At 39.0% G+C, this 72089-nt stretch overlaps 1 protein-coding gene across 1 annotated transcript; it reads right to left on the reverse strand.

Moving 5' to 3' along the window:
- Positions 1–14726: 14726 nt before the first annotated feature.
- On the reverse strand, positions 14727–33809 carry SHISAL1 (shisa like 1; the record flags this gene model as incomplete). Its single annotated transcript, XM_081997857.1, has 3 exons — positions 14727–15054; positions 22148–22361; positions 33743–33809. 3 exons carry the CDS (start codon positions 33807–33809, stop codon positions 14727–14729), a joined length of 609 nt encoding a protein of 202 aa, XP_081853983.1.
- Positions 33810–72089: the final 38280 nt, after the last annotated feature.

A 72089-nucleotide genomic window follows, 5' to 3' on the forward strand; every position in this document is an offset into this window, starting at 1 on the left:
GATGATCAATTCTAAATGTTGTAATAGGTTTTTGCAACTTAAAGCTGAGGTTAAAAGCAGCTTTATTACACAGGATGATGTATGTGGTTTGCACCCTGAAGTTAAGTGAGCTGTACAGAAAAGTTAGTAAGTGAAGGAGAAATGTGACCATATGTAAGGAAGTATGTGGGTATAGTGATATGAGTGCACATATATATATGTATATGTATATATGTGTGTATGTGTGTAATGTGTATATGTGTATATATGTATCTATTATTTATTTATCTGGCCCATAGTTTCTGTATATAATCTCCCACATTTTATATATAACTGTAGCTTAGTCTCTTTGTAAAATTCGAGAATGAACTACTGAGCTAAACAAAAGTAGGCGTTGTGGTTTAATCCCAACCAGCAACTAAGCCCCACACAGCCGCTCGCTCACTCCCCAATAGCGGGATGGGGGAGAGAATCGGAAGAGTAAAAGTGAGAAAACTCGTGGGTTGAAGTAAAGACAGTTTAATAAGGAAAGCAAAAGCCGCACACGCAAGCAAAGCAAGGAATTCATTCACCACTTCCCATCAGCAGGCAGGTGTTCAGCCACCTCCACGGAAGCAAGGCTCCATCATGCGTAACGGTTACTTCGGAAGACAAACACTGTAACTCCGAACATCCCCCCCCTTCCTTCTTCTTGCCCCAGCTTTATATGCTGACCATGACGCCGTAGGGTATGGAACATCCCTTTGGCCAGCCTGGGTCAGCTGTCCTGGCTGTGCCCCCTCCCAGCTCCCCGTGCACCCCCAGCCTTCTCGCTGGCAGCCCAGCACGAGAAGCTGGACAGTCCCCGACCGCTCAACAACAACTGAAAACACCAGTATGTTATCAACATTTGCTCATCCCAAATCCAAAACATAGCCTCACACTAGCTTCTAGGAAGAAAATTAACTCTATCCTGGCTGAAACCAGGACAGTAGGCCAACCTACATCAGGTGAATATCCTGCTCCTTTTATTATCTCTTTTTGCCCTCGCACTCTTTGCCACCTTGGCATCAGCAAAATCCAGTCTATTAGAATTGCTACCTAGCATGTCCTGAAGTCCAATGAAGGATAAAAACAAACACATTCATGGAAATGGAACTGTTGAAACATGCAGAAAGAGGGGAAAGGGCTTAGCCAACATTAGATTTGAGTGTTTTGGTACCACTTGCAGAGCTTCAAGGTGCTGACTTCTTTCAAACAAAAGCCACTGAGATGTCAGGGGATTTATGTTAGAAGCAGAAGAATTTTTTCTACATTCCATTTGAAAGAAGGCGGCAAAGTTGGTTTCCAAAGCAGATCAGATTAATATATCACTTTAACCACATCCCAGCTGGATCACCCACAATTCCTGATAACACTGTGAAAAACTCCAGGCTCTTCATTCCCCTGGTAGCGAGGTGGGTGCTTCAGGGGCAGAGGGGGCAGAACAGTGGACTTCAGAGGAAGGTGGCTGGTTCCCATGCCCATATCTAACAACCACCCAGCAGCGAGGTAGGCGGTGAGCCTCTCTGGATGCTGGAACTGCTCCTCAGTCCCCACACAGCCTCTGCATTTCTTTTGCCTTACTATGTTACTCCCCTTTGTTTCTCCCATTTTTCTCTCCTGGGCATTAAAAACCTTCTATAATAACTGCTGCTTCCTCCAGGAGAGCTGAAACAGGATGCGTGTGCTGCTTCCCTTAGCTTTGCCAGAGGCTGACCTTGCTGCAACTGCAGAACGGTCTACTTAGGAGAGAGGAATCCATTTCAGCACTTGAATTTTGATCCTCAAACCTGTGGTTTAGCCCAGAGTTGTATATTACTCCCACTTAAATCAGCTGCTTTATTTACCTCCACACAATACAGGAATTTCTTTCATTTCTGGAAATAAAATGCATATTAATGGAATATGGTAAAAACTTTATTTCTCGAAATCGTTACTTTTACCAGAGAGCCTTATTTTCTACTTTCACTTTTCAGTATTAAGAGAGTTAGTCTTCTGAGTCAGAGCTAAAGGAAAAATATGTAGTAATTACTGTGTTGAGAGCTAGATTTCAAAGTAGGATGGAACAGTCATTGTGTTTCCTGTAAATGTTCTTTGTGTGATTTTTTTCCTCAGCTGAATTTGTGTGGCTTTTCTAGCAGTGTGAAATCTAAAACTATTTCTTTTAAAATAAATGTCTGAAGATACTTCAAAAAAGAGCATAGAACAGCTTTTTAACATTACAAAATTATCATGGCATCAATTAAAAAAATAGAAGTAAAACTGTTGCAATTTAATCTGCTTACTGTTTGGCTTCCTCTTGTAGATCCAGTATATGTTTCTTTGCACATAACCATCCAAGCAATAAATAATTTTTAACTATGTTTATTTGTAGTTAGAAGCAGAAGAGTAACACCATGTCATGGTTTAGCCCCAGCTGGCAACTAAGCACCACACAGTCACTGGCTCACTTCCCCCTCTAGGTGGGATGGGGGAAGAGAATCAGAAAGAAAGACTCGTGGGTTGAGATAAAGACAGTTTAATAAGTAAAGAAAAAGCTGCGCACACAAGCAAAGCAAAACAAGGAATTAATTCATGATTTCCCATCGGCAGAGCAGGTGTTCAGCCATCTCTAGGAGAGCAGGGCTCCATCATGCATAATGGTTACTTGGGAAGACAAATGCCACCATTCTGAACGTTCCTCCCTTCCTTCTTCCCCCAGCTTTATATGCTGAGCATGATGTCGTATGGTCTGGAATATCCCTTTGGGCACTGGGGGTCAGCTGTCCCAGCTGTGTCCCCTCCCAACTTGTGCACCCCCAGCCTACTTGCTTGGTGGGGTGGTGTGAGAAGCAGAAATGGCCCTGACTCCATGCAAGCACCACTCAACAATAACTAAAACATCCCTGAATTATTAACACTGTTTTCAGCAAAAGTCTAAAATACAGCCCCCACTAGCCGCCATGAAGAAAATTAACTCTATCCCAGCCAAAGCCAGCACATACCCGGGACACCATCATGGAAACAGCATGTGCTGGAAGAGATGCTAGAAAGACAATTTTATGCAGAAATGCCTCTTCCCTCTTTCCTCCCAGCCTTCCCCACGTAAAAAGCCATAGCAGAAGTTGAGGTGTATTGAGGTGTGGAAAGAGAAGAGGCCAAGGACCCAGGACAATTTTAGCAGAGTGAAAGAGGCAAGAAAACAATTTCTCTTTTGTGGTTATCTGAGCTGTATTGCCAGCTTTACAAAGAAAAATGTTTTGACGCCAGTGCTGGAACTGTGACTGGTTTATTATTTTTAAATTGTCTCACAGCTGCATCTAGATATTGGTCTGCTGGGGTGTAAAATGTCCTTTGGCTGCAATAGGATCTTTGTGCATGGATCAATGACAGTGTATGACCCCTGCTGAGTAGCATTTCTTGAGTCACAGAGAAAGGAAAAACAGTGCTTGCCTGGCGTCATCAGGCTGAGATACTCTGCTTGGTATGGCTTGGTTTGAATGATAATTTATGAAGCATGGAAATTTTTATTTTGAACAATTATGACTGCCAGCTGGTGGATATTTTCTGTTTGTTCTACGTTATTCTTCATTATTTACTCATTTGTTTGCGTGTGTGGTGCATGTTTTCTATTGTGGATCCATTGTATGCTCATATTTTCATGACAGGCGTAGGCTTCACGCAGTTTCCCAGTGATGACTGCGGTTTTCAGGTGTGCACCTTACTATTAATAGAGAGGCAGAAAGAATGTAATAATTTGGAATGAATAATTCAACAACAGCTATCACATGCACACACTGGAACAGAGTATGCTGCTATGCCAATGTTCTTGTGTCAACTATGATCTTACAGAACTTCCAAATAAAAAATTAGAAGATGATTACTTCCACAGAAAAATAATCTTCACCTCTTTAGCTCTCCTACCACCCACCCACCAGGGTTTTCAGTGCCCACAGAACATTAGAGATGAGGATTTGGCAGGTGGTGCCAAGAGGAGACTTTGCCCAGAGATTTCCATTCTTTGGTGTGATTATGCAATCACCGCACAGTCCCACTGGCATCAGCAGCTATTATGCAGCAGCTGCATAATCAGGCGTTTATTGGAAGAGGTGGGGAGGAAGAAGGCCACATGTTTGTCCTCTGTGTTCCCTGATGGTAGAGGATGAAACAATTGGAAAAAGCATTGTGATTTTTGATGTGCAGCTGTTGGCCCGTGTTAGATTGCTCTGTAAGTATGATGAGAATGCAGTGCTAGGAAAACGTGATGTTTGGGTCATAACAACCCCATGCAACGCTACAGGCTTGGGGAGGAGTGGCTGGAGAGCTGCCTGGCAGAAGAGGACCTGGGGGTGCTGGTTGACAGCCGGCTGAATATGAGCCAGCAGTGTGCCCAAGTGGCCAAGAAGGCCAACAGCATCCTGGCCTGTATCAGACATAGTGTGGCCAGCAGGACTGAGGTCACACCTTGAATACCATGTTCAGTTTTGGGCCCCTCATTGCAAGAAAGATATCAAGGTGCTGGAGTGTGTCCAAAGAAGGGCAACAAAGCTACTTGGGAAGGGCAACAAAGGGTCTAGAGCATACGTTTTATGACGAGCAGCTGAAGGAACTGGGGTTGTTTAGTTGTTTTTACTAGGAGAAAAGGAGGCTGAGGGGAGACCTTTTCACTCTCTACAACTACCTGAAAGGAGGTTGTAGTGAGGTGGGTGTCGGTCTCTTCTCCCCAATAACAAGGGATAGGTCAAGAGGAAATGGCCTCAAGGTGCACCAGGAGAGGTTTAGATTGGATATTAGGAAAAATTTCTTCACCAAAAGAGTTGTCAAGCATTCGAATAGGCTGTGCAGGGAAGTGGTTGAGTCACCATCCCTGGAGGTATTTAAAAGACATGAAGATGTGGCGCTGAGGGACATGGTTTAGTAGTAGATTTGGCAGCATTAGGTTTGTGGTTGGACTCAATGATCTTAAGGCCCTTTTCCAACCAAAATGATGATTCTAAATAGCTAAATTCTATGATTCCCAGCTAAATCAGCTTTTAAAGAGCTGTTCTCCTTAGGGTCCTCAGTTTGGCCTCTGATGCTGCTCTGTGGAGGCTACATAGTGTTGTGCAGGTTAAACTGTTTTCTCTGATGATTAAAGTAATGCGTTTCACTTCTGTTTTGGGATCATGTTATCACCTGACATGGGACTAACATTAGCATTTCTAATTGTGTTCCAGTGACATTTGTCATTTTCATGCTGTTTAATGTCTTAAACTGGTTTTATCTTTTTAGTATTTCTGATTTCTTATAGTGGATTTCAAAGTCTTTTCAGAGGCACGTTTTTTTCTGCAGTGGATAGGTTTTCTTCACAATTAACGTTGCAGATATCTGCGTATATGTATTTATGACAGTGTTGATCATGCAACTTCCCCAACATCTTTTAAGTTCTTGAAAATTGTTTGCTGATTGACATCAGCGTTCTCTCATAACTTAATGAACAATAAAATGACCCTAATGTTTCTCAAATTTCAATGCTTTTTGATCTATTGTGCTTTTGAGACTTAAACAGCCATATATCTGATATCTTCCTAATCATGAACAAACTGACTGTGTCTAATTGCTGGCCTTTTCTTGAACTGTGCAGTGAAACATTACTGTAAAACCAAGGTCATACAAACATATTTTATCACTTTTCTGACAAAATGTCTAATTGCTTGCTGCAGTTGACTTCGTCATGATCTAATCAGGGAACAGTGACAATAAAAGTAATGATGTGGTAGATCCTTGACCTCAGCTCTCACTGCAAATAATTGTCAGACATTGCTACCATTTATGGTCATGCATTCAGAATTATCACATAAGCTTTTGATGACTTCATTACTGTCTGGCATTCCATAATATGACATTATTTCATGTAGAAATTTTAGCATACTCTAACAGATCTTCTGCAACCCCATAAAAGGATTATTTATTACATATGGCTTTTTGCTTAATAATAACCCTGAGAAGAAGGAATTGGTATGTATCTGATCTTCAGCTCCACTACCTGCTTGTTCCTTCTTGAGTTAGGGAGTTACCTGTTATCTTGACATCCAAAATATACACTGGGAGTTGATTTTCCAAGACACTGAAAGCAACGGGATTTTACTTCAGAGACTTTTTTTTCCTCCTTCTTCATTTTCACTTCTGTTGTAAAACCTGAGTGTACATAGATAGTTGTTTTGCAGGTGTTTTTAGAAGTTCTCTGGGGCATAGTGTACTTAAGATGGACAGTATTCTGTCCATCGTTTTCTTTCCTTTTTTTTTTCCCCCCTTTTTTTGAAAAGTGCTTTCTTTCAGTTCGGATCTTTGAGTTACGCTAAATCTCCTACTTGGAAATCCTGTTGCAACTTTGCATGAACACAGGAAGGCTTGCCTGTTTAGATCATTAACTCCAGCTCCTTAACACCTCCCCTTTTATTTCTTCTACCACCTGCAATACCTTTGGCCAATGCTGTTTACGCTCGCTGTAGTTTGCTTGTCCATCTGCCTTATTTAGTCTCTACAGCACTAAAAGCAATTATTTGAATTTTATCAATGCAATAAAAATTTTGGTCCCTGCCAGTTAGAGCTTAATACAGCTGAGACTGCACAGTTCAATACAAGGCATGGGAGCTACTCGCTGCTTCATACCTTTGCCTTTGCTATTCTAGATCCAGCTACTCTTACAAGCATCTTGGAGACAACTAGGCTGACTTTCAGTCACATCTGTATTTACAGATCTAAATCAGGAGTGATTGTGAGCACCTGACTTAGCCTCTTAAATGCAAATGTGAAAGTGAAATCAGCCAGCCTGGACGCCTTTGATGTGCTATTGAGAGAAATGGCCAGACTCTATGAATGTATGTGGGTATGAAGCACAGCCGTTGCGCTCAGCTATACTTAGAAACTGGCTGGGGCTGTTCTGAAGTTTCTCTGTGATACTTTGGAATCTAAGTGAGGAGCTTTAGAATAACCTTGCTATTTTATTTTTCAGTGTATATATAAAATGTGTAAAACGTGCATGTGCTATTACAATTACTGTTGAGCATCCAGCACTTAAGAGGGCATAAGGGATAGGAGTTTTGTAACTACTAAAATAACTACAGAGTCTTTTAAAATTAGGTGGTTTCTATTGTGTCAGAGAAGATGGAATTGGTTGATAAAACTTGGGATGTCACACTCATTCCTGCATGTGATGCTATAGTGTTGTGACATTATGCAGTGCAATTGTGGGCTTAACTGGAGTCTTCTGATTTCACACGAATTTTACACTGCTATCTGCTACTTCAGTAGTGTTATTCCAGATTTGTTATAATGTAGATGATGTAAGGATCTCAATGCAAAAAATTCTACTCAAAATATATGAGAAAATTTAAATACGGAAGATGTTCAGGACTGGTTTCCAGTATTTTTATTAGCTTTCATTTCTCAGTGTGCAGAGTTCATTTAGCATTAGTCTTCAGACAACCTTTTAACTACTCACTTTTCTTCTAATTGCTATTTTCTGACAATTCATTACCACATTTAAGTTAAGTTAAATCACTTCAACTGTACAGTCCATTTAAAAGAAAGACTTTCATTAAGCTGATGAATGTGACAGTCCCAATTTGATGGAAAGGGTGAGAAACAGCTAAAACAGGGAATATCAATCAGCCCATATGCAATGAATCTGCAGTTAACAAGAATGTAGAGAAATAAATGTTGCAATATGGGGTCTATAATTTACAGAGCAAACAGAAAAGGAGAATAAGGCATGAAATGAACAATATGTATTATATATGTATCAACAAAAGAAGCAGTGTCTAACAATATACACAAAGCTTCTGAGGTGGACAGAAACCTTGCATATTGGCTTAACTTCACATGCTAATAGTGAATTTCTAAATACAGGAAAGAAAGAAAGCACTCAGTAACTCATGTATCTTGAATTATTTAAAGGCAAATGATGAAATTAAAAACGAAATCTTCCCATTTATTTGCATGACTATAGTACTAAGGCAAGTAAACAAGACTTGGAGCATTGCAGATTTTGAGGTCTTTGGTTCCAAGCTAACCGTCTGTTTGTGCTGTTGGTCTCCTGCCCTGACATCAAGGAGGAGGCCAGGCAGGAGAAGGGATAAGCAATGCAAAACCAGTTTCATCATCTGGCTCTTCTAGGAGCAGAAAGTGATTTCCTTAGCTTTGTTTTTGTTTTTAAGCAATTTCTATTTTTACAGTTACGTCATTCCTAGCAAACAGACAAAAATAGTTAGAAGAAAATACATTCAACAATATCTGTTATTCTAACCCAATATATTTTGAAAGGAATGGAGGCACACATATAATGGTAAATGTTGCCTGACACACCTAATGTCTGTCACCAGACACGTTCTCCAGATGATGTTAATTCCCAGACAGGTCTTTCATAAAAGCACTATATGAGTATTCAATTTTATTTCTTTCCATCTTTAAAAAAAAACTATTGGTGCTCTGGTTTGCCATATTTAGTCTGAGTACAGTATAAAAATCTAGGTACAGGTTGTAAAAAAAAACTATGCTTTGCCCTGTGATGCAACATCTTGAATCTTTAATACAGTATCATCATATTCCTGTTTAATGTAGCGATTTTGCAAATGTAAAATTGAGATCTTTCTTATTTTCAAAACATTTTACTTAAAATGGAAGGAGACAGATTTTGCTCACTTTGTCACTGTAAATATCTTGTAGCAAGAGCAGCCTCTGCACAAAACCCTCCCGCCACCCCAGCACCTAATGTTTTTGGTGAACTGAGGCCAAGTTCACACTGCACAGCTGACCCACTTCAGTGCCAAGATCCCAAGCTAGGTGACACAGGCAAGACTGCATGTGCAGCTCTTAGAAATTATTGAAGCAGAGGACCTACTGAATGTAGATATTTTGCTCCAGTCTGTATCCTGTTTCAAAATTTGATATCAAAGGGAATTCTTTCACACAATCTTTTTAGCCACCAGCAAAGTATTTATTGCCTGTGTTTTTTGCACAGTTGCTGTGGACAAGGTCAGTCACCTGCTGGCTTCTAAACTCTGACAATATTTTTATAGTTTTTTTTCTCTCTTTGTTTCTAAGTGCTTTGGTAGTCATTTGAAGAGGTGTCAAATAGCAAGTGAATAGCAGCAGGCTAAAAACTACTCTGTTGTCTGAAAGACAATATGACTCGGAGGAATTCACAGCAAAAGCAGACTGCAACATCTAATGAGGGGAAGTAAAATAGACTTGCCTTTGTCTAAGCCATTCGAACTGCATAAAGGAAATAAAAACGGGCTTACCATGCTGGGCTGATGCTTTTCCTGATCCTGGACAACCAGCAGGTTTGTGAAACTGTGAGTCATGTAGTATAACATACATGATCACATACAGTGCAGACATCACCTCTGCATGCTGTCGTGCAGAGAGGCAGGGAACAGAGAGGCACAAGTTAGCCTTCAAGACAGTATTCCCTGTGATTCGCATCCTTGATGGAGGTGAGGAGGAGTTTAACATCACCAGAGCAAGGCAGAGATATCACTGTTCATCTGTTCCCCTCTCATACCTGGAACACAGCACAGCCACGGAGAACCTGGAGAAACTCTGCCAGGCTGCCCTGGCCCACACTTCCTCTTACGTGATCTTCCTTGCCAGTCTGACCTTTTTTAGTCATTATTAATTATCAATATTCCTGCGGTTGTAAGAAAGCCTTTTTCAGTAGTCAGGATTTTGATTCCCCAGCTTACAATATTTCATTTTATCGTCTCCCTGGTTTGTACTTCAGTTGAGCAGTAGTAACAATTTGCCTGCTGCTTATTGCTGTTTGACCTCCAGCTGTTAAAACCTTGCTCAGACTAACTATACTGCAGATTCTTACATGGACCAGTAAGTGTGGAAGGGTCCAGCTCATGCACCTCAGTGATGACCTGGAAGAACCGCTGTGAGACAAGCCACAACTGTTTAAGCTCAGTCATAGAATCACAGAATCATTAAGGTTGGAAAAGACCTTTGAGATCAAGTCCAACCCTCAACCCAACACCATCATGCCCACTAAACCATGTCCTGAAATGCCACGTCTACACGTTTTTTGAATATGTTCAGTGATGGTGACTCCACCACATCCCTGGGCAGCCTGTTCCAATGCTTGACCACCCTCTCCGTAGAGAAATTTTTCCTAATATCTAGTCTAAACCTCCCTTGGCACAACTTGAGGCCATTTCCTCTCGTCCTATCACTAGTTACTTGGGAGAAGAGACCAACACCCACCTCCCCACAACCCCCTTTCAGGTAGTTGCAGAGAGTGATAAGGTCTCCCCTCAGCCTCCTCTTCTCCACACTAAACAACCCCAGTTCCCTCAGCCACTCCTTGTAAGACTTGTTCTCCAGACCCCTCACCAGCTTCGTTGACCTTCTCTGGACACGCTCAAGCACCTCAACGTCCTTCTTGTAGTGAGGGGCCCAAAACTGAACATAGGATTCGAGGTGCGGCCTCACCAGTGCTGAGTACAGGGGCACGATCACTTCCCTACTCCTGCTGGCCACACTATTTCTGATACAGGCCAGGACGCTGTTGGCCTTCTTGGCCACCTGGGCACACTGCTGGCTCATGTTCAGCCAGCTGTCAACCAGGACCCCCAGGTTCTTTTCCACCAGGCAGCTCTCCAGTCACTCTTCCCCAAGCCTGTAGCGTTGCATGGGGTTGTTGTGACCCAAGTGCAGCACCCAGCACTTGGCCTTATTAAACCTCATGCAGCTGACCTTGGCACATTGATCCTTTCTAATTTTCTCTTTGCATGACCTAAAGAGATCCCTGTACTCTTCTTGAGTTGCCTTCCCCTTCTTCCAAAGGTGATAAACTCTCATCTTTTCCCTGAGTCCCAGCAAAAGCTCCCTGTTCAGCCAGGCCGTTTGTCTTCCCCGCCAGCTAATCTTACAGCACAAGGGGACCGCCTGCTCCTGCGCCTTTAAGATTTCCTTCTTAAAGACTGTCCAGCCTTCCTGGATCCCTTTGCCCTGTAGGATTGTCTCCCAAGGGACTCTCTCAACCAATGACCTGACCAGGCCGAAGTCTGCCCTCCGGAATTCCATGGTAGCAGTTTTGCTGACCCCACTCCTTACTTCACTCAGAATCGAGAATTCTGTCATGTCATGGTTGCGAAGCCCAAGACGGCCTCTGACCACCACATCTCCCACCAGTCTGTGGGAGGTTCAGTTGCAGTCTCTGATGGTGTTTGTGTTGCGGAAGGTTACATCCCCCCAGGACCTTCAAAACACACAGGACTTTGGACAGCCCTCGGGTGATTTCCATACTAAAGGAGAAATCAACATTAGCTGGGCCGCAAAATCCATACGCTACATGATGAAGCAACTTTATTCTAAATTGGGCTCGATGTTTCTGAGATTAATGATCTTCCTTCCTGTCTTGCACAACACTGCAAGCCCTCTGCAGAGCAGCCAGCAGCATGTATAATGGATTCCAGACTTCTTTAGTTATAATAATATTATGACTATACATGGTCCTCTTTGTCTCAAGTAAATAATAAAGTGATCTGCTACAACAAAATGTTTAAACATCTTGGGGATGGTTCTACCCACTATACACTATGACTCGCTTGATTTTTCCCTCTGACATATCTGTTTCAGTCATTAGTTTCATTGCCAATTGATAGCATTTAAACTAGAACAAGAAAAGAAATTATAAAATAAAAAGCATTTGCATATTTTTTTTAATTCAAGAAGATCCCAAACTACTTTACAAACTATAGGTTAATCCTGCCGTCTTTCTTGGGATAGCTTCTTACATTGTCAGTTCTCTGCAATAAGCATACCTTAAGTCTTTGGTGTTGCTGAGATTCTTGATGTGCAAGAATCTCTCTCCTATTATCGTCATGCACTGTCTTCTAGAACGGGCATGTTTTTTAGCTGTATTAGGATAAATGTAGTACAAGAAGCTAAAAACTTCAACAACATCTGTCATCACGAAAACTTGCAAACTGTTTTGGAAAATGTTTTTAACAGTATTTAAGTTTTTACACCCTGGGATATATGCCTATCTCACAGGATTAAAAAATGTATTTTATATTTTGATAAAGCTCATCTGTAAACAGGAACTGTTCTTATGTCATAATACCACCAAAATATATATGTATATATACATATATGTGTGTGTGTGTGTGTTTGTGAGGTGCTAAAGAAAAATGCTTATTTTCTCTACAGAAGGAAAAGCTGGGGTAAGTTTAGGATGCATTAAAAATGCCAACACAAACAGAAAAGCTGATTTTATAAACTGGAAACTTGCTCTTACCAATGCATCTAAGAGGTTGGTGTCATCATCTGGAATAACAGAAATTCAGGTATAAAATACAAAAAGATATTAATAGACTAGGCAGTTTTAAAACCAGTGATGGAAATTATAAATCCAGTAACTCCATTGCACTTCTTCACTGTCAGTATGATTACATCTTGAGAAGACAGTACTGAGGTCATTCATCAAATATAGGCTGAAGCAGAACTGGACTCTGAAACTAAGCTTAATTTCTATATGGCAAAATTACCATATTTTCATGTATATAACCTGCAGATTAACTGATGAAGAAAGAAATAGCCGGTCAACCTCCTCTTACTTCCCACTGTCTTAGCAACTGCTGTAGTACACAGGTCTGTCATTTTCTGAGGAAGCTGCTTACTCAGAAACCTCTTTCACATGCTCAACACCTTACCTGTGATCAACAGTGCCTAATACCTTTTCCTTGGGATTTTTTATGTATTCAACTCAAACCGAGTCATCTACGCACTTAGTTAAGGGGTTATGAGTTTCACAAGCTACAGGTTGTAAGTTTGAAAACATGGAATGTCTTGCAGTGTTTTACACGCTGAAATACAAGGGATAAATACGGTTTGGTAAGGAAACATCTACTTACTTTTTCCATTGAGCAATGAAAGTAATAGAAAAAAAAGAAACAATTTTAGGGGAACAGGGGAGCACAGACAGACGGTTCACTGGGGAAGGGGTGAGATTTACTGAAGTGACTTAGCAATGCTCATTTCCTGCAAACACAGGAAAAGGAGCATATGGAATATGCTCACCTGATCCTAACATACTTTCCATGCTTAACGCTTAAAAAAAAAGCAAAGAAACACAACAACGTAAGTCAGTAATGGAAAGTGACCAAGAATCCTTCAAGAATTATTGAATAGTTTCCTTTAATTTGTAATGATATGGCGTAACTACTGAGTGGTATAACCAGGCTAATATTTTTGATACGTGTGTATATATATACTCATGCAGTCATTACATTTTTATATACACACACATGCATGCATACACACACACATGTATTAAGCTAGAATACAATTATTGTACTACAGATGTTGGTCTTAACCTGTATGACAATTCTGACTGAAGACTGGGAAATCAATGTGCAAAAAGGCTGACGGAATTAGAAGAAGATAAAAGGAGAGAAGAGGAAGAAGTGAAGAGTGCTTACAACTAAGGACAAGCAAGTCTCTATTTTAAGTAGCACTGTTAGACTCTTCTGTTTGGACAAGGCTTGCTAGAACGGTCCTTAAGTCTGATTGGCACGGGATACATCCAGTATTGGCTTCTATGCCAAACAACCTCCTCTTCCTTGGATCCTTGTCCTTCGTCAAACTATCACTACTTTTTCTATTATGAAAAAATCTTCAAGCCTATTTGCTCTAGATTTACACTTAAAATTTAAGATCAACTTATGAAATAAAAGGACTATTATCATCGTCCCATCTGCAACACAGTGCTACCCTAAGGTTTCAGACTACAATCAACACTGTGGCTTTACACGCTCTACAGCTTCAGGAACTGCTGTCATCTTTTTCACCCTGCTTATTCTTAGATCACTTTATTTTGCCAAAACTGAGCACTCAACCTTCTGGAACACTTCTAAAATACACTGGTGACTTTGTACCCTCTCTGCCCCCTTCCAAATCTTTAAGCTCTCTTGCCAATAAAGTCCCTGCCTTTCTTGACACCCTATTAAGAGCATCGTTTTATTCATCTCTCTTCCTTGGCTTCTGTTTTCTTTGGTAAAACCAGTCCAAAATCATTCAATGTCATTTCGTCCCATGGCTATCAGTATTTAGTTTTGTCTATTTATATTGCATGTTCTGCCTGCTCCTGAAGTATGTGTCTTCCATTTGATCTGGTTTTGTTTTGGGGGGAGTGTTTTGTTTTTGTAGCATTTAACTTTACAGTAGCCTACTTGTGTCACTCTGTCAAATGAGATCAAGCTATGCTTTTATGGCTTTGCATATAAAAAAAACCAACCTGGTTTTTATGCTGTTTCTGTGTCTCATGCCACAAATAGTGTGGATTTGTGACCTTGCATTGAAGCAACTTCAGTGTTGCTAGTTATACAATCTTTTAAAACCAGACCAACAGAGACATAGATACACATAGCAATTAGTCTTTGACACCAGATTAAACTTAATTTTATAATGGCTGTTGTAGAACAAACATTTGTAGTTTATTTGTACCAGAGAGTAGTAAAACTATTTAGTGATGAAAAATGGCAGCATCTATTTCTCCGAGAACAGTATTAAAAGATGACTTAATAGAATAAGAAATCACTCCTAAGCAGTAATTCTGTAAGACAGTTCATGATATAGAGAATTATGTCCTAGAAATGGTGCCGTTCAGCCTGAATTTGCAAGCACTTCCAAATACAGGTGATTGTTCAAACTACAAAACAACAGAGCCAAAAAATGTATCACAATATGGTTTAACTTACTTACCAGGCAGATGTACTCTGAAAAGACATCAGGGGTGGGCTTAAAGCATCTCCTTTTAAAGTATGTACTGTCTGTGATGTTTGAGGCTGTGGCTCAGTTTGAGGCTGTGTCTCTGGCTGAGGCTGTGTCTGTACTTGGCTTGGATCCTGAGCAGGGTTAATCCATCGGTTCTGTCCCTGTGTCATCCACTTTCCCTGGATTCCCCACCGTGCCAGGTAAAATTTGCAAATATCATAGTTCATTGAAGAGTAATATAAAAGATCCAGTACCAGCAGGATCACCACAAAAAAGCCATAGATCCACACTCCCAACAGTGCACTGTAGTTGCTGTGAAACAAAAAAGGGGAAAACAAAAAAGTTGTCTCATATATCAGAAATGGTCATAGTATTAGTTTATCAAGGTTGTTTTTTTCATTAATTATATAAATATAATATAAAGATGGATGAAACAAAAATTTTGTTCTAAAAATTATTATTTCAGTCTAAATACTGCTATATGCATGACCCAGGAGTTTTCTAAAAACTAAGGCCCCCTGCCTTACAAACATTTTTATTTCTCCCCCTCATCTGTGTATTTATATCAGCACATAACTTTGGTGTACGATCGGCTTCAATGATTTAAGTGAGACCACTGATATGTACATGGTTGATGCGTCGTATGTGTTATTCTGCAAATTCTCACTCCCAGAGAGTCACGCTACTGAAAGTGACAGGGCATTTAGGAGAGTGAGGGTTAACCATCTGAAAATATGCTCTAGTAATTGAGACCGAGGAGTGTCTATACCATTCAAAACGTTCACTGCTGACATGCATTATAAACCACTTGTCTTAAAAGGTGTTTAATGTGCTCTGAATTTAATAATTAGTTATTGCTGGACACAGAAGATACTAGTAGAAGTATAGGCTTTCAAAAGCAACTGTTAAAGATCCCTTGGCTTGCTGCTAATAAATTCAGGACGGAAGAACATTGACAAGATGATATTATACAATGCATTCCACAGGAAGGAAAATCTGTACTACATTAATATGTATATGTTGGTGGTGTTATAATGTGTATATATAGGTACAGGCCATGAAAATTATCAGCTGTTGGCATGGTGCACTGTGCTGTAAAGCTATGACAGGTGACTGAAGATATTAAATGAAAGGGGAAAAAAAAAAAGAAGGAAAAGGTATAAAGGATCAAGAATTTGGAGATCAGAGGGTGCTAAAGCTCTGCTGGAGATGCAATATTACTACAGGAAAAGTGACTGTGAAGTGTAAACATAGTTTGGATTGGAAACTCTATGAGTGGGGAGGATGAGGTCAGAACAGAGAAAGAAAGAAACAGGTAAGAAAGATTGTTAGGTACAACAGCAAAGAGGGCTAATCTAGACCTATGAACTAGTGTGGAAATACGTGTACTGTAAAAACAAGAGCAAGCAGAAGGGGGATACTAATAACAAATGTTACTAGGAAAACAGTCTTGGAGAAAAATTATCCCAAAGTAATAGATGGACAACCCACATCCACATGAACCTGAACTTATGTGAATAAAACTGAACACACACTCAACCATTCTCTTTTCCACAGATATTCAGAGAAACTTTGAGGGAACTGTATTTTATCAGAACATTGATCAAAATGGAAGTCCTGTGAGAAGAAAAAATGCTGCAAAGACATATTATAGATGCAAGCCAAAAAGATATTTTTGACATTTTAAAAACATATCCCAAGCCTTTTTGGATTTAAAACATTTCAAGTCTCTGCTTTGAACTTTCACTTCCGTTTAAACTTCTGTACAAGTCTTTCATTTTTTACTTTAAAAAAATCAGAATTTGAAACAGAAATCAGAATTTTGCTTTCTGTGTTGCTGCCTGTTAGCACTTAAGGAGACTGATTCTGATCCCTCTCCAGGGAATGATTCTTCCACTACACAGATATAACAAGCTTAGATTAAATGGGATTGCATAGGAAATAACTGTAAGTAACAAGAGGAAGGTCAGAGCTGTTAATGGGTCCCTTCCTGTGTAACTAGGATTACGCAAGCCTAGAATTTTAAAAAATTTTCAGGAGGATTGGAAGTAGACAAAACATAGTGCTCCTGAAAACCCTTAACTCAAGAGTCTTTGTCTCTACTAAAGACTTAGTCATGAATGCCTAACTTCACACAACAGTGGGCAGACCTTTGTAATGCATTAAAATCTTTGCAGTCCAGGCACTTGAAAGTGTAACAGGATCTGGTTAAGTCAGGGTTCTCAGCAGTGCTACTCTTGACTTTCAGTAGATGTATTCCTATTGGGGTAAACTCTTCTATTTTCTTCTAATATAAATAAAAGGCAAGTGAAAGCTGGAGAAGTCAGGAAGAAATCCACTGTAACAAATTTTGTTCTTCATCACTAATGCCAATAGGATCCATTTTACAAATAGGTGAGCTGTATTTGATCCATAGTAGGAACGGAAATATCAGAAAAGATGTTATTTTTATTTTGACAACAGTGTGAGAGGCAGGAACATCTCTTATAGTTAACTCAAAAGAATTTGTTTGTATTTTAGGAATTTAGTTTGACCCATCAAAATTTGGTTAGTGAAAATTAGAGCTATTTTGAGTGCTCCAATTTAAAGCAACAATTTATTAATCATGCCATATGTGAGTTATCCATCTGCTCCTTCTAAATAACATCTGTTTCTCACAAGTACAAAAAAGAAGGACTGTTTTATTTTAATTAACAGACAGTGGGACAACAGCACTATCAAAAGGGCCTTGTGAAAAATCACAAGCAAAATTAATAAGTAGTATGTTTTGTAAACAGAAGGAAATTCCATACCTTGATGCTTTCTGTTTCTCAAACTATTAAGATGGTAGAAAATATTAATTTTGCTGATGGCCACTAATTATAGTAAAAAGTAAAACTTCCCTACAAATTAAGAAGAAAATTAACTCTATCCCAGCGGAAACCAGGACAATGTCTTAATTAGAAAATAAACAATCTTACTCACACTGAATAACAGTAAGGCCAGAGACACAGAAAAGAACTGGGAATCAAAAAACTCCTAGGACTTGCTCTCATTTCATTGAACTGAATGATTTAATTGTCAAAGTTGCATCTTGCAATCTGATTTTCCTGTACTTTTGTGCAGAAGTTTCATTTCAATTAAAGATAAAGTGTGAACAGATTCCAAATATACTGAGATTCAAATTATAGGGGTTTGTTCCTTCACAGGGACAATCAAGTATAAGAAATTGCTTTGGTGTGGTTGTATCTCTCTCCTTTTCCCAGCTGGAAAGCTTGCCATGCCCTGCTAGTGCTCTTGCCCTTTCCAGTCAGTCATTTTGGAGCTTTCTGTTTAGGTTCAACACAAGGTTTAGCAACGTAACATTGAAAATGACTTCTAAGGCTATATTGCTGGCACACAACCACAAGAGTTAAATCTGGCGTAAAAGGTACAAGGCAATTTCCTTTTAGCTTCTGTGTGAAACAGAGGAATTCATGAACCTATCAGAAAACCTCATTATTTTAAGATACTTCATCTTTTATAGAAATACGATGTATATAAGGTATAACCTGGATACAGAGCCCACTTGTGTAAACGGAAAGATTTGCTCTCACTTCAGGAAGCCTTGAATTGGGCTCTCTGAGAACAATAAGTACTTTTACCATCCATCTCCTATTCCATCTACAGAATCCTGCTTAGATTTCTCTTCTACCCACAAATGAAAAAACAGGTTCTTTTATTATTATTCTTACCTATGTGATTCTTTCTGTCTAATTCATTAACTTTTTGAGACAGATAACAAGCAGACTAGGACCAGGCTATAATTTTTTAGAAGATTTGTTGGCTTTTATGTGCAGCACATGAATAGAAAATAATTCATTTGGGAACTAAGGCTTAAAAAACCAACAAATCAAAACAATTGTGAGCAGAACTCTACAGCTGCTGAGTTTAAATGTGGGCAGATGGCCATGGAAACTGTTTCTTTCCCTATTCTCCTTAAACAGGCCTGTTACTTGCAGTAGTAACACTTTTTAAGTGTTGCCCCAAGGAAATGCAAACTTAGATCCTAGCAAATGCCTTGGTACTTCTGACACTGAGGAAATCTGTGCAGTGTTTGCATGTACATTTCAAATGTGAAATTTTTTTCCTATTTTGTTTTTACTCATTATTATCTCAAGGCCTTTGCCCAATCTGTGTTTTCCTGTAGAATCTGTTACTGTAGTACCTAAGAGGTCTTCCCAGATAAATTACATCTTCTTGAAACAGCTGGTAGTGGAATTGATAATTTTTTTTTTCTTATTTTTTTTCCTTTCTTGTAAAGATGAGTTTCTGGGAGATATTTAAGCAAATGCCAGCTCTGCAGGGGACATGCTGTACATGGAGAAAGATAGTGCTATTCTACCCTTATATTGCTTTCAGTGCAAATGTTGTAGCGGGGTGTGCAAAAGCCATTCAACCCTGAAAAACTGGAATAAGACATATGGAAAAACATGGATGCATTACAGACTGCTATAACACTGTTCCAGTATCAGATTAAGGACCCTTAGCATAGTAGTACTGCTGATAATCCACCAAAACATGCATAACAGAAAATCTGAGAGTGTGAATACTAGATTCGAGTGAAAACTATTTTTAAGAATAGTTAAAGAACTTATTAGACAAAGATTTATGGAAAAATACTTTGGATGGCAGAACATTTCTTTGTTAGACATCATTGGCATTTCTATATTTAATACTAAATGAATTTTTCACATTCAGAAATATTACAGGCAGATTAATCTGCCTGATCACGAAGATACAATAGCCCAGTATTCTGCACTTATAAGAACACAGAAATCTTTTTTTATAGTAATGGAAAAAATGTAAATAAACCTGGCTATAGTTATATTGTGTGACTGTAGAAGACAAATGTGGTTTTTCGGCTGTGCCAAGACAAAGAAGTTACAAGTCACTTCATCAATTTTTTCCCTCAACTGTATTATAAAACAAGAAATTTGTTTTGATGATCACAAGAATGGCTAAGGGGAAAAATAAACCAAATAATAATATTGAAATAACCAAATAATAATATTGAATCATTCTTCCCTGAAAAATATAATCCTTTTTTTTTTCAGTTCATTGCTATTCCCGTATCCTAAATCATTCTCCCCAGCCACACTACAATAAGTTTCATCAGAATTTTTTCAGTGGTGTATGAAATTAGATCTAAACAAAGAGCTGACTTTGTTACTGTAAAGCAAACCCTGCATGTATTAGAATTCAAATAAAGTTAAATTATCGTATATGTTAAATAAAGTCAGAGTGTATTAAGTAATATGCTTTTTACAATGTTTTTAATGTAGGCATCTAGGCTTCACTTCTTTCTGCCCCTCCACAGCATACTAAAATTATCAGGAAGTTTTCTACCAATCTCAGTAAGCTCAGGGTGAGGAGCTCTCTCTCCCTCTGTCTTACTACATTGGTAGTGTTTTACATAGGAAGTTAATGTCTCTTCGTTTTCCTGGCCCTGGCTGATTTATCAGAGTGATGTTTCAGGAATTTACAAAAAGGCAACAGGGGTTCCGCTCTTGCACTTCCCTAAGCTACATCTCCAGAAGCTTTTTATTGTATTTAGCAGTATTTCACATACCTTTGCAAAAGATCAGCACATAGCTAATGTCCACAGGAAATTCTGGACTGAAGACATATATGGTACATAGTCTGCAGGTGGTTCTTAATCATGAATCTTACCAACAAAGAGTACAGAGGTAGAATATTCCAAATTCTGTGAACCAAGGCAGACTTGGTTGCTCAGCAGTGTTGATGCAGGGTTTATGGAACAGTAACGGAAGAAATAAAGCAAATTTGCTGTGTGCAAGACAAAGAACTGGGAAAGCATGGGGGCAATAGCCACATTAGTCCATTCTTGAGACTCTCTTTTTATCACTCAGAGAGTGAAGCCGTTTCTGGGTCTGTCTGTGATTACAGGTTGTCTGGAGGCATATTATGTTGGCAGAGTTGGGTAGTCCCAGATGAGCGTGCTACCAATTTCTAGATTGACTGGACTGCTCAAGGGTGGAGAAAATGGATGGCCTTTAATGGCCTGTTTGACTTGAAGTGTCTCCCCAGTGTTCTGTGTGATATCTTCTCATGATGTTCCCAGATGCACTACAATGCCAAGGCAATGAAGTTTCACCTCAAGGACATAGCTGCACATACAGTAACAAGACAGTGTAGCTCCACGTTGATTTAAAGGTATCTTATACGGGTAAGGGTATACAGATATATATATATTAGTCTGCCTTTTACACTACACAGTATATGGACTTCTTTAGAGTAGGTGATTGTCACATTAACACCTGTAAAGTTGTTAAATAAAGAGTATGCAATTTCTACACCTGTGTAAGATTCAAACTTCTCTAGTCAGTGCTGTATGAGGAGTGGTTGTTGAGGAAGATGACAGTTTGCCAGCTCCATGATCTGGCGGCTGCTGGATGCAGCTGCAGACAGTGAGTTAAAAGAGCCGACATGAATATTCCAGCACCATAGCCTCCTAGCAGCTTCGCACCTGCTTCCATAGGAATGAATGACAACACACTGACTGACTTTTGCACCACAGAAGAAAACACTAAAATCTCTGTTTTAAACAAAAATCAATACACTGGAATTCCAGTTTTCTTCAATCTGCCCCCTCCTTGCCCTGGATACCAGAATAAAATGGCAGGGGAAAGCAGACAGATAAGAATTTGACCTTGGGGTTTACATCAGCTGAAAGTTGCCCTCTGCATGAAGAGAAATCACAGCAGCTTAGTGTGGCCAGAATGTCAAATACTAAATAAGAGGCAGACCAAGAGTGAAGATTTTGTCTTTGTGAATAGCTAATCAGTAACAAAGATCTACTTGTTACTTATTGGTTCTTTAGAAAAAGTGACTGACATTTATCTTTGAGGATAGGCCCCAGCAGTACGTGGAAGTAACCCAGGTAACAGGCAAGGAGACCACACAATGTTGGTATATAAGCAAATACATTCTGTTCCCCAAGGTCAGTGATTACAAGAGATTTATATTCAAAACATCAGAGATTCAAAATAGTGCATTTGGGTTGATATGGAAAATGTCAACTCATTCCCTCTCTCCCCTACGGACAGCTTTGAACATAGTTTGGATCTGATCTGGGTCAAGGGAAAGACTTTTCTAACTTTTATATGTAACTTTATATTTTTTACATTTATATGCAACTTTTACACAGATGCTCTCCTAGCAATGTTTATAGCCCATGTCAAAGCAAAGAAAGCAGAGCTAAAATATCCTCTCTTCTAGCAGTTCTGTAAGAGCAAAAACCTTTTAGTAATGTTTTTCTGTATGTGTAATAATTCTAATTGCTTCCATCATTAAGTACACCTCAGACTATGTTATTAGACCAGAAACAGTTTGGTGAAGAGTACTTTAAAACTCATTTACTTACTTATGCATATATCCATCTGCATTCCCTGTTAAGTTCATCTGCATAACAGTCTGAAATTCTGTCTCATTGCAGCAGTATTTAAACACTGTGTTGTTATGGTGACAGCAAAAGATGTAAGATTTATTGTCAGAAAGACGGGGGCAGTGAAAACCAAAGTGGTAGCGACCTTTGTAGTCCGTATATGGCTCGCAGACCCGAAAATGTGCAGACAACACTGTAAAACAAAGAATAATATTGTCTTTGTGAGTCACTTGTGTTATCTGTATGTTATTGGTTAAGCTTAAACAATTGTTGTTTGATTTCTGAAAAACATTAATATTTCAGAACTTTCAACATCATAACATTTAGTACTAAAACATTACAATACTTAGCCTCTTCTTGTATTCTGACTTTTATTATTACTATGCTTCTGATTACTATTATCTCTTTTAAGGGAAGAGGAGAAATGCCCTCCATGCCAAAAAGCACAAAAATATTTAGGGAAACATTTTCATACTGCTGCTCTAAATATATGGATATCCATAAACACCCAACAATGTTCATGTTTGATTCGCCTGGAATGACTTCATAAAAACAAAAAGTCTATGTAAAAACCACAATAAAAGTTTGATGGCACTTGATTTACAGTCATTGTTCTCGACAGAAAATATCCTCTCTACTGTAAAGGTCAGTCTTTGCCAAGGATTACTCTGCCAGAAATAGCAATTAACAGATCTGAGCAACTTTGAATTTCCAAATAGGTAGAACCAATGGAAATACAGCTACTCCTGGGAGTTCTTACATTTCTCCTTTGTTAAATTCTCATGTAAACTGTTTATTACATCTCTGAGAACATTTTTTACAGGAATATGTCACACTGATTTCACCATCACTTTTCCTAGAAAAAAAACGAAAAAGAAATGCTTTCCATATATATCCTTTAAATGCAGACTTCAGGCTGATTTTTGTGTGGTGACAGGCTTGCTGTGGTTACATCTACATGGTAAAAATTTGGGCAGATGCAAGCTCTCTGACCATGCTCTCAGCCTACTGCTTGCAAACAGCTCTGAACTGGAAGCTGTGCAGTTGTCTTAGTTTCTCTCAGCTAATCAATGGTGCAGAGGGGCAGGATATAGATCCCTTCCAGTATGGTCATAAGCAATCACACACAACTTCCCAGTTGATCTGAAAAATCTTGTAAGACACAATATTGGATTCCACATACTGCCAACACTTTCACTGATTTAGTTTGTGTTATGGTAGGCCTTATGGCATCATCTAAGATTACATGTACTGTACAAATCCCCCAATGGCCTTACACTTGAAGGAAAGTGAAATACAGAATTCAAGAGTCTAAATACTCTTAGCAGTGAAATGTTTTTACTCTGATTAAAGAACAAAGGCACAATGATGCTGTGGGTAGCTGCACTTCAGAAGATTACACCAATTAATAAAGGATATTCACTTTAGACTGACAGAATTAACTCTTGTAACTTGATGTTTGATTTTTATGTTTACCAGTACAAGAGGTTACAGATAATGACTTGCATGGATTTAGCTTAACTGTATTGTATCTCTCTGCACATGGTCCCTGTTGGTCTGCAATAGCATCTGTGCACCTTATCCATCTAATCCTCATTGCTTTCTATGTTGCTTAAAAAACCATATTCCTAACACTTTTGTTTCTCAATTTTATAAAATATATTAATTTCAAGAATCTCTCACTCTCTTTCTGTATGTCTAGTCACATTTTAAGGATTGTGACAGTGGAGATAACTTCTTTATATGTGTGTATAGAGGGTGCCTAGAACAAAAAAACAGATTACTAAACTGAAGAGAAAACAAGGTAACTTGTACTGCTCTCTGAGTGAAGGAAAACCACTCTAAACACTTTACATTTACATATACATATATAACACACTGGCACATGCACACACATACCTATCATCATTACTCAGAGAAAAAAGAAAATCCTTTTGTAGATTAATTCAGTCAGGAACTGAAAGTGATAGAAGAATGCTACTTCTAAAGGAACATAGATCTTGAGAAAACTAATTATATCCATTCTTGCCCTGCCTGGGAAAAATGTATGTTCCAAATCTGAGGATGCTATAATAGTACAGAAATTGTCTTTCTTTAGACTTGGGTTTTCAAAACCCTCTGTAACTCTTGCAACAAATCTGCATGTTCAACTTCAGTCGCAAAATCCACAAGGCATGTAATTGCATGAACATATATTTGTTTGAACAAGTACTTACTTCCCTGCACCCCCCTTAATTAAGGGTGTTAATTAATTAACATAGCAGTAATGAAAGTTTTCCAGGATTAACTAAGTTTTGAAAAAACTCAATGGTTGTGGTTGGAAGGGACCTCTGGACATCCAACCCCTCTGCTCAAGCAGGATCACCTACAGCCAGCTGCCTAGAACCATGTCCAGATGGCTTTTGAATACCTCCAAGGAGGGAGACTCTACAACCTCCCAGGGCAACCTGTGGCAGTGCTCAGTCACCCTCACAATGAAAAAGTGTTTCTCGACGTTCAGAGGGAACCTTCTCTGTTTCAGTTTGTGCCCATTGCCTCTGGTCCTGTCACTGGGCACCACCCAAAAGAGCCTGGCTCAGTCTTCTTTATATCCCCGCTTCAGGTATTTATATACATTGACAAGATCCCCCCGAACTTTCTCTTCCTTAGATGGAACAGTCCCAGCTCTCTCAGCCTTTCCTCATATGAGAGATGCTCCAGTCACATTCATCATTCAGTGGCCCTTTGCGGTACTCTCTCCAGTAGCTCCATCTCTTGTACTGGGAAGCCCAGAAATGGACACAGCACTCCAGGTGTGGCCTCACCAGTGCTAAGTAGAGTGGAATCACATCCCTCAAACTGCTGGCAGCACTCCTACTAATGGAGACACAAAGAGCCTTCCAGCCAGCTGGCCCCCAGCATATACTGGTGCCCAAGGTTGTTCCTCCCCAGGAAGGTGCAGGACTTAGCACTTCCCCTTGTTGAACTTCATGAGGTTCCTGTCAGCCCATTTCTCCAGCCTATCCAGGTCTCTCTGCATAGCAGCACAACGCCATGGCATATCATCCACTCCTCCCACTTCTGCATCAACAGGAAATTTGCTGACGTTGCACTCTGTCCCATCATAATTTTAATTTTAACTACCTATCACATTTTTTGAAAAGTTAAATCCAGAAAATAATGGAAGAGACATGTGGCATGGGAGAAATTCACAAACTAAACAGAACTTTTAACTAAATATTTGATTTCTAACAAGAATGGGAGCTTGATTCAGTTACTTAAATACAGGTCTCCAGTGCTAGCTAAGATTTCCCTAGACTGTTTTCCCTGGTTTCCAGCTTTCAGTGGAGGAGATGCACGTCTCTTGTAGGTCCAGTGCACACATGTATTATCTGGCGCAAGTAAAATGGCATTAGATGCACATGGTTAGGCACCTGTAAAGGTCTCTAAGTGTTTTGTAAATGTTTGATATCAGCTTGCAAGGGTGCACGACATGCATTAAAATGTGTATAGCTCCACTAGCCATCATTACTATGAAAAAACACCAGTCCATGCCCGATGTCAACAAACAGAATGTAAATCTTATTATTGGACCTAATAAATGCAAGTGAAGGGGTAGCCTTCAGGGTGTACCACTGCACTTCTAATAGTGATGTCTATCCACAGTATTTTTATTTACAGTATCCAGCAGAAGAGCATCCATCTAATCCTTCCCTGATAAATCACCAGCTTCAGATGGTTCATAGGTTTACAAACAGAGAAGGACTGGTGGAAGATGTGGTGGTCGGAGGTCATCTTGGGCTTAGTGACAATGAAATTATAGGATTCTCAATTCTTGGTGAAGTAAGGAAGGGGGTTAGCAAAACCATTATCGTGCAATTCCGGAAAGCAAATTTCAGCCTGTTCAGGACAGTTGTTGACAGTCCTGTTTAGGACTGTCTTTGGGAGACAGTCCTACAGGGCAAAGGGGTCCAGGAAGGCTGGACAGTCTTCAAGAAGGAAATCTTAAATGCGCAGGAGCAGGCGGTCCCCATGTGCCATAAGATGAACTGGTGGGGAAGACGGCCGGCCTGGCTGAACAGGGAGATTTTGCTGGGAGTCAGGAAAAAGACGAGAGTTTATCACCTTTGGAAAAAGGGGAAGGCAACTCAAGAAGAGTACAGGGATCTCTTTAGGTCATGCAAAGAGAAAATTAGAAAGGCCAAAGACCAGCTGGAACTCAATCTGGCCACAGTTGTAAGGGATAAGAAAAAAAGCTTTTCCAAATATATTAACAACAAAAAGAGAGCCAAGGACAATCTCCATCCCTTACTGGATGTGGGGGGGAACATTGTCACCAAGGACGAGGACAAGGCTGAGGTACTTAATGCCTTCTTTGCCTCAGTTTTTAATAGCCAGATCAGGTATCTGCAGGGTATTCAGCCCCCTGAGCTGGAAGACAGGGATGGAAAGCACAATAAACTCCCCATAATCCAGCAGGAAGCAGTTAAGGACCTGCTAAGCCACCTGGACACCCACAAGTCTATGAGGCCTGATGGGATCCACCCAAGAGTACTGAGAGCGGTGGTGGAGGAGCTTGCCAAGCCACTTCTCCATCATTTGTCAGCAGTCCTGGTTAACAGGGGAGGTCCCAGATGACTGGAGGCTTGCCAATGCGACACCCATCTACAAGAAAGGCCGGAAGGAGGATCCAGGAAACTACAAACCTGTCAGCCTGACCTCGGTACCGGGGAAGGTTGTGGAGAGGTTCGTCTTGAGAGTGCTCGCAGGGCATGTGCAGGACAACCAAGGGATCAGGCCCAGCCAGCATGGGTTCATGACAGGCAGGTCCTGCTTGACCAACCTTATCTCCATCTATGACCAGGTGACTCGCGTAGTGGATGAGGGAAAGGCTGTGGACGTTGTCTACCTGGACTTCAGGAAAGCCTTTGACAGCGTCTCCCACAGCATTCTCCTGGAGAAACTGGCAGCTCGTGGCTTAAGACAGGTATACTCTTCACTGGGTAAAGAACTGGCTGGATGGCTGAGCCGAGAGAGTTGTGGTGAATAGCTTTAAATCCAATCGGCAGCAGGTCACAAGCGGTGTTCCCCAGGGCTTGGTTCTGGGGCCGGTCTTGTTCAATATCTTTATTGATGATCTGGATGAGGGGATCGAGTGCTCCCTCAGTAAGTTTGCAGATGACACCAAGTTGGGTGGGAGTGTTGATCTGCTGGAGGGTAGGAAGGTTCTGCAGAGGGATCTGAACAGGCTGGATCAATGTGCCAAGGTCAGCTGCATGAGGTTTAATAAGGCCAAGTGCCGGGTGCTGCACTTGGGTCACAACAACCCCATGCAACGTTACAGGCTTGGGGAGGAGTGACTGGAGAGCAGCCCGGCGGCAAGGGACCTGGGAGTGCTGGTTGACAGCCAGCTGAACATGACCCAGCAGTGTGCCCAGGTGGCCAAGGCGGCCAACAGCATCCTGGCCTGTATCAGAAATAGTGTGGCCAGCAGGAGTAGGGAAGTGATCGTGCCCCTGTACTCACCACTGGTGAGGCTGCACCTTGAGTGCTGTGTTCGGTTTTGGGCCCCTCACTACAAGAAGGACGTTGAGGTGCTTGAGCGTGTCCAAAGAAGGGTAACGAAGCTGGTGAGGGGTCTGGAGAACAAGTCTTACAAGGAGCGGCTGAGGGAACTGGGGTTGTTCAGTCTGGAGAAGACACGGCTGAGGGGAGACCTTATCTCTCTCTGCAACTACCTGAAAGGGATTGTGGCGAGGTGGGTGTTGGTCTTTTCTCCCAAGTAACTAGCAACAGAACGACAGCAAATGGCCTCAGGTTGTGCAGGGGAGGTTTAGACTGGATATTAAGAAAAATTTCTTTACGGAGAGAGCAGTCAGCATTGGAACAGGCTACCCAGGGAGGTGGTGGGGTCACCATCACTGAAGGTGTTCAAAGAACGTGTAGACATGGCACTTCAGTGCATGGTTTAGTGGTCATAGTGGTGTTGGGTTGACGGTTGGACTTGATGGTCTTAGAGATCCTTTCCAACCTTAATGATTCTATGATTCTAAGATACAGATGTGCTATATCGAAACAGCTGTGCAATAAATTTTCTAGTAAGAAAAATGTCTTTCCATTCTGCTCCCCTAAGGGTTGCTTATGTCTGAACATTTGTGTTTTTTTTCTCCTCACCTTTTCCAGTGTTCTCCCTATCCAGCTGAAGGATAACTTTCACTGAACCTACAGATTTCTTATCAGAATTATACAGCTTAACGTATGTACTACTGCAGCTGCAGCTGTAGAGAAAATAAAACAGATCTGAACTGATCAGTTCGACAGTTCTCACTTTTTAGCCATCTTGACTTACTCCTTAGTTGGAATATTTGCACTTTGATTATGTCAGCTGGTCCTTGGAAACAAAATTTTCTTCTTTAATAGAACAGAATAGTTTAGTTTGGGTTGGGTTGGAAGGGACCTTCAAAGGCCATCTAGTCCAACCCTCCTGCAGTGAGCAGGGACTTCTTCAACTAGATCAGGTTGCTCAGAGCCCCGTCCAGCCTGACCTGGAATGTTGACAGGGATGGAGCATCTACCACCTCTCTGGGCAACCTGTGCCAGTGTTTCACCACCCTCCCTGTAAAAAATTTCTTCCTTATATCCAGTCTGTATCTACCCTCTTTTAGTTTAAAACCACTACCCCTTGTCCTATTGCAACAGGCCCTGCTAAAAGGTTTGTCCCCAAACAAACCTACCTGTAAAGCCTCAGAGTGCAACGCAAATTTTGTTTGTCATGCATTATCAACAGAATCATCATTTTTTTCAATTTTTTTTCCAAAATGTAAGTATAATGCCTTCTATGGCTAAAGATATAATAACTTATTTTTCCTTTTAAAAGTTGCATTATTACAACTACTTATACATTAGTAATTTTTTAAACCTCCAGTATATATGGTGGTTTCAAGTTTGGGACATTTTAATGGAAGATATTAATTGCTAAAACTAGCTTTGCAAATAACAAAATGCTGAATTTAGCATAAATATATAGCAAAATACAGCAAAAATAGCAAAAATGTCATTTTTCATATGTTATTTCTACAACTTAGCTTAGGTGAACTATGCCCATGTTAAGCTACCACAAGCGAACAGCAGCCCTGCAAGGTTATGCCTGACTTGTATATACATCTAGAGCATGTTATAAGAATTAAAAGTAGTTCTTTATCTTTCATGAGCAATCGAACACTTCCATACTTCTGAAATTTTTCAGTGGTCTGAGAGAGACATTGCATTGTGAGAATGCACTAGAGGGCTACAGGACCATAAGAAGTTTAGCCTGCTTGTCACTGCAAAGTGGTTTACTTAACAGTACATGTGAAAGTGTTCCCTAATTCCTAGATGGGTCTTTTGCCCATTTTAAAAGAAAAACAAACACCAAACTTCTTTGGGGATGAAAACTGGGGGAAGGATGACTACAGAATGAAGGGAGAATGAAAATAACATCAGGTCAGAGAAGGAGTGATGTCTGTAATAAAATGTAATCCTAAGCAAATCCTTAAATAGTAAAGTGTGTGTCAGTGATTAAAATAAATGCACAAATAAGAGCATAACATGGTGACTGAATTACAGTCTGAATTTCGTAGTCAGTGTGTGCTGGGTTAACCCTGGTAGGTAGTTAAGCACCACACAGCTGCTTGCTCACTCCCCCTCCTAGTGGGATGGGTGAGAGAATCGGAAGGGCAAAGCGAGGAAATTCATGGGTTGAGATAAAGACCATAAGAAAAAAAAACTCAACCAAAAAAACCAACCCACAAGTGATGCTAAAGCAATCACTCACTACCAGCAGACCAATGCCTGGCCAATCCCCAGGCAATTTTTGGATAAACTCCCACCCCAGTTTTATTGCTGATTATATTATATTTATTGCCATTATATGGTACAAAATATCCCTTTGTCCAGTCTGTGCCAGCTGTGCCAGCTGGGTTCCCTGCCAGGCTCTTGCCCACTCCAATCTCCTCGCTGGGGTGCACAATGAGAAACACAAGTGGCCTTGACACCCTGGAAGGGCTGTTCAGCAATAGCTAAAATACTGGTGCATTACCAATGCTGTTTTGGTCACCAATCTAAAACACAGCACCATACGGGCTGCTGTGAAGAAAGTTAACCCCATCCCAGCCAGACCTATCACACAGCGAAAAAACTTTATCAATTTCTTGTAATCTATGTAATTTTACTTGCTGTCTTTGCTTCTCTGAGAATCAGAGATCCAATAAAAAAAGTGTAATTTTTTTTTAAAATTAATTTTCCTGAAAATAACTTTGCTTAAATCCTGAGGATTAAAAAGCCTTTTTTCTACGGAAATACTTCAGATACAAGTATTGTACCTGAAAGGCTCCTAAGCTGTCTGTTGCAAAGATGGCAGCTGTTTCTGAAGCAGAGTTGCATGTGCAAATTCTCATACTGCTTTTGAAAAAGTGTTATTGAACAGGTAAGTGATATAGATGCTCCTATCTTTGCTCTTACTAATTTCAAAAGAAGTCTGTCATGCTTCAAATGACTGATCTAACCTCATCTTAAGATTTATCTACTCTACCTTAAAAAGTAAACAGCCAGTGTACATCAAACTGTTACTTCCCTATCTGTTCATAGTTAAAGATCTGTGTAATGCTGATTAAATTTTTAATTTAGCTACTAAATTTTTAAAGTCCCAAGGCTTTCAGAATGGCTGGTCTTCATACACTTTCCATATGGATCCAAAGAAATATTCACATGTATGCATTTTACTTAGCAAATGCCAATCATTTGAGGTCCTCTGATAATTTTGCTATATGGATGTTAATTTCCTACTTCAAAGAAAAAAATACTGTAATGTGCAAATAATCTGTCGATTTTTGCTTGTTAATATAAGTCTTGCTGTCATCCCTGATTTTATAAATGTCTTTCAATCCATTAAATAAATATAAGTATCAACATTACTGCAAAGTAAATCTAAGAGTTAGTGGTCAGAAAGGGTATTCTGGTATGACTGCATGCTGCTCCTCCCTTTATTATGCATTCCTTGTGCAGTTAGTACAATGAATAAGTGTTCACAAATCCTAAAAGTGCATGCCATTGTGATCTTGATAGCACTGAAATAAAATCAGTCTGAGGTTTCAGTATTCTCAATCCAATTTCATCCTTTTTTTAAGTGGATGTCTGCAACCTACTCTCAACTAAAGCCTTTCTTTTCAGCATTATTAATCCCTGCCCTGAGAGCATTTTACCCATGTTAGGCAACTGCATCTCCTTCCTAACCACACAGCTAAAGCTGCCAAACTTCATCCTCGTTCTCAGTCACGACGTTGGCATCTGACCACACCTCTGCTCTACTGCCGCTGTCGCTGCTGCTCTCCTTTTTTAAGAGTGAGCAGAAAAAGAGAGTGGGCTCTGAGAACATTGCTCTGAGAACTTGTCTGTTACTCATACCCTCACTTTCATTCTGCCTTGTGGAGCAAGTGAAAGTTAGGCTTCCAATTGTTAAGTGCAATTTTCAACCATGCGTACTGATTTTAGAAATTTAGTACTAAGATTGTGAAACTTAGTATATCAAGGACTTGGAAGTAAAGCATGATCTTACAGACAGAAGTTGGTAAATCTAGGGAACTCCAAAGGAGTCTTGCCATTATATTTTCATTTCAGCTCAGTTTAAAAATTATGTTCATATCATTCCAGTGAAAGTAGCATCTTTTTTTTCTGTCATTCCCACTGCATAAAGACAGCAGTTTTCCTTTATGGAAGCTGACCTGTCTTGGACAAACAGATTTATGTTCATGCTGTCTGCAAAATAATAAATAATAAATTCATCTTGTAAAATGTGTGTGAGTTAGCAATGACCTAAACCCACTCCTACAGATGTCAGTAGTAAAATTCCCCAAGGCTAGCACGAAAAGCTTGTGATGATTTCAAATTAAGCCTGTACTCTACATGCTAATAATGGATGTCAGATAATAAAATACTAATAGCCAAGGAGCAACAAGAAGATAAGGTACACATTAACAAAGACAATAGTTTGTGATGTTAATAGATAAATTATGTAAGAAGAAAAAGCTATATGTAATTAGTTTAAAATAAAAACGTTGTACTTCAGAGGCAGTACTTTTCTTCTAAGAGGAAAAAAATATCAGAACACTGGATTTATGTTTGGGTTTGATGGAATAAGTCTGTATATATACACCAGTGGCTGACTACTTCTATTTGCACACACAGTGTAATCACAGTGTCCCATTCAAGTGGAACATAGATATTTATATCATCTTGAGGAAAATGGTTGGGGAAGTGGAAACTCAGGAGGTCTCTAGTAGAAGTCCCCTATAAAGAGTGGTATGAAAACTTAACAAAAATCAACAGAGGAGACTGGAGCAGCTGGAAAAGTGTTGTGATGTTTTGTCACTGGGATACATTCACTGAAGTCATCTTGAATGATTGGCTTCATTCATGCACCAGGGAAATAGCTTTCTGAAATTACTTTAACCTCGAAAAAACACAGAACCTGCTACAATCCCTGTGCCTCATTCTAGTACATCGGAGGAGGGTAGTTACATAACTAGGGATGCAGCGCCATACGTAGGGATATCAGTGGAAGGACTCTAAAGGAAAACAGTGTTTTAAGATTAGGAAAACTAGTCTAGTCGATAATATTGCAAAGTTGTTAGCGAAAGGACTGTGTCAGTTATAGCTAAATAATGAATTATCACTATCAAGAATCAACTTGAACACCTGCAAACAAGCAATGAGACTGTGGGCAACAAGACACACACTTGAACTAATTGATGAGGATCTAACACGGATATTATAGGCATTACATAGACAGAGTAATAACAACTCTTATGGGAGGGCAAGGATACTTTAAGATCTATAATGCCTGGTGAAGTTTTAAGTATGGTGATTATGGATGTGATGTAGTACAAGGGAATAAGGAGCAGTGATGGAAAAAAAACCCACGTTGGATTAAAAAGCAAGCATAAAAGAGGTTGTACTAAGAGTTAAAAACTCATAGGATCAAATCTGTTTGGACTAAGAATGCTTTTAATTATTAAAAAAAAATATTCATTCATCATTACAGAAAACTTTAAAGTCATAAATAACTCCTGAAGAACAAATGCAACTAATAGTCACAGCATTCAACTAATTCTCAATCTAACAACTGACAGATTTCTGCACAAATCCTTTCTGTGTGCTAGTAGCAAACACCTAGGGCAGATTTACCAAACATCAGGAGAAAAATCTCTGGAACCACTCCCTGGTCCACCCCTCCAATCTAAGGACACTCTGGTCCTTAGATTCAGAAAAACAACAGAATAACTGTATACCATGATGTCATGCATTTTTCTTTGTTTCTTTTAAATTTTGAACCTGCTTTACCATGTCAGTGTCCCACCACCTTTTCCTTCTTAAACTGAATTTTCAGTTGCATTTCAAATTCCAGCTTCCAGTTCTTATATAAAGATGCTTTATTTGCTTATCACTCTATTAACAATCCATTTGATCTCATTTGTTTTGTAGAAACCCAGTATTAAATTGCAACTAATTTTTCCCTGTGGCACACATCAGTGAAAGATAAATTCAAAGTATAAAAGTTACCTGCTGACAAGAGTAACGAAAGCAGAACCATCAGCACATTCAAGGACTGTTGACCACAATTTGTCATCGTTGGCTTTCATTGGTCCATTAGAGAATTACCTGTTTGACAAGATGCAACATCATGGTTAAGTGCCTGTTTCATCTCACTTCCATTGTTCAAACTTTTACTTCCCCACAAAGCCTTGGTAAAATGAGATGGCTTCACACAATAAGGGGAAAAAAAAAAATCATACTTTTTTCTGGACTTAGAAGGGAAATAAATTCTCCTTTCTATGATTTTGTCAAATTCCTTTCTCATTTCACCATTAATGTATACAGCTTTTACATACTGTAAACCCAGAGTAGAGATGAATCATATAAAGTCTTTATGGGATATTCATACCTCTCTTGCAATCTACATTCAGCACAACCGTGCTTGTTTTACTGTCATGAGAATGGACTTTTGTATTATGCCTATAAGGACTAGAAGGCTATAAATAATATAAACATGAATTGTCTGCTTTGAAAGTCAATCTGTTTTACCCCATTAGAGGGTGCAGTCGTTCAGAAAGTGGGTCGAGCGACTGAGATGGTTGGAAACATTCCAAAAAATGTCTTTTCACTAGAATCAGAGCATTTAATGGGATTATTTTCTTGTTTTCCTAGAAATGAGGGTGAGATGTGATGCAGTTTGGCTGGCAGTCGTCATAAAAAGGCTATCCTATTTTTTTGCAGAACAGCTCCAAAACTGGGTGAGTCCAAATGCATCTTATATCCACATTGATTCAATGTCACCAGCTTGCACATTCTATAGCTCTAGCAGAGGCTCTGTCCCAATGCAAGTGTCGTCACCAACATTAGTAGGAATGTCTGGTACCCCATCCTGTTGTCATTGCTAATGCAGACTAACGCTGAACGTATACAGTCTTCAGCATCCTGAACTCATGGTGACATTAGAGAATAATAAAAAGGTAATTTATTGGTTTGTATAAGAACCATTGGAGATTGGGCTATAAAACCGAAAGCTTAGGTGGTGCTACTGAAAGCTGGTGGGGTGAGTCTAATTCTTGGCATTGTTAAAAAAATTGCTCTACGGTGTTTATAAAGGAGCAACTTGGAAAAAAGATAGGAATTTACGTCAAAAAATACAGTTTGTTTCTGACAGCTCAAGAACAACATGATGCCAAACGCTTATGAAATCAGTGTTGTATCATATAAATAGTAGGTAGTTTAAACTAATAGGTGTCTACTACAATCTACTGAATCAAATTAAGATCCCAAGACAATTGCACCTGCGTGTAACAAAAGGGGAGGGGGTGAGAATCAACATTATCACGAATAACTAAATTCTGAGTAACGTATATGGGCACAGGAGGGGAGACAGTGCTACCTACAAAGTATTTAGAGACAAAAGATTTCTCACTAACAAAAAACACCGTGTCTGGCACAAGCAGATTCTTTAAGAAGTCGTCGTAGCAAATTAAAAAAACAGATCACAAACCCAAAAATCAGTGGTAACTTTTGTGTAAGAAATCATGACATTTTTGCTGTTATCTGCAAGCATGATTAACATCAAAACCACTGTATTTGTAGCTTTAAAATAAGTCAGTTCTTCCAAAGGGAAGACAATCAGAAATCGTAACACCATGGTGGAAAAAAAAAAGTGCAGAAATCTATAAATGCTAATTAAGAATATCTCTCTAAGCATCAATCCTGTTTGAAAAAACGGCCACCTTTTTTTTCAGAAGGACTATCATATTAATTACAACAGCAAACAGACTTAAAGTTAGAATTGCATAAAAAAGAATAGTACTGAATATAAGCCAGAAGTTAAGAATGTAGAAGTGTAACAGAGAAAAACAGATACAAAGAACAAGCTATTGCCAATATTGTTAGAAATGAAAGGAATAAGATTGTTTCCTGAGTAAACCAAAGCTGCAGGAATTCTGATAGTGATTCATTACTAGAGGGAAATCTTGGCTTTAGTAACAGTTAATTAAAAAGAGATCAATAAGCACTTCTGTTGTCTATCTGGGAAGACACAGATGTTTGGCATAGCTGAGATTATTAAATATTTCCATATCAAGAATAATTTAGGATGACATTAATGAGTTGATACTAAGGTTCGTAATTTGATATTTGCAATTTTGTGTAACTGTAGCCAGTTATTTTTGAAGAGCTGGCTGGGGGACATAGATATCCTTTTTTCAGTTTGTTGGGAAACTATGGTATCGTTCAGAGGACCTGAAGAAACGTAAGGACATGCGTAGAAGAAAATGAGATAATCCAGGTAATTACAAGCTTGTGAGCGTGATGTGGATCTCGAGAAAGTTAATGGAATCGTTAATATAGAATCAAATTAATAAATAATTAAGGAGAGTAATATAATTAATGCATATCACTATGGACTTATGGTAAACTACATTTTATTTCTCTCAGTGCTGTTGTTGATAAAGGTAGCTTAAAGACAGTAATAATATAGTAGATTTTCTGTAAAATGTCTCACTTAGCAGCATGCAATTTGACCAGGTCATGAGAATGATGCAAAAAAAACCCCAACACTCCAGCATATCAGTTATGGAAGACTAACTCAGACTGGAAATAAGATGCATGTTTTTTCAAAAGTACAGTCTTGCTAGTAATTGAGTACATAGAGCCTTACTGGTAATTTTTTAATCAGAACCGTATGTAGAAATCTAGAAGCTTTTCAAGGAGGAGAAGATTTATTCAATTATGTCCAACAGAACTGGCAACAATGAAATAGGCATTTTAATCCAAGTCTTGTGATGCTTGCATTTTATTAAGTGCCAGCTGGGCAGATCAGAGCGAGGAGCCTAGAAAACTAGAGCCACACATGAAAGGCCAGGAGAGTGACAGAATCAGTGTGTATGTATACATACACCCATATTTTTGTTGATAGGGAAATGCTCCAATTTTGTAACTACTGATCATTAAACTGAATATGACCATTTTTAGGAAGACAGAGATAAAACTAACCATTTACTACTCGATGATTTTAAAATTTTTTTACGTGCTGTTGTCTGACTAAAGCAGTCACATTTAGTGCAGTATCATGAGGATGTCTCTGAGCTGTTACATCTCAATCAGCCAGGTGGAAGAGATGGGCAGGTGAACAGGTGGCATGCTAAAAGAAAGTGCCTAGAACATAGAAAATATTTCCTAATGCTAGGCCACAGAACAGAGATAGAAATATGGTAATTAGCAGTGAGTTAGCTGAATAATTTTTCATGATTATTATTAATCAAGACTAAAAGGGCACTTCAAAATTAGAGAATTACATCTGAAGGAAAGAGGAAATGTAGTTTTGGTTGTAGTCTCTTTTTTTTTCTTCTTTGTAGTAAAATTTGAGGGCCTAGAGGCTAAGAGATTAGGCTTTCTTTCTAGTTCTGTAAATCAGCAATTAAAAGGATGGTCTTATGCACCAATTTTAAGTTTTAATGTACCATTTTAAGCTTCTCTGTGGTCATTGTGGTGGTAAGGAGGATGCCCATCCTTTTCCATATCCTCTGAGAGCTCATTCCTAGCCTTACACTACCTCCTCCCTTCTGCTAGCAATCACAAGTATCTCTGCAGCTACATCATAAAGTAAACAAATGGATGAGGAATCACAGTTTTAGAGGCCTTTTTCACTCTATGTTTCAACATGTCTACTATAAAATAGAAGTAATGGTCCTTACTCATGTTTTTTTAAGTGCTTTGCTATCTTTTCACGCAATAAGGATTATGTTAGGAACATTGCTTTCCCTTGGAGAAGATGCAACAATGAATGATTCAAAGAGAGCACCATTCAAAGGAAAGGTGCTCTGATGTTGTTCTGTCTCATAAGACAGAAGAGGTGGGTGGCTTTTTGTTTCTGCTGACAGAGGGCCTGGAATTACACTACAACTTCTAATTTCACCACCACTATGGAAACTGAACTCATTTGCCTTTAACCTCCCTCCTCACCACAGACTTTAGGTGCAGAGATTAGATATATGTATCAGATCATTTATATAGATTTTACTTTTTAGTCACACACCGTGACATTTTAGCTCTTACTCTGCTGCTACGTACATTGCTTTGGTTTCCTTATCATTTATCTAGCTGTCTTTTCTTGGAGGGAATCAGTGAATCATTGGAAAGAAAAGCTGCCAAGAGAAATAACCATTTCATGTGGCAAGATTTTTATGTAGAAGTAATTTTCCCCTCATTTTGAAGGAAATAAAAAGCTACGTTTAGAGGAGTTGTTTGAAAAACATTGTGCATTTTGCATTTTTTGGTTATTAGAACAGAAGGAGCTAGCAAGAGAATTTATTAAGTACATCAGCGCTGCCTCACAAGTTATCTTTCTGTATAGAATAACAGAAAAAAAGATGATTCAAAAGATCATTTAATCCATTTTCCTGTCACGGGATTAAGAACATCTAAACCATTCTTAGCAGAAGTTCACAGAATCTCCACCACCAGAGGGGTTTTCCAGCATTCTCAGGCAAGTTCCTTCCAGTGTTTCTCCAGTATGATGGCTGGAAAGGTTTTCCTATGTCAAGCTTGCAGCTCCTTTGCTTTGACTCAAGCCCATCCTATCACCAGTGGAGCTGGAGAACGGTTTGTCTACAGATACATTGATTACACCTCTCTTCGCATCAGCCTTTACTTAACACATACAAAAAGAACTATCGTATCTTCACTCAGTCTTTTCTTAGGCTAACAATTTCCACTTATTTCTTCCAATCTTTCCTTTAAGAACGTATTTGCTATACCTCCTATATCTCCTCTTAAATCTGGCTCTACACTTTAAGGCAATGTTGTGATATAGTTCTGTGCATGTAACTTTAGTGTTGTTTCAGTTTCAGTTGTTTATATTTTCTTAGTGACCAGAAGGTCCTGATAAATACCCCAATAGCTACCAAGGTAAATAAAATTACAGCATTACAAAAGTTCAGAGCCACAGAGCTTCTGCTAAGTCTCATCGTTAATCAAAAGATATATAGATATACCACTGTTACACCAAGATAGGTACATTTACATACAGACATAACTATACAGGTCAAAACATACCACCACATGTGACATAACTAAGGATGACTCCCTCTTTTCACACTGATGTCCAGCAGGCCTTTCAATTTTAGTGAGTACCAAGGGCCTGGCCCTGGGAAATCATGCCACAGCAGCAGCTGCAGTGAGGAGCTTCCATCTACTTCCTCCTCCATCCTCTTGGGAGACAGAAGTCATCTTGTACAGTTACAATTAAATGATAACTAGAAAAGCTCTCATTCCCATAACCTCTTATTCCTCAATCTCCTCCTGGAAAACAGCCTCACTAATCTCAGAGATATATTAGTCTTTGCTGTATTTCCTACACTGTTGGGACAAGGAGGCTCACCAGCAGGGAAATGGCCTCCTCTCAACCTGTGTGCTCATCTGAAGACAACGGATAACAGATTGGTTGAATTGTGGCAGCAGTAAAGGGATGAATAATGTGGCCGAGACAATCACAGGGGTTGAGAAAGTGGTTTAAAATGACATGGAAAAAAGAAGGCTGTGATCAAAACCTAACTTCTAGTCGACCTCTGTTCACTTCTCACATTAAAATAGGCTTAAAAATGCATTTGGTATGTGTTCATGAATGCTATTACAACAAAATTACGGTCTTATCACAAAGGTAGCAATGTAACTGGCATGAAAGAAAACCTGATTATTACGAAAACCTATGGTTTCACACTGCAATAATCTCAAGAAAATGTTCATGAAAAACAGATACTAGTTTTCAGTTGACAGTTGTCTTACTTGCAACGACTGAAACAACCTATGAATTGCTGGTAGAAAACCTTATGGATTAGAGTGCAGCATTAACATTGCTCAGTGTTTCTTCCCTAAAAACATCCTCCTAAGCATGTGTGAGTCTCTACATTGCAGTTAGGGTTTTAATATTGCTAAAGACAAGCAATTTATATTACACTAACTTGGTCACGAAATTCTTCCCCTGTACTTTACGGATTTTAAAATTGAAAATATGAACTACTTTGGTTTATTTCACCCCCATTCCCATGTTTATAATTTCCCCCAGCTATTCTCCAAACAGTTCTGAAGCGACAACCTGCATGAGTCCTACAAAATAAAGTTATTAAGGACAGCCTGGAGGCCATCTTGTGAACTTCAAGCATTCTATAGCTGTTATTAATAGGACAAGGCTAAGAAACCTGTACAAAACACAACTGTCAACTGTCAAAGCCAGTCTTTCATCTCCTGCCTCTTTTACCCCTTTCCCTTTTCACTAACACATTTAGTCAGCCGTTGCAAACTGTCCTACACCTGCATCCTGAGAGACACGTGACACCGTGCATGTTGGAAATGGATTTTAGCAGTTCCTACCTTGACAATGCAGTACATTGCATGGCAGAATCTGACACAGAAGTCAAAGGATTCCTAATACAAGAATAGAATTAATTTTAGAGAATCAGTGGTATGTTCAATCCATTACATATTTGCATTTGGTAGGATAAATATTTGATTACCTGGATTTATTGCTGATGAAGATCAGAAAATTTTAGATTGTTGTCTGTCTTACAATTGGCCCTTCACTTTATACATTAGATGTCATTTTGGGGAAAAATACCTAAATCACTTTGGGAAGGCAGTCAGCTATGTAAAAATAACAGCTGCAGTTGTGATGATTTAGTGACCCTGATAACTAACTTCAGCTACAAGTTAGTGGCAACTTTCTCACTTCTCAAAAGCAAAATTCCTTCTGCAGCCAAGAGGTGCATGCAACCTTTCCTAACGTCTCTGAACACCACTTAGTTTTGTTACAAGACTGAAATATTCATATAGTCTCATGTACATTTGCATCTACTGTATCAGCATGAGTGTAAGCAGCTAACAAAGATTTGTTCTAGTCATCCAGAATCCTTATTTTTAATGAACTAAACTCAATTCAGATGTATACTTAGATTATTGAGTCAAACAAGGCAGCTGAGTGATTTTGTGCAACCAACTTCTAAGATTAGCCAGCTGTGTGAGCTGAAACAAGTGCGTCATTAATGAATTAATAAATAAATCTAGGAAGATGAAACTATCAAGTCTGGTCTATTCATAGAACAAAGTAATCTGAAACAACTGAATTTTGACTCTGAAATTCTGAATGCTCTTGGTCTCCCATGAGGCAGGTATGATAAGGCAACATTCACAGTTTTGTAATCATTTTCTAAGAGAGCTTGAGAGCAGGACAGGATTCATTTTAAAGTGATTACAAATCTCTACTGTTAATCCAGATATCATTTCAGCTTTTAAGAAATGGAAAGCTCTTCTTTAAGGAAACTTAAGCTTGTGTTTTTGAGCTACTTTCAGTATAGATCCAGAGCAAATGCACTTTAATTTAAAATAGTACAATTTCTAAGTCTTAAATTAATCATGTAAATTCTATTAGTTTATTGGAAACATTTTGTCCATGTAATTTAAAAAATGCTATTGAGAAATAAAAAAAAGTTATGAAGTTTATAGGTTTTATTATAAGCATGTTTTTAAAATCTCCCAGATCTAATAGAGACAAATATTGCTAATCTCTATATTACAGCATAGGTCTAGAACCAAAGAACGTGTGTGTGTGTATATAAAAATATATATATAAATATATATATATAAAAAAACATGGCAGTGAACCTGGCTAGTGTATTTTTATTATCCATTTGAGAAAAAAGTAATATATCAACAAATTATCTAGTGAAAAATAAGTGAGATTAAATTTTTTGTTTCACTAATATGTTGCCAGCTGTATATATACAGAAACTAAGAACCACCTATAGTCTCTTATGGGATCACTTTTGATATATTTTCCTTTCAAAATGGCCTCTTCTGAAAAATAAACCTTCCTCTGAAAAGTCTGCTGACACCTAAATTTTACTTCCTTCTCACATTCTTGAACTTTGTTAATCATTATCTGTATCTAAATAGATTGGTTTCTAACCTTCCTTTGCTCTGGGTTTGTAAAAGAATTTAAAAAACAATTTTCCTCAAAAATGAAAAAATATGGGCAGTTACACAAAAGTTAAAGTGTACCCAGAGAAAAGGTTTAATTTAAACATGTCAAATTCAAAGGAACTGGGAATTCTCAGGAAGACTTTTTTCTCTTTTCATCAACTTTAGAAAGGCTCTTTGCTTTTACAAACACAAATATTACTCCATTCCTTTAAAATCTAATTAAACATTTCTCTACAATCTAATTTAAAAATAAACCAAAACCCAGCCTATAAAAGAAACTTTGAGCCAAAGATAAAAAGAAAAAAAAAACCTCTCAGGTTTTGCCTGGATCTTGGAAACATGCATTTGACTTTCTTTAAATGAATGGTTAATGCCACTACACTTGCATACACAAGCAGATCTTGCCTTCATTGCGTGGAAGAGGGGCAGAACCAGATTTTTTTTTTTTTTATTGTGTTAATGTGTATTACATATTTATGTATACAAGCCCCTGCATGAGTACCAAGTTGTACTTTAATCCCAGTTAACCACCGGGCAAAGTATTACCTTAAGCACACCCTGTCTTACAGCACTAGAGCTAGTGCTTTCTAAAAGGCTCTCAAATGGTTTTCTGGCCAGCAAGTATTGACATGATAACTTCTGTTCCTGCTCAAAAATGCCACTGTGGTATTTAACACATTTTAAATACTGGACACATTGCAATGAGAAAACCAGCTGATTTTGCTGGCACAGTTAGCTAAATCAGGAAAGGGTGCAACCCCTGGTTAATGTAGCAGTGCTGGAAGAAGCTGCAAGTTGTGGTTAAACTAGCAAAAATACTTTTTTTTTTTCCCCCTCATAAGTATCATTTTACTATCCCAACACAATGCATAGCTTATCTGACATAGATGGGTCTTCACTACAACTATTTTGGCAGTATTATTCCAGCCTTCCTAGGTGAAACATGTCAACGTCCACTCGAAGCCAGTTCTAAGTGGGAACTGAAAGCATACTAGCTGTGCTAGTGCAGACCTATGTGTAGGCTCGTCTACCCTGTGAAGAAATATAGGTTGCTTCCAGTATTTAAGAACTAGCTCAGATGTTGATATCCCCTTAGAGCTGGCAGCAACAAGGCTTATGAGAAATAAAATGGCCCAGATAGTCATCTGGGGTGAACTGGCAAAATTCTGCACTTAATTGACTGTGTCCCTGTGTGCGGTGGTGACAGTGGTGGTGTTTCTGGGATGGGCTAGCTCTTGTACAGATTTGTTCAAAGGGCAAGACTTTTTCCACTTTTTAAATCTGAAACTAGCCCTCAGTGTTCCCTTAAGATGCAAATAAACTCTTTGGATTCTGGGAAATATTTTGGTCCAATCTTTCTCATCCTCTCTTTGAAGATAATGATGAAACAACCTCATCAGAGTAAATTAAGAAAGAACCGGCCTTCCTCCGTAAAACATCTGCAAGGGTATATTCTAGTGTTTCATATACTGAAAGGTTTCTCAGTAACATCATAAATGAAGGCTGTTCTTAGAGCAGACTAGAACAGGATAAGAAGCTAAGGAAAAAGGAAACTGTGTGGGAGCCTTGAACCAACAAATTGCATAGTAGAAGATTGAGTATTTTCCTTTCACCTGTGCTTTTGCCTCTGCTGTTAAACACACCAGCTTCACATTGCAGCAGAAAATGCCATTTTTCACTGCCATACACTTAAAGAATACATTAAAAAAATGGTTTTAAGAGCAGCATGTGCCTGTGCTACTGCAACCATCCTAGCTCACAGCCATTCTAATTAAAAAACCTAAATTTTGGAGCCCCAAGGACATTGAATCGTTAACAAGAACTTCATTTTGAAAGTTACAAGACAACAGAACCAAGAAAAACACTAGTGACGCTTTTGTCCTCTCCTCTTAGGCAGAAATACTCGCAGGACAAAAGAAAGGACAATTTTTAGTAGTCAGAACAGCAGGTGTGGAGGTTGCCAAGCAGAAGGAAACAAGGCATGCAGGGCAACTGAGAAGTGGCTTTCAATAATTTATCTTTTTTTTAATTTTTATTTTGTATTTTGAGCATGCATTTTTCAAACTGAAAAACCACGTAAAACAAAGCTGTGCTGCTGGTGGTGATACCACAGCCTCAACCTTTGTTTCACATCCTTTGTTTCACAGGATGTAAAAAGTGCTTCTTTATTTCTAGCTTGGGGTTTCTACAGATTTTTTGCTGTGCACAGAGGTATGTGTGAGAGAAGCTACTTGAAAAGACTTGTGTAGAATTCCGTAGAAATCCTGCTTCATGACCTCACACAGATTAAGCATTGAACACCCCCTCCCCATTGAACCCAGTGGAGTTGAGCAAAAATACAGGAATGTACCAGAAGCATTAACTGCAGACTGAAACCATAGCTCATTTAGAAGTGCCTTCCTTTTTTTAATATTTATTTGTATAGGCTCAGTGGGCAGGCACACATTACACACACACAGCATACTCCTTGGTGTTCAAGTACTATGGTAGTATCTGTGAAACCTAGTCATGAGCCACTGCCACCACACTGTGCTCTGCTCCATACAGCTGTGTACCTAAGAAATGGCTTCCACCTGAAACACTTGCCATTTGTATGTCTATAATTACAGTGGCACACAGAGACCAATTTGTATGGAAGAGATGCTGGAAGCAGGCTCTGAAAGCCTCATGTATAGGCTGGGAGGGAGTGAAGCTCAGCTCACACTTTAAACAGGTTCTGGCATTGTATTCTGGGTCATTCCAGCACACAGCTGGCACTGATTGCATGTGACCTATATGTATGCTTCTCTCTGCATAGTTATTAGAATAGTTTACTTTGTTGAAAAATTCCAATATTGATAGGGATTGGTTTTACATTTTTTTAAAACAGTGAGCTTAAAGGCAAAATTTAAATGCCTCAAGAATATAAAACTGCACTCAGTGCCATTATGAAGACTGATGAACATACTTGGTTTCACTCACGGGACTAAGTCCCATTGGATTCAGTCGGGTGCAAAATTCTGTTACTACTGAAATAAGGTTTTGCTGTCAACTACACTTGTGTCCTGGTTTCGGCTGGGGTAGAGTTAATTTTCTTCCTGATAGCTGGTATAGTGCTGTGTTTTGGATTTGGGATGAAAATAATGTGGATAACATACTGATGTTTTCAGTTGTTGCTAAGCAGTCAAGGACTGTTCAGCTTCTCGTGCTGGCCTGACAGTGAGAAGGCTGGGAGTGCACGGGAAGCTGGGAGGGGGCACAGCCAGGACAGCTGACCCAGGATGGCCAAAGGGACATTCCATACCATATGACGTTATGCTCAGTATATAAATGAGGGGAGTTGGCCAGGGAGGGCTGCTGCTCAGGAACCGGCTAGGCATCAGTCGGTGGGTGGTGAGCAATTGCATTGTGGACCACTTATTTTGTGTATCCTTTCATCATTATCATTATTATTCCTTCCTTTTCTGTCCTATTAAACTGTCTTTGTCTCAACACACAAATTTTACTATTTTTCCCTGATTCTCTCTCCCATCCCAGTGGGGCAGGGGGGAGTGAGCGAGTGGCTGTGTGGTGGTCAGCCGCCTGCCAGGTTAAACCACAGGAACTTGAACACAGTTTCACCTTCGCTTGGTACATGTGCATGCCTGGTGGGCAGTCCATGGGCTCACACTCTATGCTGGCAACTATGTAAAAATCACCCCACATCCAATCAACAGTAAATGACCCTGAGGAATTACCACCTTCATGGATGTGTCAGCCCCGTAGCTGGCAGATGTGCTCTACAGCGGGAAACAAAGTATTCCTAAAAGAACATTAACCCACTTTTCCGTAAGCCAGTACTACATTTCTAGTTTCAGCATCTTTCTACATCCAACTGCCATCAGCATGCACTAACAGTAAGCGCCTTGTAACTTTCAGATGGAAAGTGCGCCAAGCCATGCATAAAATAAGCATGACCCCGCCATGTATTTTATTCAGCTCAACTGGCTTACGCTGTGTAAGTTTCCTGTACGTAGTGAAGGGCATTTATTTCTGCATCTCGTGCAAAGTAACTCTACCATAATGTTTTGATTAGCTCCTTAGCTAACTTCTAAATTCCAGGGTAAAATATCGGCCTTATTGAGGTCAATGGGAGTTTTGCCTTCAAGCCCACAGGATGAGCTTTTTACATCAGATGCTCACATCCATAGTAACAAACCACTGCTTGTCTCCGGGTTGCAGTACCAAATAGTTCCATTTGACAGAACTTTCTGAAATAGTCCCTTTGACAGTGACATTCATTTCATCTTTACATTATAGACCAGTATATAGAAAATCATCAACAGAACATATCAACTCCAAATAATTCATATGTAAGGAAGAAAGTATGGCATTCATCATGCATGTCACACAGCAAAGATAGTACTAGCAAGCAGTATCACAGTCTATTTTCTCCTCCCAGATATTTCAGAGTCTACACAAATGACAAAAGACAAGTGGACAGGTGATACTATTTCTGTTTTTCAGAAAAGAAGCTGATGCAGAGCAGTTGCAGTCATAAAGGAAGAATACATCAGGCTGGAGAACTGTATATCAAGTTTCTAAGCCTAATGCCTTACACAGGAAACATTGATTAAAAATGCCATGCTCCTGTGAAAACTGACCAAATTGGGGGGAGTGGGGTAGGATGAGAAAATGGAGGGGAGGCAGGAAGCAAACCAAAAATCCAGACCCATTACCTATGAGAATATAAACTCACTTGATGTTTAAATGATTTTCATAAAGGTTACATACAAAAGAGACCCTGACTATGTAATTCTGCTGTACCCTATTCAGTAATGGTCAACTTTGAAGTCATTATCAGCCCTGGTGATGCCTTCTGTACTAGTTAAGTTAGAAAGCAGCAGTCAGAAGTCTAACTTTCCGACTTTCTGACGGGAACTACAAGCCAGCCACTGCGTCTTTGAGATACTCCTACAACATCTCTGACCCAAAGAACTTAGAATTATTTAACCTGTGTTTAATTAAATACACACCTCAATTTATCGAAAGATTGTGATGAAAGAATACAGGGTTACCAGTATCATTTTAAGCCATCTTTGCAGAAAACAAGCTTAGGTATCTTTGAAGGCTCATACTGAACCTCCACATCCAGAGACAGTGAGAAACAGGACACAACTTGGACATGTTAAAGCATGGAAATAAGAATGCAGTGTTTTAAATCATAATAATGATTTTAAAAATTAGATGGTTTGTTTCTGGAAATTCTGGCTGAATAACTGCATTTCCTCTCTGCAATAATACCACATCATATGCATTACCTCATGAAAGTCTACATAAAGACATATTGCACAGGGAACAGTGTCTCACAGTCTGGTCCCAATGACCCATTCTTTTGGGTATTTTAGCAATATGAAATTAGTTACATTTGTTAAGTGACAATTGTATTATCCTGTAATACAGCTATTTTGCTTGAATGGGGAACATAGAAAATATCATAAAACCCAATCATAACAAAGATGACAAAAATAGCTGGTGCTACAGCATCTAAGGTGGAGGGGCACAATATGTGTGAAAATTTTGTGAGCAGAGTATTATTTTAATCCTTGCATCTCAATGAATTTTCAAGGTCTGTTCGCAAACATCATATCTATTGTAACAAAATTTTTTGAACCTCTTGTCTAATAAAAATATAATCCTTTTGGCAGCCGTCACGGATGCTCATTCTGCAGTGACTTTCTTTTCACTAACCATAAGGCCTTTGATGCCCACTACGCAATATATTTATCAGTATGGATGAAGTCATATACCCCAGAAAATCAAGCATGTCTTGGGCCAGTAAATTACAACCAAAATGTACTGAATTCTGAAATCCTGAGAACTCAAATGGAGCTAAACTGAATCTAAAGGAGTCTGTGCATAGCAGAGGGGCTTTTTATATTTAAGAATAATCCACTTCTGCTACAGGTTCCAAAACTGAATTCCAGCCTTCCCACAAACAAAGAGGTCTGATACACAGAAAGAAGGACTGAAATCTGCCTTCCTTATTTTACCTGGAATGACAACTCACAGAGACATCTCTTGAAATCTCTGGAGGAAAGATAGCTAATTTTTCAAGGGGCAAAGGAGGGGATGAGATAGAAACTAAAGTGTTAGTGTAATGGAAAATGGGGTCGTCCAAGTAAGGAAATAGGAGCCAGATGCAGAAGTGATTTCTCTCCTCTTGTATAACCTTATTCTGTTTTCCCCCATCTTTTACCTCCTTCAGCTGCTTAGATCATGATCCTAGCCAAAATGGTGTGAATAGAAATGACCAGATGACTTCTGAAGAACCTTCCTGTTCTTGAATTTTACTCTGCTTTCTAATTGCCTCTAAAATCCTTCTCTACCTCCCCATCATCTCTGAGTTCATTGACACATGATCTTTTCGAGGCAGAAATCAAAATCAGCAGTCCATTCCTCAGATTCCTTGGTAATCAACTGTCTTCTACACTATTAAACATATTGCTTTGGTTGTGGTATTTGAGCAAAGGTCATATATTACTCCCTATTCTCCCTGTTGCCCTATTTTCTCCCTCAAAAAAAAATCCTTATCTTGGTTAACACCCCTTGCCTCTAAATCCTCATGTTTTAATACCTAGACTTTAACCTCAGTTAAAAACATAAGCATAGACTGCAGCATGTTTTGGTGTAATTTAATTACCATCTAGGATTACTGTCCTATTCAGGCACCACAACAATGGTAAAGGAAGCTTTTCAGGCTCTTCCAAGGGCTTTTGAATAGTCAGTGCATCAGCTGTTGTAGCTACTGTACGTCTTAAATGTAACCATAAGTCAAACAAACTTTTAAGTATGTTGTCAAGAAGTTTTGCTTTAAGAAAATAATCTAGATTTGTAATTATAGCAAAATGTAGCAAATAAACACAGCCTTCCTAAGAAGGCTTAGGCAATCCAAGGTCTTTCATGCAAAGATGCTAAATAAGAATAAATTACATCTTATCCATCCTACACTAATACAATGGGAAAATTAATTGTCCTGGCCACAATACTGAAAAATTTCTAAGCATTGAAATCTTACTGATTCCAGGAAATCATCTGCCCAAAGAAGGTTTACATAGCTTTCAAAAGACAGAATAATTCCTTATTCCATGTGCACAAATTCTGAGGTTTCTTCTGCCTCTCCTTTGCATTGAGACACTGTTAACCTTGCTGCCTCATCCTAAAACATGTATTCTGACGGATTTAAACAGAAATAAAACATCACACTAATCACTGGAACTGCAACAGCGCTTTGTTTTGTTTGTTTCAGGTTGGTTTTATTTCTTCCTTCCAGGAAGCATTACACCTTGCTACAACTGCTAGAACTTCAGTTTAAGCGTCCTAGTTTTGTGCTTACTGGCCAGCCTGGTAGCACTACCATATGGCTATACTCTAGATAGTTAAGTTCAGCTCTGTTCTTTTAAGTCAGTTGTCTAAATTTCTTTCACATATAGTTTAAAGCATAAGAATTTCCACAAGTTCTTGTTCTTAGGAAGTCTTCTTTGAGGAAAAGAGCTGATCTCCTGCTTGTTCATGGTGTGAATCAAAATAGACAATTTGATTACACTGCACACACCAAAAATTAAGGTTTATAACAAGAATAATCATTAATAAAGTCAGCTAAAACTATTTTTTAAATGAAAAATGTTTCTTATTCTAGATGTAAACATTTGAGAATAACAACAGGAAAAAACCCCAAAATTTTTATTCTACAAACATCCAAAAGCTTATTTTATTTCTTCCTAATTTATAGAGCAGGAGAAATACACACTGTTCTGGGTCAAATGAAACATTCTGGGTTGATTTAACAGTTGTAGGTTTTTTTCCTCCTTGAAAAGGCAAAAACATTTCTGTTGAACCTTATTTCATGTCACTCCATTCCTCATACAATATGCTTTGATTTTTCCATATGGCCACTAACTCGGAAATCTAATTCTAATTCCAACTTCATTACGCTGAAGTCAATAACAAAAGTTTCAATATAAGAATAAAAAATGGAAGTTTTGATTCTTAACAGTAGATTTTTAAAGGTATTTCAGTAGGTTAGACTGAAATTCCTGCAGAAAACTTGGCTGTCATATCAGTCATAGATCAAATCCAGTTTTCCTTCTGCAGAACAGACCGCTAGATATTTGAAAGTGGACATAAGCAAAAGTTTGTCTTGGAGGTAAGTTTCTTCTATATCCCTTTCATTAGAGGCTTACAATGTTTTGAAGAAAAAAATGTACTCCTGAAAATTTTCTATGCAATTATTGTAACACTGTATTATTACAGTTATTTCATTGTTTCTAGAAATGTCTGCTCTTCTCTGGAGCTCTTATCAGCATGGATATCTTTTAGCTCAATTACGCCTATTGATTAGTTGTAAATAAATAGTAAATGCTGTTGGGCCAGTTTAACATTCATTTATTCTTGCATTACAAAAGGGCTGATCTTCCCTTGCTGTATCACTCCTAATTTTATATGTACTTTCACATCCCACTTTCCAATAAACCATTTCAATCTTTTCAGTAGTCTCTCTGGAGCAAGTCTTGTATCACCGGTCATGTGAGAAATATGGGAGAAACTCAAGAATCCTTGATTAGGAAGCTAGAATTATCTTTCAATAAGGCTTGGATCACAATGCTTATTTCAAAGATGCACTTAGAAAATGAAAGAGTATTGAAATACCAATTCATTTGAAGAAGTAAGGAAATGGTTTCAAAATGTTTCAGATTAGACTGATGTTTACATAGCTTAAAAATGGTGTTTTCTTTGAGAAAGTACATCACAGTAGCTCAGAAACCCGATCAATTAGAAACACCATCCAGTGAATAACAAAAAGTCAGTTTAAAGGAGGCCTTGTTCCTAACCTGATACACTTCTAAGTAAGAGCTATTTACTCATGCGGGATGCTTTTGGGTCACATCTTTCTCCCCCCTCACTACTGTCTTTACCTCAATTGTATACTGAAAACGTCAAACAAAAAGGGTAAATCTGCAGTTTCACCTTGCTCACAAGCTCAAAGCATAGCAGCTTTGGAAGGCAATGTTGAACAGATGAATTTCCAAAGCAAGTCACGCAGTTATCATCTTCCTCATATTATAAGGTAATTAACAATAATTGGGCAGGCCATTCTAACTTACAGAAATCTCTCAGTCTAAAAAAAAAACCCCTCACCTTGAAGTACAGCACAGATTAAGAAAGAATTTAAGAAGAATCACACTTAGGAAAACAATTCTCAGTTAATCAGGCTTGCAGCTTGAAACTGCAGCACCGTGGGTACCAAGTCCCACTTAATCCTTCACATAAAGGTTCATAACCAGGCTAGGCATCGGCACTGTAACTGCCTTCCGATGTCATAAACCTTGTCACAAAGGGGCTCTTCATTTGAAGATTATTGCAAAATATTCTCAGAGATGAGACCAAAGTTCATCTGAAGAAGTGATAATCTTCTTCAGGGAAGTCAAGAGGCAGCAACCAGAACTTAAACATCAGAGTTTGCTTCCTTGCAGAGCACAGTCACTTGATAATTAATAAAGGTAAAGATTGCAAAAAGCACACATCTAAGAATCACTGGTGCATATGAAGGAGTAAGCCTACTTGTTTATCTAGTGGAAAAATACCTGGGATCTTCAAACAGAGAAAGCAAGACGTAAAGAAATCCAGAAGGCATTGTTTGTTAAAGTAAGCCGGAGGAAAACTGGCTAGGAAGGAAGGCAAATATGACAATTTATGTTTACAACCCAACAAGCAATGAGAAAAGCCCTGTATGTGACAGCAACACATAGACTCCTGAATTAAAGATCTCTGACTGGCTGCTAAACACGTGCAGTCCAAGACAAACAGGCGCACTTAAGAAGAGACCTGTGGGGATATCAGCTCAATGAACTTGAAAAAAGCTCTTAATAAAGCACTCAGTTGCAACTGTATAAAACAGCCAGGTCAGAAGAACATCCACATGAAGAGCTAACAAAGCACTTGCAATTAAAATAATTAATTTAAAAATCCATGCAGTTGTATTGGTGTGACTACCCACAGGCATTTTCAAACTTTCTGTGGGAACGGAGTGATCAGCATGTTTTTTGAAATTCAATATTACTATTAAAAAGGCAGATCTCCCACAGAAGTACATACACAAGGTTTCAGGGCAAATCAGTGCTTGAAAGCGCTGCCCGTTATCCTGAGGCACGCATTTGGGTTCTGTTGTTTGTCTTATAGGTGGAGGAGAACACGAGCCAGTTCAGCCTTACTTAAGCACACGAGCATGTCAGTGGGCCTCTGAAACTAATCACATAGAGCAAACATCCATAGCACCAGGAACATTAGTCAAAACTCCCATCTTGGTCTCATAACAAGGGAAAACATCCCAGTTATCCACCTTTTCTCCAGTCAGGCTTCCCATTGTACTCTTAAGCTACTAGCTACAGGCAAGAAGGAGTTCCAAGAAGGTGACAGAAGAACAGAACAGGGAGCCAGCTGAGACATGCATGCTACGGGAAAACATAAAACTCCTGAACGTTGGGACCTCCTACAGCACATCTCCTGGCTACAGAGGTAGGTCTTCCAGCCTGCAAAGGAGTTTCTGGCAAAGCACGAGCAGAGGTAGACAAAGGAAAAGCTGTATGCACGTCTGCGTATTTAAAAGAGAGAATGCAATGCGAGAAGTCTAAAAGTAATTTGGTTTTATTACAAGCAGGTACCTAGTGGGCACTACAGCAAAAACATTTCCACTATAATAGATCTATCAACCTGTCAGCACTACACCGTGGCACCTAATTAGCCTGCTACTTTTTAATCCATCTTGCATCATATTTCAATTTGCCTTTGTAGTTGGAGCATGAAAAACATTCTGGAAAGGTTTGTTGTACCGTAAGAAAAAAAAATCATGAGCCTTAAGTATTTATATTATGCCACATATATCTACGTCACCTATTTTTACTATTAAAAACCAGACTAAAGCTTCTTTACTTTTAATGAAATTTATTATTGAAAATAAAAACTCTTTGCATATTCTGTATAATTCATATTGTTCTGTCAGGCAAACACATCATTCATATTGTTCATCTGTATGAAGATAAACATGTTTATTCTCCCATTGGCTCAGTGCTATGAGAAAATCAATGCGCTCTAAAGCCACCCATAATATAACTCAAAAAATGAGTTATATGAACTCAATCAGTCAGAACTTTCTTACTGGAAAAAGGTAATCCGATAATTAAAGCAAGCTGGTTTTCATCAGGAAAATCAGCAGGTTTACAACACAAAATAACTACTGGTGCAAACATTAATATTTTCTCTACTGTTACAAACCTGATTCAATGTGGAAGTGCATATACAGATAATTTCCATATATTTAAGCACAGTCTGCAGACAGTACCTAACAGCCTCGAGTGGTACTCTCTATTTTTCAGCTATGCACAGGCTAAAAATCTACCAGTTGCTTCAGTGCTCCATGACCAACCGACAACTTAGGCCTCAAGTTTGATAATCAAGTATAACAGAAATATATAATAACCACTAGAATGTTGACACATCATTGTAAGCACACCCTCTCTCCCCTATGCATGTATAGTTCTGTCATAGTATTGCAATACAGGAGTATCAATGCAATCTACTTTGTTAAGGGGTTGCGGAGCAAGAGCCAGACTGAGAAAAAACCAAAACAAAGAACCTACTCGTGTTAATGGACTTGGACCTTTCTGATGTCTCTCTCTTTTAAGAATAAGCTTTTTAAAGATAAAAATGATTCTGTCATTAATTACAAACAGCATGACTTCTGTTCAAACGGTAGGAAGTTTTACTTCTGGAGAAAAAGTGATGTGAAAGTGATTTCCCGCTGTTATTTGAACGATTTCTGTAGCATTTTCAGACAATATATTTTCAGGCATTCATCTTAAGTGACAGGGAATATTCTTGGATGCTAATTAAAATCTGACAGGTATATTCATACTGCCTTAACAAAAAGAGTTCCCATTTGCGTGTAGCAGCTTGACTTTGACCCTTTGGATTTTGCCAAGTAATCACTAGCCTCTTGGTGGACTTCACTAGGACTCCTTTGGTCATGAAGAAGGATTCTATATTGGAGAAAAGAATACTTCATGTAACTTGTCTCTGAAAGTTTATTGTTACATGTACTTCACAATTCAGTGGAAATGGCATTTCAGGCTCTGTCCTCTGATTTTCAGTCATTTTTAGCACGAAAAACTAAGTTACCTGTTTTTCTTAACTAATTACTGCTTTGAGCAAGCCATAATGCTGGGAACTCATATCCTCTCTTGAGTAGTGCCACACTTGCACCAATAAAGCTGCACAGGTGCCCAAAAATCATACTGCAGCTGTTCCCTTTAATTTGCCAAAGCAGGAGACATACTGCTCTGCATGATATGATAGGTAATATATGTGATACATACTAAAGCTGATACGTGATATACGATATATATGATATGTGATAGATATGATGATATGTGATGTGATGTATAAAATATATACACTATATATGTTATGTGATAGAGGATATATAATATATGTGATATATGCGGTATATGATATATACAGTATATACACTATATATGTTATGTGATATAGGATATATATGATATTTGATAGATTATATACATGTTATGTGATACACACAATTTATATATGATACAGATATTCTATGTTCTATATACAACATATGTATGTGTTGTGGTTTAGCCCCAGCTGGCAACTAAGCACCACGGCAGCCGTTCACTCACTCCACCTCCCACAGTGGGACAGGAGAGAGAATTAGGAAAAAAGACCTCGTAGGTTGAGATAAACACGGTTTAATAGGACAGAGAGAAAGAAGGAAACAATGATAATACCAACAAAGGAATGTACAAGAACAAGTGAGGCCCAATACAGAAATTGCTCACCACCCAGTGATCGACAGCCCGTCCCCGAGCAGCGATTTCTGCCCCCCGGCCAACTCCAGTTTATGTGCTGGGCATGACGTCGTATGGTAGGGAATATCTCTTTGGCCAGTCTGGGTCAGCCGTCCCGGCTGTGTCCCCTCCCAGCTCCCCGTGCACCCCCAGCCTGCTTGCTGGCAGGCCAGCACAAGAAGCTGGACTGTCCTTGACGGCTCAGCAACAACCCAAAACATCAGCACATTATCAACAGTTCCTCATCCCAAATCCAAAACACAGTCTCACACTGGCTTCTGTGAAGAAAACCAGCTCTATCCTGGCTGAAACCAGGACAGTATGATATAAAATATGCGATATACATGATATACAATATCTGAGACATGAGATATGTGATATACATGGTATGTGATACACATGGTATGTCATATATACAACATATGGTATATATGATATACATGCAATATACACTATATATGAGATATGTAATATAGGATATATACTCTATATATCACGTGTGATGTATGCTATATATGATATGTGGTATGATATATGTGATATATATGATATTTACAATATGTGATATGATATATATATATGACATTGATATAATATGGTATTATATACAGGACCTTGTTATTTGATAGATCCTCATGAGATTAGTCACATTCCACCAGACTAACCTCTCCTATTATCTGGACTTTCTGTGCATTCAAAGAAGGGCACAGAACAGGTTTAGAAAACAGGAGTTAGTCAGAACCTTGTGTAGTCCTGCACCTTAAATGACCACCAAAGCAATGATTTACATTATCACAAGGCACACTGTGTGTTCAGTGCAATAAAAGCTTTAAATATTGGTGAGTTAATGAAGGTGTTTCCACTTAACAGCCTGATCTTTTGGAATCTCCCTGAATTAAGCTAGACATCGTAGTACATTGTTTTAAGCGGCTAAATGTGACAAACCAAGTTTTCAAATCCACTAAAATATGTTTTAAAATCTATTCCAAAAGCCTTTTGGAAAAAGTCTTCCAAAGGTCTTCCGTTCCAACAGTCTTTGAATAATGTCACCTATTAACTATGCTGAAACAAAGTGCTCTACATAAATGGAAACAAGAAACTAATATGAGACAGGATATTAATAAAAACGAAGAGTGAGAAGATGGACCAACAACTGAGAAATCCTCTTAGCAACAAGGTTCAGGAATGAAAAGGATGCCGCACATATAAAGCAAATTCAGGCAAAACACAGGCTACAGTCCAACTGAACAAGTATCTATCTTCGGGTAATAAAAGCACATTTCTTTCAGATGTTTAGAAAAATGTACTTAGTTAAAAACATTAGCACTAACTCACTACTGACAACTGGACTACCAGGTACGGGGAAAGTATTTTTCAGCACTGTAATGTTCAAAAGAGTTTTCTGCCCTAAATACACTTTAAAACTAAAACCAGTTGTGCTGAATGCAAATTCAAAGCCTGTTCCAATTCTTTTAAGAATCAATGCAGCTAAGGAAGGACTTCAGTGAGAACAACAGGAAGAGTGGTATTTTTTATTTCCATAGTAATCATCATATAATACTTTGTCATTGAGCAATGTTTTAAGTTAAGTCACTTTACAAACTACCTGAAAAGAGCAATTCCTTCAGCACTTGAAACAGTCAGTTTTGTTACCCAGCATCTCAGATCCAATTGACTGCTAACATCTGCTTCATTTTAGCCCATATCTATTTAATTGGTACCATGTAATAGGCACCTTTGTGTGATTTGTCACCGACTCCTACCCCTTTCTCCCCAATCTCCCATCTCCAAAGAATTTAAATGTTAACAACTATGACCAACCAATGAGAACAAGCTAACAAATTTAAGACACTTAAAATCTATGAACAAAATACTAATTTACTTATTAGGTTAACTAGCTAAACAATGCTGCATATACTGGTGAAGTGCCTTGTCAGGCAGTAGTGAGTATCCAAGGTTTGAGTTTTCTGTATGCCAGAGCTCTGTTGTCTCAGCTTGCTTTGCTTGTCCAAGATGAACTTCATCAAAAGGATGGACTGAGTATTTATCCAGTGATGGATATTAAGAAGAGAGGGATACTGGGAACAAGTCTTCTGGGTAAGCTTACATTACCTGAAGTAGGGACTGTCTACTGGCCCATGATGATGGACTGACTAGCTGTGATCATTGCTTTTCCTTCCCATCTCTAAACACAAACTTGTAAAGGGCCCAGCTCTTGTGCAAAAGACTGTTGTGCCCCACGCTTCCTTTCTAAAATTAAGTCCAGGATGGTATTCTGGGAAGAAAAACAAACCAAACCACACCAAAACTGACAGTAGGACAAGAAATCTGTTGTCTATTAATGCTTTTAGTAAAAGAGGGATAAGTTAAGGGTCTCTAAGCAGAAATTTAGACACTCCTGGGATGTATCTCGCCTATCTTTAAAAACTTCCTGCAACATACAGATCATAGATCTATACTCAGTTCAATGGAGAAGGAAACACTTTCCACATGCAAATCAATATGAACATCTCCATTTGGAAGATAAGGAATGTCCTGTGGACTCCACTGAATGACAACAAGCAGAGAGAACTCCACTGTGCATGAATACATCCATTACATATATTAATGAATCACATCCTATCTGCTAGCACTGAGCACCACAGCAGTTGATTGTCTTTTAGTCAAACACGGCAGAGAGGGCCAAGTATGGAACATCCTTAGAGATAAATGAGTAATACTGCACTGACAAGAGTCCAGGCTGTAACGACAACAGAAACAAAGACCACTGGAAGATGCAGACTTCAACTTTCTTGAGGAAATAAGGATGTGTCAAGTGAAGCAAATCCAAGAATATAGTGGACAATCACTATGCAAACTGCAAAGAACCCAAACTATTACAAGCAAAAGAAGTCTGATACAGAAAGCTGCCCATGGACCTATGGTGATCTGATAGCAAAGTAACTTCTTGCTGAATGAAGAACAGATGCAGTGACTACAAGGGGATTATCACCTAAGCAAGAGCATGTAAGAACCAAAGCTTGCATACCATGAACGAGACCATGTCAATAACATAACTGATTCAAAGGAATTCTATTTAAGAATTATGTACAGGGGTTTAGAAGAAGAAAAGCAAGACTGCTAGCCTGAAATCAAATGGGCTGTTTACTGCTTTCGTATTTGGCATACAAAAGTTGGCATGGTTAGCCAAATCATGATATCGAAACTTAAAAAAAACCCACTTCATAGAAAGAAGTCAAATTGAGGTTCAAGAGTACTTTGTTTTCACAATGGGAGAATATAGAATAAAACGCTTAAGTAAATGAACCGAGAAAGGTACAACATATAGCAATACGGTGGAGGAGGAATTACCTGTCACTGAGTTTATCCACGTTGCTCACTAGACAGGCCATTCCTGTGTATGTAAAACCGCTAATGCAGGGTCCAAAGACAATATTAACGTGATACAGGAAGGGACAGAACAGAGCTCAAAAAGTTCAAGCACTCTGCAGTCTGTGCCTTAAGACACAGATTACAAGAGGAGTCTTTTGTCATATGGCTACTGGAATAACATGTAAAAGCAAAGAGTGAATGCACCTGCAGTATAAAAGAAGGCAGAACTTAGACACTGGTTGAGAAGAACCAATCAAATACGTAAAAAGAGAATGTGGAGATACAAATTATTCCAAATATTTCCTATACCTTAGGCAACCCAAGGTTATGCCTAAAGCTATTAGAAAAACAGAATACCTTTACTGTACTCCTTAAGAGAATGTATTCTGTAGATTATTTTCCCAGCAAAGAATGTAATTAAAGGAAAATCATAGATACTTTGATGATATAAAGTATCAAAGTTAATGCTGACAATGCTGATGCCTTAATCTAAAAGAAACAGCAAAAGAACATAACTAGAGGGTCTAAACAGCTCTGGAAAGAGCTAGAATTCACAGAGTAAAGCAAAGCAAGAAGGTAAATCCCCTATAAATAAAAATAACATTAATACCATATTTGGAAATAGAGGTACCTGAAACTGTTCGGGTGACCACAAGGATACCATAACAAAGAGCTATTGCAAAAATAACTCAGTTTTCTTCAATATCTGACCTGAGCTGCTATTGTTTGCTGTTGACAATGTACAATGATTGTTCTGTCTCCTTGAGATAAATTCATGTGAAGATTAGCTAGATAGTAGTTCCCATAAGTATTTTGTCTAGGCACACTCTGTGTGAGTCCACAATGAACCAGACTCTTTTGCAACACCAATAACTGAAATTTGCTTTCCCAAAGAGGTAATGATTACCCATGCCCTAGCCAAGGTAAAGAAACAGGGAGAGAAAAACCCAAAACATCTGGTGACTCACTGAAGACATTGCTAGTTTCCCACAAGGGCAAAGCTTACCATCTATAGAGGAAGGAAGATTTGACATCCTTAAAGATTTTTCTTCTTGTTTTGTATTTTGTGAGGAGACACATCTTAAGATTGCCTTACACAAGAAGCTCAAGTACTGCATCCTTGAGGACACATGCTCTAGTTTTAAAGCTGTCTGAATAAGCATGGGGAAATCAGATCACCTTGAAGGTCTCTTCTCTCAGCACCATCAGATCCTGCTGATCAAAACACTGCATAGTGAACAAAAAACAAGTACCCCTTCTGTCTCAGAAACTTTAAATCTGTACAAGAAACATAGCATAAAGTCATGGTGGAGAGCTGCTTCACTGTTGTGAGTTGAAAAAAAAAACCCAAAAATCTACAGAACCACGGTGACCACAGTGCATGTATTCTGTGAATGTTTCTGCTGTCAACCAATTACCTGACCATATCGTCATCCTGCTATCAAGATGCTCTTTTTCTAAGTCAACATATTTCTGGTGGAGACCAACTCTTTTTTTTTTTTTTTTTTTTCCTTCTGATTACAGGTCTCTCTTCCGCTCCTTCTTGTCAGCTTATCTTCTGGAACTGTGTGTTCTGCTCCTCCCGCTGCTGCCCTTGATCTTGAAAACTAGTAAGGCAGACCTTTGACATGTCTGCTGTCACTACCCTTCCAGAACCTCATTTGACTGTCAGGTTTTGCCCATTAAGTCCTACAAAGACTCTGTGGCAGAAGGCAAAGATATGTACGGGCTTACTAGAGAATTTCTTGACCGAAGTTATTTTAGAGAACTTAAGATTTCCAGATCTACAAAACTATGATGAGCCCTGAGACATTCCCTTATACTGAGCTGACTCCCTCTCCAAAGCATCCACAGCTTGGCAGAATACTTCCTTGCCTTCAACCAGAATCCATCACTCATGATACAGAGTAACTGGGGGATAAAATGGCAAATGAAATTCACATTGGTAAATGCAAAGTAACACCAGGAGAAAACCCCCTCCCCTCACTAACTTTGCACAGTGGCAGGCTCCACCACTGGGTGGGCTACTGCATGTTAGAGAGATATGGAAACTGTAACAAAATTTTTTATGCAAGTCAATTCTATGCAGATGGTGATTTAGTACTCAGTAGCAGTCAGAAAGCAGACTATCAGAACCTGCTGAGAAATAAAAGAGAACAAAAGAAAAGCTCATTATATCATGGTACATGTTTATGGTTTATCTACATCTCTAGAGCTGGAAAGAGAGCAGGAGGGAATGAGGATAGTAAGAGGTGCAGAATGTTTTCTGTATGCAAGCATTCAAACAGACTAGGAAGATTCAGCTGGGAAGGAATCTGATAAAAGTCTATAAAAATCTACAAGTGGCATGGACAAACTGAATAGGCAACAATCAGGCATCGCTTCTCATAATACCAGAATTACAGTATTATCAGATAGCCATTCTAAAACAAACAAAAGGAGGTGTTTTTTTCCACAGAGCATGCAGTTTAACTGGATTTTTTGATGACAAAAGCTTACTTATATTTTAAGAACAATTAAATAACTGTCACGGATAAAAACATCCACCAAGAGCTATGAAACACAAAACCATGACATCAAATGCAGAAAGTACCTGTGATGCAGATGGGCAGAAGCTGAGAGGGTATATCTGGGGAAATATGTTTGCCCTGTACTTGATAGGATATCTAGCCCAACCAGTATCAGAGACACAGCAGCAAGCTAGATGGATGCTTGACCTGACCCAAAACATCCACTCTTAGACCCTGTTTCTGTGCCACCTGCCCAATCCAAAAGAGCCACACCAAAGCCCAGTCTCCTTGCCCTGTCCCCCAACCCTGCAGAGTGCCTATAAAAAACAAACAAAGTATTATTCTATGAGAACAGGGCAGAACTTCAAAGTCACGTTTTGATGGCTGCAAAGATCCCAGTTTTCTGAAACCTCTTGGTACTAGAAGACATTCTCCAGGCTGTCTGAAAGTGTGCTTCGGGGCAAATACAAACTACCATAGCCTCAAGTTCTAATGTTCAGCTACAGGAACAAAAACTTCACAATTTGATACTTAGAACCCACCCTTCACTGTGTCTTACTGAAGAGCCGACCCAGCTTTAGATCCTCTAAAACCACAGTGAGCATAATGAAGTCACAACTCAGCATCAGAGCTGCAAGGGAACTCTTCAGACTTTTATATCTTGAAAGCAGATTCCTGTTAAAGGACAAAGCCACTCTACTGATGTGCAGTTATTACCGAGCATAGACAACAAAATACATACACAGGGTATACAACAGGCAAAAGCTTCAGCAGACTCTTGTGGTCAGCCTACACACTGCTCAGTTTTTGGCCTCTGTAGAAGGTGGTCTTCAGAAAAAACAGATTCCCGCAATCCTTAAATTGTTTCTAGGAAAGCAGCTAATCCCTTTTGTTGTCATAATGAGACAGGAATGAGAATCATCCCAGAGGGTTTTTTCATCAGAATCTAATAATACAATTATAGATATTTATGCCTTACTTGTGTCCTGCTGATCACCTGTATTTTGAGAGTTTTACTTTCTATTGCATTGTACTTTATATGGTGGAAAATGATAAAGGGTTTGTGTCCTGGTGAACTTCAGTTTTGACCAAAAACTGATAGAGCACACCACTAAGAAAAGAGAGTATGCGGAAGGAATTTTTTTTTTTAATCTTAAACAATTACTATTTCTGTCTTAAAGCAGTACGTTCTTCAGATCTCTCTAACGGGGGAGATCTGCTGCTAACTACTCATATCGTTACATTTTCAGAGATCCTTCACTCATGTCATAGAACAAACTTCAATACTGCTTAGGTGCTTATTTATGTATTTTAAAGCATTGACATTTCTGCTTAGTCTTGCTGGAAAGCCTGGATCCCCTTCACAAGGGAAGTAAGGCTGCTGATCCCACCATTCTGATGAAATTCAGCTGCATCCCTCATCACGTGCTGCTTCAAAATTCAGTCCCTGTATTTGTTATATCATTATTGTTTTTGTTATATCATTACATTTGTTAGCAGTAGCAAGCTATACAATACATGGCTTGCTTTATTGGGTCTGCTTCGCTACCAATAGCTAGGCGATTTGATTTGACACCCTCCCTCCCCAAATGAACAAAACCATCATACTGATGGATTGCATTCAGCATGGATGTAGAAATGACACGTGAGATGATTCCACCACATAACCAACAGGTATCTATCAAAAAATATTTTTACATTTCATATTAACAGCACTTTTTGAAGCAGGATAAAAAAGTTTGTGATCCTATGATAGGCATAGCAAGTATGGGCTCAAGAATTGAAGATACTAAGTTCCTTGAGGACCATGTCTTAGCTTTGTTTTCAAGAAAAAAACATAGGTAGTTTACTCCCTTAAAACAAACTCAGCGGGGGCAGGGTGGTGTTTAGTGGTTTCCTAAACTCTTCAAACTCTGTGAGTCTCTGGCTTTTCAGTCATGGAAAATGCTCTTGTGCAAGAAGACAGGACTTCTCTTCCAGGAAAGAGGACTTGCAATGATGATGACTGTGGGAACAGACTGGTCATACCATTAGCTCAGCGTCTCAATTCACAGGAAAACCCATGTGCTTTTGGGGGGGCCCCTCTGTGCCAGATATAAATTCTTCAATAAGGCTATGCATCTGACTGGTATTTTTTGTTGTTTTGGCAGCTGAACTGGAAAAAATTAGAAAAGACGTTCATGTTTAAATGGGATAAACATTTGTTTTATTTTGATGCTTGAAACTAAACCACCAGATCATTTATTTCATACCAGACTGAAAGGAAAAGGAAAAAGCAAATAGGGAAACGGGGATTAGGCTCATGAAACAGGAAAAAGATTTTCCTAGTTCTGATCAGCATTGCATGAAACAAAACTATTGCCACTGTTCCTAGTGCCATTTCCTATGCAAAATATGAGGAGGATGAAGGCACAATAAATATTTTTTCAGATAGAAGTCTGGAAAATTTTGGAAGTTTGTAGGCAGCTGCTGGACACCCAAACTTTATTAGCCCATCCCACAACACCAGTACACTGCAAAAAACAGTCAGTCCTGACTTTGGTAATTAAAATAAATGCCAAGAGTTCCATTACTCTCCATTATGTGCCTGCCTAAGGCTGCCTAAAAAGGGATACATGACTAAGGCAGACAGAACAGAAAAGGAAGAGCAAGTCCAGAAACTGAAGGAAATCTCAGCTTTGATCATGAAGAATGATAGCACTACAATTTCATTTACATTATTTATTTATACAAGGCTTTTAATTGTTTGTTGTAATATAATGACTATGCAGAAGGTTGCAAAAACAATGCTTGCTTTTAAAGCCTAATTATCAAAACAGACAGCAATATAAATGCATCCTACTTAAGAAAGGTGCTGACCTCCTTGAGGATATTGCTCCTCTCTTATCTTTCCTTAAAAAGCCCCTAGCGCCAAGAGTCTTGACTAGGGCTTACTGTGAGACAGAGGCAGTGCAGGGTGCTTCTGAAAAGCATGCCTGTGTTGTTGGAGCTCGTGCTTGATGTTTTAAGGTTGGACTAAAATTACCACTGATGTAAGACTATTGGATTAAATTTCATACTTCAGAGAAGAATAAAAAGAAAGAGAAAAATAATCTCTTAAATGTTTACAACTCTTAAGCTTTGTGAACATGTTTATTCCACATTTCATTTCCATCACTGCAGTAAGTTTAGGAAGATATTACTTATGTTCAATAGGTAAAGTAATAAATTTTGCTCTTAAAAGGTTTCAGTCTTTGGACTCATGTTCATGCTACTGCAACTCTTCCACTGCAGTCCAAACTCAGAAGATTCAGGGAGAAGCTAGGCTGCATTAGAAAATAGTTGTAAGGGTTACAAACTCTGGACCAAAATTTGCTGTAAGCATTAACCTTGTTGCACCCCTCAAAAGATTAGACCAATTACAAAAGCATAAAATGAACACATGTAATGCAAGTAAATTTTAATGAGAGCTACACATATATACTATATGAATGCATGTGGATACATATTCATTTCTCTTATGTATAATAGATTCTAGGAAAAAAAAAGGAAGCAAGCTTTAGACTATGGCCTTAGGGCTTAAATGACTAATGACGGATAGAACTTTCCCTGCTATGAATATGTTACTATGAGAAAGAAGATAGAGACTGTCTAACAAAGACAATTAATGGACTGAACAGCTCTCTGCTAAGAATGACCCGAAAGTGTGGGAAACTAACAATAAAGAGTAGAAAGGCAAAGAAGTATTATTACTGCCAATTCCCTTCCTCATAAATTTCACATTGTTATATTTAGATTACTGGCCAGGAGTGCATCCCGATTCCTGCAGAGAGGACTCAGCAAGGGTTTGCTTTCACAATAGCATCCCTCAGACACATGGGGCTTGACCCTGCTTCTATTCAAATAAATAGGAATTTGCCCATGGACTTATAAAAGTAGGATCCATGTCGTGAAAAGTTATTTCACATTAAAGAAATATTTAAGCACTGTACAGGAAGTCTTCACCTGTGCTCGCCTACTCTGAAATAAAGGTGAATTGTTTCTTTGTTGCAAGATAGACTTTAATTTTTAACTATAGTTCTATGTGTGAGGCTCCCAAGAAGTAATTATCATCAGCAATGTATGATGTGAGCTGGTTTCCTATGTAAAATCATACACCTCTGGAGTTTCAAGGGAGATGCTTTTGACTGACGCTAGTCAAGAGATGAACATGGAAGCTCACCCCGAGTGAAAAGGAAGGAAACAAAAATGGGAAGAAGTTAAGAGCGACTGAGCCTGATCTTTGCAGCAAAAATGCTGACCGCACAGTGATTTGTACACCCTGCTGCTCTTCTAGCAACAGAACAACTTGAAGACATTCACAAATCACAGGTTAGTAGCAAGAGAGCACCAAGCCCCCAGGGCCCTTTCCATTTGCCACCTGTCCTTGAAGGGCTATGGCGCAGGATGGGGGTCAGTAACCACTGTGTTGGCTAATGCCCCAGCACTAAAGCGATCCCTCTGTGGCCACTGAGTTACATGCTACTGAGTTACTTCATGTAGGAGCTCACAGATTTGCCCAACCACAGACGAGAGAGACTGCAACATAAACTAATAATTAACAGTCTCCAACTTGTGTGTATAGAATCTGCTTGCATAGTTGGCTTCAGTGATTGTTTATTTTCTGGCTAGAGTCCAGATTTCTAGATCCCTGCCAATACTATTTCAAAAAATGAAAATTCAGCAATATCTTAATCAAGGGAACGCTGCCATGTCACAATGCTTTACAACAGGATCACAATGAATTACTCTTAAAACTCCACACAATCAAAAAAGATAGCAAGCATGATTATATCGAACTTGCTTCATAAAAATAGTTTCAATACTGAGAATAGCAACTCACTGATTTCTCTCAAGACTTTTCAATTCTAGCTCAATCTGTCAGCGAGCAACTCTTCCAAGGAGCCAGATACGCAACCATTTATTCAGGTCAGGGCTCTTGAACTGCCTATCTATAAGGGGAATTTAACTGCTGGTGGTAACCAACAATATGATATTTAGAAGAATGAAAGTCTTAATTTTTTTTTTTCCCCTCACAAAACAGCAATGAAGACCATTCTATGAAGACGTTCAGCTTCCATTCACACATGCTTGACACTTCCCTTGTTTTGGATAGCGTTAAGTTCTTCATGACTATAAAAGTTTGGGCTGACATGGTTTCTGCCTATAATCTTATGTCATTTTTTACAACTTTCAGGTAAATGAGCCAAACTGGTTTGTATTCAAGTTCTGCCTTTGGGGATATTTTGTCCCTTTAAAAACAGAAATATTTGGTATCTTTCAAATAGAAAGTTTGGTCTATTACCTTGGCAAAACAAAAAATTTGGTCTACTATCTTGGCAGCTTTCTGTCCAAATGACATGCCATAGTTACAATGAAAAAAACAGACAGGAATAAAGAACACAAGTTTAACTGCGTAAGACAATGCAAGTACGCTGAATTTTACTGGATATTGAACATTTATATTTGCCATTCAAGATAAAGTGTCTGAAGTGGACACAATTTCCTTGGAAAAGTTCACCTCTGTAGAATTTTGCCTATGTCTTTTAATGTTAAAATGTGAATTACCTGGGAAGTGACATAATGGGAAAGCATGTCAGCCACCTGCTTTATAAGACAAAGTTTTGGGTTTTTTGGGTTTTTTGTTTGTTTGGGTTTTTTGTTTTTTTTACAAGTGTAAGTCTTTGTTGGGCAGGGGAGTAGGTGAAGAACAATTTAATAAGTGTTAATGCTATTAGTACACTACAGGGGGAAAAAAAAAAGCAACCTCCCAAATGTTCACCACAAAAACAAACCAGTCCAAGATGGAAGGTAACCATGGTTCACCTGGTAATGACAGAAAATGGTATTCTGACTACCACAAGCTGAAAATTGTGTGAAAAAGCAGCCCTGGAGGTCTCATGTTTGGGAATGCAACACAAATGGCAAATGCACAATATATATAGACTCAAGTGACTACCTTCCCATGACTTCCTTGCACCTGTACTGATTTATTTGGACAGAACAGTGGCTTTTTAGCGGCAAAATTAATGGAACACAGGGATTTTGGGAAGCAAGCAAGGAACTGCAGATATCTATGAGCTATGTTTTGGAACCCCCTACCTTCAACAGGCTCTAAGTACTTCATTCCAACCCCTCTTAAAAAAAAAGCCTGTAACTGAAAAGGTTCTTTTATTAAGTGAAACATAGCAGTGTCAGTAAGGGTAAGATGAGGAGGTGAGAAAAAATTAATACCCCCAGGAAGAAAAAAAAAAAAAGTTTTTCTAGGAACCAGTCTGACTAAAGTATAACAACTCAAGGCAGCAGAATAGCAGCCCAAAGTTTTCTTTGGTAACTTCCAACAGTCTCCACAACAGTGTGGGAAAGGGCCTTTTGCTTCTTCAGGTAAATTGAAATCCCACTGCCTTTTCTGCTTGACACTGTAAATCCTTTGTGTAACAGCTATTACGTCACACGTCACTGCCTCTAGAATTCCATTCTGAATATAATCTAAGTGGCCTGAATACTGTGCATTAAAATACATAGGATTTTATCAGTAACACAGAAGCATAGAATCATTTAGGTTGGTTGAAAAAGGCCCTTAAGACCATCGAGTCCAACCATTAACCTAGCACTGTCAAGCTCACCACTAAACCATGTTCCTAAGCAGCACATCTACACATCTTTTAAGTATTTCCAGGGATGGTGACTCAACCACTTCACTGTGCAGCCTGTTCCAATGCTTGACAACCCTTTTGGTGAAGAAATTTTTTCCTAATATCCCATCTAAACCTTCCCTGCCACATCTTGAGGCCATTTCCTCTCATCCTATCGCTGGTTACTTCAGAGAAGAGACCGACACCCACCTCACCACAACCCTACCTGAAAGGTAGTTGCAGAGAGCGATAAGGTCTCCCCTCAGCCTCCTCTTCTCCACACTAAATGATCCCAGTTGCCTCAGCCGCTCCTTGTAAGACTTGTGCTCCAGACCCCTCACCAGCTTCTCTGCCCATCTCTGGACACGCTCCAGCAACTCACAATGTCTTGCTTGTAGTGAGGGGCCCAAAACTGAACACAGTATTCGAGGTGTGGCCTCACCAGTGCTGAGTACAGGGGGATGAACATTTCCCTACTCCTGCTGGCCACACTCTTTCTGATACAAGCCAGGATGCTGTTGGCCTTCTTGGCCACAGTGCCGGCTCATATTCAGCTGGCTGTTGACCAACACCCCGAGGTCATTTTCCACCAGGCAGCTCTCCAGCCACTCCTCCCCAAGCCTGTAGCATTGCATGGGGTTATTGTGACCCAAGTGCAGGACCTGGCACTTGGCCTTGTTGAACCTCATACAGTTGCCTCAGCCCATATATCCAGCCTGTCCAGATCCCTCTGCAGAGCCTTCCAATGCACATCAATGCTCCCGCCCAACTTGGTGTCATCTTCAAACTTACTGAGGGAGAACTCGATCCCCTCATCCAGATCGTTGATAAAGATATTAAACAGAACTGTCCCCAATACTGAGCCTTGGAGAGCATCACTTGGATTTAACTCCATTCCCCACAACTCTTTGGGCCCTGCCATCCAGCCAGTTTTTTACCCAGTGAAGAGTACACCCATCCAAGCCATGGGCTGACAGTTTCTCCAGGAGTATGATGAAGCCTCAGTTGTTTCTCAGAGCAGACCGAGAGCTAATAATCCTCCACAGTCCTGCTAGGAATGCCCTGAGATTTGTTGTTTGCAGTACTTAGTCTGCAAGCATGTTAGTGTTAAGAGCTTTGAAGCCCAGAACAATGCTTGATGTTTTGTGTAATGTTGTAGTCCTGTTCTTTATTAGGAAGTTTCTTTCTGGCTACTGAAGTATGTTTAGGAACACATCTTGTTCCTATGGAAATCAGAGAGAATTCTGCTCTTGAGTCCAAATAGAGCAGGAACAGACTCCCTGTCTGCAACATCAGACATCACATAAAGTGACAAAATAGGGTGGGCCTGCTAAGCTTCACTAGAGCGAAAAGGTCAGCCTACAAATCAAGAGACTCAAAAGGAGAAGCACGCAGGCTGTTGCTGGGGCTGCTGCACATGCAGAGGTGCGGTCTCTCCCTGTCTTATCTCCAGAGAACATCACAAATCTGCACCTTGGCTTCCACCCTGCACAGCCAGCCAGCCAGACCTGTCAGCTACTGTGCCCAGAGCATATTTCCTGCAAGTGAAACAGCCTAGGCAAACCAGTCCTACAATAAAAGCAATGCTGTATTGTGCCAGCTGAAGATAAAAGGCAGTTCAGAAGCAGCAAGTCGAGATGCCACCTGAACTCATATAAGTACTCAGTGGCTCCTCTCTGTAGGCATTATGTGTTGACAGAGGGTACTGAACTGTACGGGGAGAACACACCATCTGTTTTTCGTGCTGCATATTGATTTCTTGGGGGTGAGGTGTTCCTTCTTTGCATTTTGGCAAGCAGTATATGCACATCTGGGGTACCAATCAAAGCAGAAATGTATCCTCTGTCCTAGGAACTGCTAGCAGATAAATTTGTCTGCATTTTTTCAGTTATCAGAAAGGGGGGGGGGGAAATAATTTTTTCCTCCAGTGCTTTAAATCTGAACTGTTCCAAAGGCTGCACTATGCTGTTCTTAAGATTTTCAAGGATTCTCCTGAGAGCAAAGGCTTCTGAAGTCTACTGGATATTATCCAGATGCCAAAGCAAAGATACGATATCACAAAGACAAACCATTTGCCACGTGGTTTCTGCCTCTAGACACTAGTCAGCTTCTTTGAATCAGAATTACACCACTGGTATTTCCCATCACTGGTGGATGAACTCTCTACAATTGAGGCAAAGGCACAGAGCACAGAAATAATGAAGACTTCACACTGCAAAATCTATAGAGGCCAGCAAACAGTTCTGTCTTTGTTTTCATGGCCTTTGAAACTAATCCTTTTGTTTGGTGTCTCTGAAGCAGTAAGGCAATCTGGTCTGCTTGCTCGCAGATTTGATCTACTCTAACATCTGTGTTTTGGCTTCTGCTCTTTCTGGGCTTCTGGTGACTATTAACACCACTAACTATTACTACCCAAATCCACCAGCATCTGGATAACTCTTTTGTAATGCCTGTCTTCACTGAATGCCATATTTCCTCCTGAATTTTTAAATCCTTATAAAAACTTTCATGCATTCTATTCCTTCATGCAGGAGGCCATGCTATGTTCAGTGGGACTCTGTGTGAAGGAAGATTTACTTTGCTCTTCAGTCTATATTGCAGTGATGTACAAATTGATCACTGGCAGAGCTCTACAACTACTGAACTTCATGATTGGTTTGAGTAATAAGAAGATTTGGAAGTTACTTGAATTTGGAAGTAATTTGAGCTGATGTCTCTTTTCTTCACATTAGTCATTTTAGAGACCTGGGGGAGATTTCCCTCCAGAATACAATTAAAAAAAAAATTCTTTGGGTTATTTCAAATTTGGTCCTTAAAAGTCTAAGTCATTCCGAAATCATTGCACAGAGTTCATTAAAAATATGGCAAATGAAAGGTCGAAAAGGAGTTTCTCTGCATCCTCATATTTAAGAGATCTCTTCCTTAAGATGAATAAAATGACCAAAACAGAAGAGCTTTGCTTTACCTTCCATTGGTATGTGAAAACACATTCTTTACTGTATCTCACTTAATTTTGACAGCTAAATTCTGATGAAAGACAGAAGTAAATGAAGCTGAAACCAGGACATTACCATATATAACAGAAAAGAGATCACTTTAAATGTCAGTTTTTCATATGTAAACCTTTCATAAGAAATAACCCTGCTGAATCTAAAAGCCTGGTTTATCAGAAAGCGTCAGTATTGATTAGCATAGTAATTTTGAAGAGTAAGACCAAACAAAAAAAACATAGCCGAACCAAGTACATCATATTTTGAAGTGTAAACATTTTATATTAGTTTATGAAGAACATAATTAAGCTCCTAACTGGACAAATAGAGAAACAGCTCGCATACCTTCCTAACATCATTATGCACTTCTGTCAAATGAAGCTGTTTGTTTTATAAGCTCAAAAAGTATACTTGTAAACTCACCTGCCCTTCTCTCTCCTAAAAACACAAGGGAAAAAAAAAAGGGGGGGATAGTTAGCAAAAGGAATTTTGAGGAACTAGCACTAGAAGCTATTCCTCCATTACATCTTCACATTGACCTTCCTGCCTCTCAGGCAGTAACTAGTGATCATGCAAAGACTATGGTGACTGATACAGGAAAAATGTTGGCTATCATTTCTTGTTATTGTACCGCAGTAACACTTTGCTGCTCCAACAGAGATCTGTCTGGGCACAATATATGCCCATAATTAGACTCCACACTGAAGATCCTACACTCCAAATAAGCAAGACTGAATGATAAATAGGGGAAGGGTGACTAGGGAAAGACAAAATACTGGTCCAGTACCTTATTCACCCAACCAGTTGAAGGACTTCCAATACCAGAGGAACAAATGATACTATGTTTATTTCCACATGCCAGCAAAATTTAAGCATATGCAGCTGCAGCAGTATGTAGCTCAAATATGAATACCCTTAGAAGCACTTTTGTTTATGAAAACCAGTGTACATCCAAGTTACTTTGGTATAATACTGAGTAAAATACAATATAAACCAATATAATCATCCAGACATGGATTTAGCCTTCACATCTATGTACTTTTTTCCACTCCCTCAAACAGAACACCTTTATCAGTGACAGCTCATATACTCAGATGTCTTCTTACAATCCTGATTACTGTTCTGAAAAATAACTATAAAAGTAATACAGACTTCTTATGAAATATCTTTCTTGCTGCCCTGTTACCAATCTCAAAAATTAAAATGAAGATTCCACCCCCCTCCCCGCAACTAGGGTCTGAGAATTGAACTGGAATATCTGTTGTTCTTACTATCACCAGTAATAAAAGACTGAGATTTGCAGAGGACGTAAAGCACAGACTAAAACCTAGATCACTTTCTTTCTACCTCTATTGACTGTGCACCATTAAGTAGGAAAAATTTAATAGTTCAGTAAGGAAATTTAAGTCAATGACATCCAAAGGAAATAAGATGCTGACTAAGATATCATTTCTTTTTCTTGCTTTCTCTTCATGGCATTGTCATAAAGTTACTTCACTGGTATCTTCACTGGTAACTAAGGATGCTTGAAGTGCAATTTGCGAACTGGTATTAGAGAATATGAATGCATTTGGCATGAGGCATATGTTTTAGCACTTTGCTGAACTTAGCTGAGCTGGCGATAGGCTCTTCTTCACAGTATGAGAGAGATACTTATTTTATAACAGATATGGTTCATTCACCGAAAGGGAGCATTTCAAGAGTACACTTCTTACTAAAGTTCCCCTACTATGATAACTTACTACCCCTGCCATCTAAAATGGTCAGAACTGAACATCACTCAAGCAGTATTTTGGTTTAGAACTGTATATTCTAAACCATTTCTTACACACTCCCTTCCAATGCTTCTCGATAGAACACTGCATGTTAAAATGTTTCTTGGAAAACAATGTAAATTGGTAGAACAGTTTCAGATGTTTAACTTGACGTATAGTTAAGTTAAAAGTGCGTGCTTGCTCGCTCTTTCTCCCTCTCAAAAAAAA

This window comes from Phaethon aethereus (assembly GCF_964289735.1).
Source record: "Phaethon aethereus genome assembly, chromosome: 1".
Lineage (NCBI taxonomy): Eukaryota > Metazoa > Chordata > Aves > Phaethontiformes > Phaethontidae > Phaethon > Phaethon aethereus.